The following is a 72,089-nucleotide window of genomic DNA, read 5'->3' as shown; positions in this document are numbered from 1 at the left end:
TATATGAATGTTGGAGTTAGCTATACAGGGTTAAGGTTGATTCCAAAATATATATAGTTTGAGTTGTGATCAATACTGAGATACGTATACACTGGGTCGTGGATTGATTCAAGATAATATTTATCGATTTATTTCTGTACATCTAATTGTGGACAACTAGTTGTAGGTTACTAATGAGGACAGCTGACTTAATAAACTTAAAACATCAAAATATATTAAAAGTGTTGTAAATATATTTTGAACATACTTTGATATATATGTATATATTGTTATAGGTTCATGAATCAACCAGTGGCCAAGTCTTACTTCCCGACGAAGTAAAAATCTGTGAAAGTGAGTTATAGTCCCACTTTTAAAATCTAATATTTTTGGGATGAGAATACATGCAGGTTTTATAAATGATTTACAAAATAGACACAAGTACGTGAAACTACATTCTATGGTTGAATTATCGAAATCGAATATGCCCCTTTTTATTAAGTCTGGTAATCTAAGAATTAGGGAATAGACACCCTAATTGACGCGAATCCTAAAGATAGATCTATCGGGCCCAACAAGCCCCATCCAAAGTACCAGATGTTTTAGTACTTCGAAATTTATATCATATCCGAAGGGTGTCCCGGAATGATGGGGATATTCTTATATATGCATCTTATTAATGTCGGTTACCAGGTGTTCACCATATGAATGACTTTTATCTCTATGTATGGGATGTGTATTGAAATATGAAATCTTGTGGTCTATTATTATGATTTGATATATATAGGTTAAACCTATAACCCACCAACATTTTTGTTGACGTTTTAAGCATGTTTATTCTCAGGTGATTATTAAGAGCTTCCGCTGTCGCATACTTAAATAAGGACGAGATTTGGAGTCCATGTTTGTATGATATTGTGTAAAAACTGCATTCAAGAAACTTATTTTGTTGTAACATATTTGTATTGTAAACCATTATGTAATGGTCGTGTGTAAACAGGATATTTTAGATTATCATTATTTGATAATCTACGTAAAGTTTTTTTTTAAAACCTTTATTGATGAAATAAAGGTTATGGTTTGTTTTAAAATGAATGCATTCTTTGAAAAACGTCTCATATAGAGGTCAAAACCTCGCAACGAAATCAATTAATATGGAACGTTTTTAATCAATAAGAACGGGACATTTCATCAAAGGTGTATGATGGCGATTTTTCATGACATGATAGAAGAATGCATGGAAGTTTTCATGGATGACTTTTCAGTCTTCGGTGATACATTTGAATCATGTCTAGTTAATCTGGAACGAATGCTTATTAGATGCGAACAATCAAATCTAGTTCTTAATTGGGAGAAATGCCATTTTATGGTTAAAGAAGGCATCGTTCTTGGTCATAAAATTTCAAAAGAAGGAATTGAAGTGGATAGAACTAAAGTAGATGTAATTGCTAAACTTCCACATCCCACCAATGTTAGAGGAGTTAGGAGTTTTCTAGGGCATGCCGGTTTTTACCGACGTTTCATAAAAGATTTTTCTAAAATTGCCACTCCTATGAATAAACTCCTAGAAAAGGATGCTCCATTCATCTTTTCAGATGAATGCATCAAATCTTTTAATATTCTTAAAGAGAAACTTACTAATGCGTCGATCATGATAACACCAAATTGGAATCTACCATTTGAACTAATGTGCGATGCAAGTGATTTTGCATTGGGAGCCGTTTTAGGACAAAGGATTGAAAAACGATTTCAACCTATATATTATGCTAGTAAGATGTTACAAGGAGCACAAACAAATTACACAACTACTGAAAAAGAACTCCTTGCTATTGTCTTTGCTTTTGACAAATTTCGATCATATCTCGTTCTAGCAAAAACGGTGGTCTATACCGACCATTCTGCTCTTAGATACCTATTTTCGAAACAAGATGCTAAACCAAGATTAATCCGTTGGATCTTACTCTTACAAGAGTTCGATATTGAAATCCGAGATAAAAGAGGAGCAGAAAATCTCGCCGCTGATCATCTTTCTCGTCTTGAAAACCTAAATTAGAAGTTCTAAATGAATCGGCCATACAAGAGAACTTTCCTGATGAATATCTATTGAAGATAGATTATAATGAAATTCCATGGTTTACAGACTATGCAAACTATTTAGTATGTGGATTCCTTGAAAAAGGATTATCGTACCAAAAACGAAAGAAATTCTTCAGTGATATAAAACACTATTTCTGGGAAGATCCACATCTGTTTAAAAGTTGTCCAGATGGAATAATACGCCGATGTGTATTCGGAGATGAAGCTAGTAAAATTTTAAACCATTGTCACACAGGACCAACAGGAGGGCATTATGGGCCTCAACTAATAGCAAGAAAAGTTTACGATGCTGGATTCTATTGGCCTACAATTTACAAAGACGCACACCTTTTTGCAAATCATGTGATATTTGTCAAAGGGCCGGAAAAATAAGTCAACGTGATGAAATGCCACAAAATGTCATCCAAGTATGTGAAGTATTTGACATTTGGGGTATTGACTTTATGGGTCCATTTCCAAAATCTCATAATAATCTCTATATTCTCGTAGCCATTGATTATGTATCTAAATGGGCGGAAGCACAAGCTCTCCCAACTAACGATGCACGAGTTGTAGTCAACTTTTTAAAACGTATTTTTGCAAGGTTTGGAACACCGAAAGCTTTAATAAGTGATCGGGGTACTCATTTCTGTAATAATCAACTTGAGAAAGTTCTCAAAAGATATGGAGTAACTCATAAAATCTCCACCGCATATCATCCACAAACAAGTGGACAAGTTGAAAATACCAACCGAGCTTTAAAACGTATTCTAGAGAAAACCGTAGGATCAAATCCGAAGGAATGGTCCATTAAATTGGAGGATGCACTCTGGGCTTTTAGAACAGCCTACAAAACTCCAATTGGAACCACACCTTTTAGACTTGTTTATGGAAAAGCATGTCATCTTCCAGTAGAAATTGAACACAAAGCATTTTGGGCTTTGAAGACATGTAATCTTGATTTACATGAAGCCGGACGTCTACGATTAAGTCAACTAAACGAATTAGAAGAATTAAGACATGAAGCATACGAAAATTCATTAATCTATAAAGAAAGAACGAAAAAATGGCATGATAAAAGAATCAGAAGTTCAAAAGAATTTAAAGAAGGAGACAGAGTTCTTCTTTTCAATTCACGATTCAAGCTATTTCCTGGAAAATTGAAATCAAGATGGTCTGGACCATTCATAGTCAAAAGAGTTTTCCCATACGGATAAATTCAAATGGGATTGAATTTAAAGTTAATGGTCACAGAGTTAAACATTACATACATGGTCCGATGGAAGTTGACAATGAAGTTAATCACAATTTCAATACCACAGCTAAGTAAGTGTGGGGAGAATCAAGTCTTTAAAGGATAATATATATTTCTGTTAGAGTTAGATTGTCTGTTTTCGTGTAGTTCTCAAAAATGAAACTCGAATGGTCTTTCCCTAGCAGACCCTAAAGAACTAGTCTTCTCCCCCCATTCTGAATTTTTATTTTTTTTTAGGTTTTTACGAAATGAAGACTGCCTGTGAACTAAACCATGGTCTAATGCTACACGCTTTGATCACTAAACGTAATAATGACACACTTTCGAGTGAAATAGTATCAGTAATCAGAGAAAGATTGGACGGAGTAAGAAAAGAATCCAGATGCGAAGATAATAAGTCACAATTTGGTAAAGGAAAATCAAAATCCACAGCGAAAAGAAGAGCACGACACCTAGAAAGATGTCACAAATGCGGAAAATGGTCACATGGAGGTAAATGTTCAAATAATCAAACCTATTCAAATACCGAATTTGTTACTTTATGCAGAGACGGACCGTTCATATGTTTAGAAGAAAAAACACTGAATGCTCGAGGTTACGCCTATGTAGCTATGGAAAACCAATTAAACCGACTATCTTATGAATGGGATAGATCATATAACTAAGAATACTATATCACAGGTAAGTCTGTACAATTTTTATTTTTTATTTTTATTTTTAACCTTTTGATAATAAACGCTAATTTGTTCGCTATAAAGTATTAAATTAGTATTAAATAAAATTAGGTTTGGCGACCGAAATTATTGATATCATTCAAAAATTTATTACATCACTGCGAAATTTAACATTTATTCTTAAGGTATAAATATCTTTAATCAATCAACCCAAAATATTTCAAAAAATCGTCATGAGTTAAATTAGGTTATGGAACCGAAATTACTTTACCGAAAAGAGGGGCGCATATTTTTGATAATATTTGATTGATTAAAGTGGGATAAAAGCCAAAAAGATTTTTAATTTTATTTTTACCATGTTTTTAAAATTAATATATAAATCTTAAATTAATATTGTAAACTTTGTAAAAACAATATATTTAAAATTGCAAATATTTGAAAAATATAATATAAGTTTGGTGTGATTTTATAATATGAATTTTTAATTTAAGTTTGGTGTGAATTTAAAAACAAAAATTTACTTTATTTCGCTAAGTTAAAAATATGATTTTTAAAATTCGTCGTAAGTTGAAGACTAGGTCTTTGAACCGAAATTGCTTTACTCAAGGGAGGGACGAGAACTTTTATTATCATTATTTTTAATCTTATTGAATTAAAGTATGCCAAAAACATTAAAAAACTAAAAAAATCTAAGCTTTTAAAACAATCGCTTGAAAAAGACAAATTTTAAAATTTTGTCGAAGGACGGACTAGGACATCGATCCGAAACGACCTCGTCCTAAAACAAAGGGAAACAAAATTTTAAAATTAATTACTTAATTGTTTCATAAGTTAAGATTTTATATTAAAATATATATATATATATATATATATATATATATATATATATATACAAACTCTGCGACTTGAAGGGTAAAAACCCCGCGACTCGCGGAGGGACCGAATTACAGAAAAAAAATAAAGGAGATGGAACAGCTCAGTCCACACAACACCCACAAAACAAACTGCGAAAATAACCCGAAAAAACCCGAAAAATACACACCAAATTCGCAATTTTTGACCGTTAATCATCAAATCTTTTACTAAAATCATGTTGAGAAGGATGCTATCAAGGAATTACTCAAGAAAAACGGTAAATTTCTACACCTAAACACCATTTAATCCGAAAATTAGTGTTCTTGAGCAATTTTATACCCAATTCAATTTTGATGCTTTTTAGTGTAATTATGCTTAAATTGTTTATGTATTATGCTTGTATAACCTAGATTGATGCTATTTAACATGATTAGAAGCCTTAAACTTCAAATTTTGAGTAATCTAGGGTTTGTGTTCTTGAGCAAATTTGGGGCTTTTTGATATAAACAGGTTATGGCAGATTTTTGTCATGAATTGTTGCTAAATTAAGTAGTGTAACATGTTTAGGTAGTTAAATGATCCAAACTTTGAACCTAAACATGATTTTGAGAATTAAAGTGGACTTTTTCAAGTCTAAAATTCATGAACTTGATTTTTGAGAGATAATGCCATTTGAAACTTGTTTAATTGCTAGTAATGATTATTTTGACATGTTATTTGAGTTGAATGCTTATGAACTTGGCGAATATTTTCGTATATGCTTATTTGAAAAAGTGTAGATTTAATGAAAATATGAAAATGAGCTTAAGTTTGATATAAATTGATCATGTCATTGTAATTATTTTGATTGATGATTTTGCTAACACTAATGCATATTTGGATGCACAAAAATTGTGTTTGATGTGTTTTGCAGACTGAAAGGGGTGAATCTTCATCCCAAGCTCGCAATGCTCCTACTGAGAATGCGGAACAACAGGAGGTGGATAACTACCACAAACAAGATATACCTCATCCAGTCATGACATTTTCTGATATGCACTTGGAAGATTTGCACCCGAACCTGAGATTTGACAGACTTTGGATAGATTATCCAAAATACCAAAGGGGTTTGCATACTCTTCATTCTAAAGCTGTTGAGGTACCTAGGGTCATAGAATGGGGACCATTGGAAGCTATAGAATTGGCCGGGCCAATTAGGAAATTACTTGCACAGAGGTATGGTAATTCTACTTTTAACGACTGGGTACGTTTATTCACCATGCGTAGACCTGTATATAAAGTATGGTGTGAAGAATTGTTGTGTAGTATAGAATTAAATGATCGGGTAGCTAGTTTAACCGATTGATCTTTTATTAGATTTTTGTTAGAAGGTTCGATGCGCCACATGTCTTTACTAGACATGGCTCAGGCTTTACGTATATATATGCCCGAGGAGTTAGCATCTGCCGATTGTAGAGGGTTGATACTAAATGGTAGAAAGATAGATGAAAATTTTGATACACATGGTGTATGGAGTCAAATGACTAGCCATCACCGGTTCAAAGGGGGGAATTACTCTTATTTGGATATAGATAGAGCAGAGTTAAGAGTAATTCATAGGTTTTTAACGAACTCGATTACACAAAGAGGTAAGAATAAGGAAAAGGTAAATGAACAGGATTTTTTTTACCACATGTGTATTCGAGACCCACAAAGCGCTGTAAGTATACCGTATTGTGTGGGTTTTTATTTATCAGCTATGGTTAGGGGGATGAGACCGCATAGCATAATAGGAGGTGGTATATTTATTACTTTGATTGCTGAATATCTCGGTGTGGATATAAGTCGGGGGGGATTATTAGTCGAAGAACCAGAACCCCGCGATACAATAGGTTTAAATGTATACCATGGTGCAAAGGTTTTGAAGAGGCGAAATAACGCCGCAGTATAATACCATGGTAGACATCCACAGGTTGAGAGAAACCAACAGCAAGGTAATGTAGGAGGGGGAAATGAAATGCAAGAAATGCAAAGGTTTATTGCTTCACAGGAGTACGAAAATGCTAGACATAGAGCATTTGAAGATTGGCAAGTTCATCAAAACCAAATCATAGCTTATTGCCAACATATAGGTAGAAACTATATTCCTACTCCATCGCCCATATTCCCTCCCTGGTCTATAGAGATTCAACCACCGTATCCTACGTATAACCCAGCCGAAGCATTTTATAGCACCTATGGTTATGCATGGAACCCCTACTGGTATCAGCATCATCCCTAGTCTACTTAGTTTTATTTATTTTGTAATTTGTAATGTTGATACGTTTAATACTTATGTTAATATTGTAATAGTTTTTATAATTTTATAACTTTTATTCTTAGATTTCAATAATTTTTGAATGTGGGGTAATATACTAAACTTCAAAAATATGTATATATGTTTGCAGTTTATCTTATGTACACAACAGGGTAAAACAACGCATTTTCAAAGACTGGCATTAAGTTCAGCAAAAGCAACTAATTTTGACGACAAGATGCAAAATATATGTGAAATAACAACAAGACGGAATGAACAAATGATATGCACCATTTATCATTCAGCAAGCAAACACAAATATGTTTGGAAACTTTGGTAAAATTTAATCATTTCTACGCTAATCACCCTCAATAATTTAAATTTTTACTGATTTCTTGCAAATGAGGGCATTGCAAGATCTTAAGTGTGGGAAGGGGTTAAATTCTTTCGGATTTTAAAATTTTTATCTTAAACACTTGGTTACCATTAAAAATACTAGTAAAGCAGTAGTTGTATTAGAATCTAGTGCTCTCTGATAATAAAGAACAGCCCTAGTCTTATATACTGACTACCCAATTCTAGTAAAATTTTTTAAATTTTTCAATTAAATGAACTCAAAATCATGTTTATACATATTTATGAATGATAAAACTAGGTTTTAACACCGAAATTATTGTTACCTCGGAAAGGACATAAATTGAGAAACAAACCAAAATGTTAAAATTCATTTAAAATGGAATAGAGGATAATAAAAAGGAAAATAAAAGCCAAGTGTGGGAAAAATTACCAAGTTATATTAAACATATGTCACATATTTCTGTAACAAATAACTGAAAATACTTTTGCTTTGGACTAAACTAAAATGTTTTACCCAATGAAAGAAAAGAAGAGATGGATCTACACGATGAATCAATTCCATCATTAAAAGAAAGTTAAGTCTTCCGAAAAAGAAACGCGCTTTTGATTTAGGTCAGGAAGTTGTCGTCCAGACCAGCTGTAGGTTGACGAAAAATCTAGAAAAGTCATCACTAAAATCAGCAGGAAATCCACGGACCTCAGCATTAAACAGGGTCGCCAAATGGTCAGATTTATCCTAACCATGAGAAGGATTTATCTCGTACAATGGGGGGGCACCGTGCAAATTAGCTGGATAAGACTAATGAATCAGATCCCCAGAAAGGATAATCTTCTTAAAGATCAAAAATCAGCTTTTAAGCCTGATATTACTCAATCCTTGAGATTGACCTTAAAGATTGAGAATTACAAACTCATGGAATTCAATGATATCTAAACTCGAGCTTGAACGAGAAAATATTTTGATCAAAAATAAAACCGATTTGTTTTCTGAAAACCCATTTTCAATGCGTTCATTACCTTTGAACGTAAAATCCTAGGAATTCACCTGGAATTCATTAGGTTACCTGAACCAAATCGGGTGTCAACCGTAAGAACGGTGGTTGCATAGCATGGTCGAAGACAGGACCTTGTGCCAGACCGAAAAATCATAAGGGTGAGCTTTACTATTGCTCCTACCAAGGATAGTAATTGCGTCCGACACGTTATAGACCATAATTAAAAGCGTGTCAGGGGACATTGCCTTAACAGTTGCTTGTTCAACGCTTTCCTTTACAACCGGACGGTAGTTTACCGAAAGGTAATATACGGGACAAGTAAACTGGACGTGTTGCTTTCCTAATACAAGGTTAGCAAGTGGGTGACACCAAACCGCAAGTTTTGAGCTAAAATTTTCAAATCTGAAACCCACCAAACCCACAAAAATAATTTGCAAACACCGGTGAAGGGTTATTCCGGAAAACTTATCTAGGGTAAAAAACTAGATTTAATTTTCAAAAGATCAAATGTTTTCATAAAGATCCAATTTTCTTAATGGATCTAAATTTTTATAGTCATGTGGGACTGTAAACCATATCGTTACTACCATTGTTTATACCGCCGTAAAGAAATCACTGATGTACAAAGTGTGAAGAATAAAGAAGTGATTCTAGTATTTCAAGACTATATTGCTTGAGGACAAGCAACGCTCAAGTGTGGGAATATTTGATAATGCTAAAAACGAACATATATTTCATAGCATTATTCCCCAAGAAAGACAAGCTTTTAGTTGCAATTGTTCTATTTACAAGTGATATTCGTTTAAATAATAAAAGGTGAAGACAAAAGACAGATTCGACGAATTGAAGACGCAAACGACCAAAAAGCTCAAAAGTACAAAAGACAATCAAAGAGGTTCCAATTATTGATGAGAAACGTCTCGAAATTACAAGAGTACAAGATTCAAAACGCAAAGTACAAGATATTAAATTGTACGCAAGGACGTTCAAAAATATTGAACCGGGACCAGAGTCAACTCTCAACGCTCGACGCAACGGACTAAAAATTACAAGTTAACTATGTATATAAATATAATATAATATATAATTAATTATATAAATTATATATATATTATATTTATATAATAAACCGTCGGTAAACAAAGAGCCAAAATGGAGTGAGCTGTAATTACAAACTCCGCGACTCGCGGAGTTTGAAGAGCAAAAAGGGCGCGAGTCGCGGAGCTCACCTGGACTCAATTCCCTATAAAAGCAAACGCAGTTTGATCGCAAAATCCATCGAAATTCAATCTCTCTCTATATATGTATACGTAAATATATTTATATTTATATTTTAATTTTAATTTTAATTATAATTCTAATAATAAGGGTATGTTAGCGAATGTTGTAAGGGTGTAAGTCGAAATTCTGTCCGTGTAACGCTACGCTATTTTTAATCATTGTAAGTTATGTTCAACCTTTTTACATTAATGTCTCGTAGCTAAGTTATTATTATGCTTATTTAATCCGAAGTAATCATGATGTTAGGCTAATTACTAAAATTGGGTAATTGGGCTTTGTACCATAATTGGGGTTTGGATAAAAGAACGACACTTGTGGAAATTAGACTATGGGCTATTAATGGGTTTTATATTAACTAAACAATACCTTGTTAATTTAATATACAAACTTATAATTCGACGTATTTATATATAACCACATACGCTTGACTTGGTACGGTGGGCGGGATATTTATAAATACCAATAATTATTCATTTTACCGGATACGGAACTGGATTAATAGTTAATAGACTTGTTGAAACAGGGGTGAATTACATTCAAGGGTAATTGGTGTAATTGTTAACAAAGTAGTAAAACCTTGGTTTACACGCAGTCGATAACCTGGTGTATTCATTAAACAAAGTATTAAAACCTTGTTACAATTCGAATCCCCGATTAGTTGGAATATTTGACTTCGGGAATAAGAATAATTTGACGAAGGCTTTCGCTCTTTATATTTATGACTGATGAACTATTATGGACAAATCCTTATAGACATATTAAATAATTCAAGACAAAGAACAATTAACCCATGGGCATAAAACTAAAATCAACACGTCAAACATCATGATTACGGAAGTTTAAATAAGCATAATTCTTTTATTTCATATTTAATTTCCTTTATTTTATATTTAATTGCACTTCTAATTATCGCATTTTTATTTATTGTTATTGTATTTAATTGCACTTTTAATTATCGTACTTTTTAATTATCGCAAGTTTATTTTATCGTACTTTTATTATTCACAATTTCATTATCGTTATTTACTTTACGCTTTAAATTAAGTCTTGTATTTATTTATTATTTTACATTTGGTTTTAACTGCGACTAAAGTTTTAAAATCGACAAACCGGTCATTAAACGGTAAAAACCCCCCTTTATAATAATAATATTACTTATATATATATATATATATTTGTATTTTTGTAAAAGTAAACTAATATAGCGTTAAGCTTTGTTTAAAGATTTTCCCTGTGGAACGAACCGGACTTACTAAAAACTACACTACTGTACGATTAGGTACACTGCCTATAAGTGTTGTAGCAAGGTTTAAGTATATCCATTCTATAAATAAATAAATAAATATCTTGTGTAAAATTGTATCGTATTTAATAGTATTTCCTGCTAAAATATAAAGCTATTTTATATACACCTCGCACGACATCAACATCACTATCCATCTGATTGAGATAAAATCAGATTCTTTTTAACTCTTCTTCTTCTTCCTATTTTCCCGTGACTGCCATCTCCCTTTTTCTGTTATAAATCGATTGATAATGTTAAAGATATGAATCATTCGACTCCTATTATCCATCACTCAATTATACTCTTAAATTATTTACTGCAAACTCAAGGAATTCATACAGGAAATAAAATAAATGCCGGTACCTCTATTTTTATTCCATTTTATGAAAAGCTTGATTTCATAAGAAATTTCAAAAACTAAAAATGTAAAAGTGATCAAAGGTACGTCATGAATCTTTATGTAAAGTTTCAAATCTCAATTTTTCTTAATGAATCCAAATTTTAGAGTCAAAGTTTATTTATAAAAAGTCAACCGAAATGTTCTTGGAGAAATTCGAGTTCATGTTTGTGTTTCAAGTTTAATTGACGATTACAACAGGTTCTAGGATTGATTTGAAATATATTTCGTGCTTTGATCTTTGTCTAAAACGCTCTCAAAAGTGAAATCAATTTTTTTTCTTCTCTTCAAACCGTCGGCCATCAGTGGCTGTTTTAATTTTTTTTATTTTATTTTTTTAGTTTTGAATTAATAGAACAATTGATATTGATTGATTATTACATTGTGAAGTATTCGAAATCCTTGTTGTGATAATGATCCAAAACGTTCTCAGAGCCTAATTCAGGTTTTATTTTTTTTTCCTTCGTTGTTCGTAGCAGTCTGCTACTTTATTTTTTTTTTAAAATACAATCATGTAAACTTGGTAATTTATAATTATACTGAGGAATCCAAATGAGATTAAACAATTAATTCGTAGTTAGGATTCGTACTCTGGTCGACTTGGATGATGGAGAAGAAGACTGAATAATAAAGTGGGTTAAATAAATTTGGGTGATGAAACTATAACAGAAATAATCAGACAGAGGAACGGTTTGTATGGGGTGTTGGGTTTCGAGAAGTCGCAGGTTCGAGCCCGGGCAAGGGCTGTTTATTTTTAAAACTCATTCTTTTGAGGTAGTCTATCTTCTCTATGATTATTATTATTAATATGTGTATTATTAATATTTCGTATTATTATTATTGTTATTATTACTAATTATTATTAGAACTGTAATTATAATTATTACTATGATTAAAAGTAATATGAACATTATTATTATTATTATTAACTTTATTAAGGTATTTATTATCATAAAATTTGTCATTTAACTATTAGTTGTCATTTATCGTTATTATTATTATGATTATAGTTATAATTAAGAATATGGTTATTATTACTATTATCATTATGAAAATAATAAAATTATTATTTTTATTAATATTATTATTAGTATCACTTTTGTAACAACTAGTATTATTAGTATTATTATCAAACAAAAGTATCGTTATTAATAAAATCATTATTATTATCAATATTATCTTTCTTAATAAAGTTATTAATATTATTATTAGTAAAATCATTATTATCAAAACTATCATTCTTAAATAAATAAATATTTATAATACAACTATATTAATATTCCATATAACTATATATGAATCATATTAACATTACTTAGATAAAAAATTACATATAACAAATTAGGTATATTTTTTTTATATAATCCTAAATATATATAGATATTAATATAACTATATTAATCACTTTAAATACATACACAAGATAAATACATAAAAACATATAATTCAAGATATAACATAAAGTATATATTTTTAAATGAAATCTAGTATAAATATTATATAACAATGAAACATATATAAATAATATACATTAATAAATGAAATTATGATATTTCTATCATATGTTTTAATAGAAATGTAATTAATATAGGTTCGTGAATCCGAGGCCAACCCTGCATTTGTTCAATATAGTCATATATATTTTTACTACAAAATACAGTATGGTGAGTTTCATTTGCCTTTTTACCCTTTATATTTTTGGGCTGAGAATACATGCGCAATTTTTATAACTGTTTTACAAAATAGACACAAGTAATCGAAACTACATTCTATGGTTGGATTATCGAATCGAATATGCCCCTTTTTAGCTTGGTGGCCTAAGAATTAGGGAAATGGCCCCTAATTGACGTGAATCCTAAAGATAGATCTATGGACCTTGACACGCCCCATTCGGGTTACGAATGCTTTAGTACTTCGATTATCATGTCCGATGAGAGTCCCAGAATGATGGGTATATTCTATATGCATCATGTTAGTTCGTTTATCAAGCGTTCACCATATGAATGATTTTTATCTCTATGCAGTTTGCAAAATGCCTGATATGAGATGATGTTTATGAGAAATGAAAATGAAAATCTTGTGGTCTATTAAATTAATGGAAATGATTGTTTATGATAAACTAATGAACTCACCAACCTTTTGGTTGACACTTTAAATCATGTTTATTCTCAGGTACGAAAGAAATCTTCCGCTGTGCATTAGTTCATTCTAGCGATATTACTTGGAGTCATTCATGACATATTTCAAAAAGACGTTGCATTCGAGTCGTTGAGTTTATCAAGATTATTATTAAGTCGTTGATAGTTTGATATATTATGAAATGGAATGCATGCCTGTCAATTTTCGATGTAATGAAAGTTTGTCTTTTAAAAACGAATGCAATGTTTGTAAAATGTATCATATAGAGGTCAAGTACCTCGCGATGTAATCAACTATTGTGAATCGTTTATAATCGATATGGACTTCATTCAGAAGGATTAGGACGGGTCATGAAAGTTGGTATCAGAGTGGTGGTCTTAGCGAACCAGGTCTGCATTAGTGTGTCTAACTGATAAGTCGTTAGGATGCATTAATGAGACTGGACTTCGACCGTGTCTGCATGTCAAAAGTTTTGCTTATCATTTCTAGTCGAAAATCATCTGCTTATCATCCTTAGGAAATTACCTGCTTATCATTTTTAGTCTAGACACGTCTTGCTAGATGAATTGCATGAGTAGTGTATAGACAAAATTCATATCTTTGCGTATCTGATATTGTTACCCTTGCTTGACAGCTTCCGTAGATTCCTCCGTAACTTATGGGATTTTAGTATTATATATGCATATGTAAATTATGTATTGCAGGGTATTAATCTACATCCTATAATCTATCTCTTATAAAAAAATCCTTCATCTGATCGTCCGAGATGAATCCCTCAACCACTTCGAATTCCTCGGATTCTGACAATTATTCTGTGACACCGCTATATTTTTTTTTTATAATAAATACGTGGCGGAAGCATAATATTAATTAAATACGATATCGACATTTGTACAAACCGATGTCACGTGTCATTAAAACAATTTACATATTAACAGGAAGAGACGTAAATACATTCTGTTTTCAAAAGTACATGGTTCATATTCTAAAAGACCACATCAGAGTTAACCCTATCAAACATAACATCATCATGCCCGTCTTCTCCCAAAAGCACTATCTACAAAAGCTAACAACATGCAGGGAGGAGATAGAGGGGAATTAGCACGAAGCTAAGTGAGTACGACTAACTACAGACCATAGCATACATAAGTGTTATACTAATCATGTCACAATAGTCTAACACACAAACATCACCCAAGTGCCGTCTACAGAGACTCTGGCGGCTCGGCCAAACCATTAACCACCAGCTGATTGGACTGGGGCTTACCAGAAGTTCCTCCTCCACCGTATGTATATACATAATCCACACGCGACGGATACGTCATTCACATATATATACACCACGGCTGTCTAGGCTACCACAGAGGAACCCAACCGGCAGGTTGATCTCTCCTACCAAGGCTACCACACAATAGGGACGCACTGGGCTCCAGCAGACAAGCATCAACTAACATGCAGTCATCACAACAACTAACTAAACACAACAATAAGTATATCTAACAAGCATGGCAATCATAATATAACATGCTTCTATATACTATATTCTCCAGTTAGTCCCACTCACCAAATACCAGCAAAAGAGAAGGTGTTCAGCTATCTAATCACTGAACCTTCTCTTTCTCCTTTTCTCCTGAGAAATACATATACACGAGTTAGTTTATGTCCATAAACACCAAATGACACAATACAGAAAATTTTGTCAGAAAACTGTCCGCTAAAAATTTTCTGCTTAACACTTGTGCACTTTCCTAAACACCAAAATACAAACGGGCAGCATAACGGCTAAAAATCAACACTTAGGTAAAATATTCTGCCCTGGACACTCAGTCGGTCGACTGACTCTTACAGTCGATCGACTATCAACACAACCGGTCGACTGACCTTACCAGTCGGTCGATTCATTTGGTATTACATCAATCGGTCGAAGGTAAATCTCAGTCGGTTGGTTCACTCAACAGTCGGTCGGTTGTATTCGTCAATCGGTCGGTCGACTGTCGACCGACAGTCGGCCGAGTGTTCATCTTCATCAGAAACTGAACAAAGGCTACGGACTTCACGATGAAATCCTCAAATCTCGATCTAGAGCTCGTTTTAAACACCAAAATCGACCACAACTTATTCACTACTTGTTATAGACTCAAAACCCACAACAATTTGACCATAACAACACTTAAATCACTTGTTTTGACACAAATTTACACTTTTATGAAAACTAACACAAAATCTTAAATTTCTCAAAGATTAGAGCATGGAAGCTTGTGATTCTTACCTTAAAAGAATTAGTGAATCACAAGGAACACAAAGATATGAACAATTTGAGCTCTAGCTAAAGATTAAGGATTAGGGTTTGATTGTAGGTGGAAGGGAAGGTACGGGAGTGTTTGGGAAGAAGGGTCTAGAAATGGAAAGAAAGAACACAGACTAGTCACTTAATTGTGGATAATTCCCACACTGTGTGACACACGGGTATTTATCAGTTATCTGATATCTTTCGTACGTCATTTGGCAACCCAAACGGAGTCCAAATTAAATAAACAAACCTGTTCTGTGACCCTTGTCACAAACTGGTCCTAACCACATCATTAAATAATAATAAATATTAAATAGAAATAAAAGCATATAATAACGCAATACAAACTTAAGGGCAAAATAGTAATCTTACAACTAGGCCCGATTGAGGATGTTACATATTCCGATATGGAGTTTCACCTAAGCTCCGAAAGCAGTGTCACCAGAATGAATCAACCAATCATCCATCTCCAATTCATCTGATGGGTTCGTAGTCAACTTAATCAATGGAGATGCGAAGAAGGTGATCCCTTCCATCCCCCACATTCCCCTCTTGGCGAAGAACCTGAAACAATTACCGGGGAACCTGTTCGAGCCACCATTTTCTCTCTCATTTCCGGAGTAGCTCGACACGATTATATTCTATCCAAAATTCTAAACCTTATTCATCCACTCGTTCCGACCGACAATCATCCCGGAATAGTAGAAGAAGTCAACGAACTTCGCGCTCGAGTAATCAATTTGGAAAATATGGTGCAAAACGTATCAGCTTCAGCAACATCACCGGCACCAACCGTACCATCAATAACAGCACTAGTACCATCAACAATCCATGCCTCAACATCTCATTCTGTACCTCGAGTATAATCACCGTTCTACGTATCGATCTACATCAATTATCTTCATTCTTCATAGCGATTATGTAACCTCTAAAGTCTTAGAGATTATTTATTCTAGCTCAAACCGAAAATCAAATGAGTTTAATATCATATTGACTCATTAAATCCATGATTACATCTGAAGAAAATATATATGTAACTATATTTTCATAAAGATTGTAATTAAAAATTCTTTTGTACAAATTGTTAATGGTAAAAATATTTTAACGGGTAGGTAATACTCGAGGAATATTCAGATTTCACACAAATAAGTACACTGTACATTCTTTCAAATCTAATTCAACAGTCATTTACTATGCTACTTACAACCACCGATATATGTATCCGTTCACCACAGAATAACCATATTCATCCAATTTCATATTTGGATTTTGATTTATCAGAATTCAACAAGTGGCATAATGAAGAAAACATTTGACAAAATAAATTTTGTTAGAAACAAACAAATTAACTATGAGAAATTTTGTTAAGAATCCACGCTAACTGTTCCTAGCTAATTGTTCCTAGTTAACTGATTACATTTTATTTATCGCAATTTAATTATTGCAATTTACATTCTCGCAATTTTATTTATCGTCATTTAATTTCTGTTATTTAATTTACGCAATTTATTTATCGTTATTTAATTTCTGTTATTTATTTTACGCACTTTAAATATCGGGACACGTATGCAAGTTTTTGACATATCATATCGACGCATTTATATATTATTTGGAATAACCATAGACACTCTATATGCAGTAATGATCGAGTTCTCTATATAGGGTTGAGGTTGATTCTACAATAATATATATAATTTGAGTTGTGATCGAGTCTGAGACATGTACACGGGTCACGATACGTATTAATTAATTCGAATATTATATATTAAACTATATATGAATTATTGGACTGTTAACTGTGGACTATCGACTGTGGACTAATAACATTGGACAATTAAAATGAATTAAAATATTGATTATAACATATGAAACTAAATATTTCTTCAAGTTTGCCACTTGATCTCATCTTAAACCTCATTGTATTTTGATGATTACAATCTACGTTCAAACCTTTCATGATTCTTGAAAACACCTCAATCGAGAGGATGAACCAACCGCACTTCATCTACGTAAGAAGAGATTGATGCATATAGTTATGCACTTGAAAACTCTCGGAACCTGAGTAAACGTTTAACACGTATCTGTGATAGCTCCTTTGGCGTTGTTATTACCGAAAATAATTTTACAATCCCTCTCCAAATTAGCCAATTTCATCACAACTCCAGCAAATCAACTTCGACTCTTCGTTTGAAACAACCTTATTATAACTTCGATATATATGCGTGCTCTTTTATTGTTACCGGGGAACCTTTCATATTCCACCATGTTACCATCAGCGTTTAATCATCTAAAAACACAATTCTCTTGAAACCACTTTGGAATGATAACCGATGATTCAGATATCGTAGCATTAAATGCAGAGGAAACAGAAAAATTGTAGATAGTCTAAACGGTCAAAAGTTTGATGATAAAGAAGAGAGTGTTGGGAACGCTCGATAAGAAAATTTGGTACTAAAAATAGATTGAGCAAACCATGAAGGAGACCCAGGCCAAATACCAGGACCATATCATATATTCAAAGAATCTAGGTAATTCTGGATCCGATGAAACCTTCAACGAATATCTTACTCTGTACTCATGTTAAAATCTTGCGGAAAATATTTCTTCATCAACCATCGAAGTTAGAAATCCCAAAATATCATCATAAATATCTTCGATATTTCTGAGGATATTTTCATAACTCTTCTTGTCCGAAATTAGTTATCTTTTCGTGCTATCCGTATTACATCATAAAGGAAACCATTTTAGTTTCTAAATTTCTTTAAAATTCGAGTTTAAATTATGAATGATTTTTGGAGTAGTGTTGGAAATTGATGCATGAGTTAGTATAATATAATGACACTTGATCAACGTGATTATATTATAGTAAGTCATGCTGAGTTTCTTATGGGACGTGATGATTCACAGACTATAACGTCATCATGTGCCATGTTACATAACTCTTTCATTCTGCTTCACTTCTTAACATATCAAGAAAGTATGTTCTTGATAGTTCTATTCTCAGTGACTCAGGTAATTTGACAAATCAAATCGTGCGATTACATTCTTTCTTGTTTAGGACATTAAATTCATTCAAAACTCCATACTTGCGAATTCTGGACCATTACTCGCATTACTACCGGTCGAGAAGACAATAAAAAGGTAAAGAGCTCCAAAATATAAGAGAAAATATAAAGCCCAATAACAAAGAGGTTACAAACCGTGGATATTAATACGAATAGCAATATAAAGACACGGTAAAATTAAGAATAGTATTATCCTAAGGTAATAGTATAAGTAAACAGATTTTTCTGGTGGAAGATTGACAGGAAGGATGACAGAAATGATAAATAGGAAAACATCAAGGATTAGAATTGAATTAAGTATTTTCACAATCTTTTGGACGTATGAACTAAGAAATAAAGTATAAGAATGGTGATAATAATGGAACGGAAGAGTTTAATTTATAATGGAAATATCAGACAGAGTAATCGAGGCAGATCACCGTATTTAATTATAGAGATCTTAATCTCCTTATTCGCCAAAGAATCAAATCTCTCAGATTTCGAAGATTTTCTTTAAATCCCGTGAATTCCGGAATTCAACCAAGACAACGTCAAAAGTTAAGATGAAACTTTATCTATTCATTTCACTCTTTTGTGATAGCTTCATTCGTTCTCTTCGAATAATCGAATTTACCCATATTACTCAACGATGATAAAACTCTACTTATCAACTCACATTCATCATGAAAACATTTTATTGTTAGCCATGACCACCTCACTCAAATTTCGGGATGAAATTTCTTTAACGGGTAGGTACTGTGATGACCCGGAAATTTCTGACCAAATTTAAACTTTAATATTTATATGTTTCTGACACGATAAGCAAAGTTTGTTAAGTTAAGTCTCGAGAATTTTAAACTGTGTTCATACATCCATTAAACCTCGACCAAATTCCAATGATTCACGAACCATTATATAAACAAATATGATTATATATGTATATGTGTATATGTTATAACTTGAAAACGTTAACAAAGTATTAGACGTATAATACTTTACATGAACGTATTTGTTTCAGAATATATTTATAGTAATTATCAACAGAATTAAAAAGATAATATCAAATGATTGAGTTATCAGATACATTGAATTATGATTATGAAGTTTCTGTTGTGAGGTCCACTTTGATTTGAGAAACTGTTCCTTTTTAACGATATTCGGAGTAATTGATAAAGTAATCCACAAGTGGTAACAAAGTGTCAAATGAAAAAAATTAGACAAATGTTAGTGGAGAATTGAATTTCATAATATTCAAATTACCTAAATTCAAACGTGCGGAAACGTTCTTCGATTCAATTGAATTTGATTATTAAAGATGTTTTGTTTAAATAACAAAATTTGAATATATATAATATGATATTAATTATCATAATATATAAATAACTCGCAACGTGTATTTAAAAATGTGTTATATATATATATATATATATATATATATATATATATATATATATATATATATATATGTGTGTGTGTGTGTGTGTGTGTGTGTGTGTGTGTGTGTGTGTGTGTGTGTGATTTCAAATTAAATAAGTAAATGATAGTAACACTTGTTTATTGATTCGATTGATATTTAAATAAGTTAATCTGAATGTTCGAGAAATTAAAAAATATAATTGTTATAATAATATTATTACTTTCATTATTATTATTAAGGTAAATATTAGTATTAATAATATTATGATATCAATATGAAACTTGATATATTAATTGTTATATTATTATTATTAATATTATTATTATCATTAATAATATTAATATTATTATAATTAGTATTATTATTAGTATTACGAATAATATTATTATTACCATTTTTATAGTTAGTATTATTATTATCATCTAATATTATTATAACTATTATTAACATAATTATTATTAGTATCTTAATTATTTCTAATATGATTAATTGTATTATTATTAATATATATTATATAATTATTAAGAATATTAAAAACAAATTATATATATAAATACATATATATAAAAACGCGTGTAATAGCAGTTATGTACATCACTATCCATCTGATTGAGATAAAATCAGATTCTTTTTAACTCTTCTTCTTCTTCCTGTTTTCCCGTGACTGCCATCTCCCTTTTTCTGTTATAAATCGATTGATAATTATTAAAGATATGAATCATTAAACTCCTATTATCCATCACTCAATTATACTCTTAAATTATTTACTGCAAACTCAAGGAATTTATACAGGAAATAAAATAAATGCCGGTACCTCTATTTTTATTCCATTTTATGAAAAGTTTTATTTCATAAGAAATTTCAAAAACTAAAAGTGCAAAAGTGATCAAAGGTACGTCATGAATCTTTATGTAAAGTTTCAAATCTCAGTTTTTCTTAATGAATCCAAATTTTAGAGTCAAAGTTTATTTATAAAAAGTCAACCGAAATGTTCTTGGAGAAATTCGAGTTCATGTTTGTGTTTCAAGTTTAATTGACGATTACAACAGGTTCTAGGATTGATTTGAAATATATTTCGTGCTTTGATCTTTGTCTAAAATGCTCTCAAAAGTGAAATCAATTTTTTTTCTTCTCTTCAAACCGTCGTCCATCGGTGGCTGTTTTAATTTTTTTTATTTTATTTTTTTTTAGTTTTCAATTAATAGAACAATTGATATTGATTGATTATTACATTGTGAAGTATTCGAAATCCTTGTTGTGAAATGATCCAAAACGTTCTCAGAGCCTAATTCAGGTTTTATTTTTTTTTTCCTTCGTTGTTCGTAGCAGTCTGCTACTTTATTTTTTTTTTAAAATACAATCATGTAAACTTGGTAATTTATAATTATACTGAGGAATCTAAATGAGATTAAACAATTAATTCGTAGTTAGGATTCGTACTCTGGTCGACTTGGATGATGGAGAAGAAGATTGAATAATAAAGTGGGTTAAATAAATTTGGGTGATGAAACTATAACAGAAATAATCAGACAGAGGAACGGTTTGTATAGGGTGTTGGGTTTCGAGAGGTCGCAGGTTCGAGCCCGGGTAAGGGCAGTTTATTTTTGAAACTCATTCTTTTGAGGTAGTCTATTTTATCTATGATTATTATTATAAATATGTGTATTATTAATATTTCGTATTATTATTATTATTGTTATTATTACTAATTATTATTATAACTATAATTATAATTATTACTATGATTAAAAGTAATATGAACATTATTATTATTATTAACTTTATTAAGGTATTTATTATCATAAAATTTGTCATTTAAGTATTAGTTGTCATTTATCGTTATTATTATTATGATTATAGTTATAATTAAGAATATGGTTATTATTATTATTATCATTATGAAAAAAATAAAATTATTATTTTCATTAAAATTATTATTAGTATCACTTTTGTAACAACTAGTATTATTAGTATTATTATCAAACAAAAGTATTGTTATTAATAAAATCATTATTATTATCAATATTATCTTTCTTAATAAAGTTATTAATATTATTATTAGTAAAATCATTATTATCAAAACTATCATTCTTAAACAAATAAATATTTATAATACAACTATATTAATATTCCGTATAACTATATATGAATCATATTAACATTACTTAGATAAAAACTTACATATAACAAATTAGGTATATTTTTTTTATATAATCCTAAATATATATAGATATTAATATAACTATATTAATCACTTTAAATACATATACAAGATAAATACATAAAAACATATAATTCAAGATATAACATAAAGTATATATTTTTAAATGAAATCTAGTATAAATCTTATATAACAATGAAACATATATAAATAATATACATTAATAAATGAAATTATGATATTTCTATCATATGTTTTAATAGAAATGTAATTAATATAGGTTCGTGAATCCGAGGCCAACCCTGCATTTGTTCAATATAGTCATATATATTTTTACTACAAAATACAGTATGGTGAGTTTCATTTGCCTTTTTACCCTTTATATTTTTGGGCTGAGAATACATGCGCAATTTTTATAACTGTTTTACGAAATAGACACAAGTAATCGAAACTACATTCTATGGTTGGATTATCGAATCGATTATGCCCCTTTTTAGCTTGGTAGCCTAAGAATTAGGGAAATGGCCCCTAATTGACGTGAATCCTAAAGATAGATCTATGGACCTTGACACGTCCCATTCGGGTTACGAATGCTTTAGTACTTCGATTATCATGTCCGATGAGAGTCCCGGAATGATGGGGATATTCTATATGCATCCTTTTAGTTCGGTTATCAAGCGTTCACCATATGAATGATTTTTTATCTCTATGCAGTTTGCGAAATGCCTGATATGAGATGATGTTTATGAGAAATGAAAATGAAAATCTTGTGGTCTATTAAATTAATGGAAATGATTGTTTATGATAAACTAATGAACACACCAACCTTTTGGTTGACACTTTAAAGCATGTTTATTCTCAGGTACAAAAGAAATCTTCCGCTGTGCATTAGCTCATTCTAGAGATATTACTTGGAGTCATTCATGACATATTTCAAAAAGACGTTGCATTTGAGTCGTTGAGTTTATCAAGATTATTATTAAGTCGTTGATAGTTTGATATATTATGAAATGGAATGCATGCCTGTCAATTTTCGATGTAATGAAAGTTTGTCTTTTAAAAACGAATGCAATGTTTATAAAATGTATCATATAGAGGTCAAGTACCTCGCGATGTAATCAACTATTGTGAATCGTTTATAATCAATATGGACTTCGTTCAAATGGATTAGGACGGGTCATGAAACTAATATTCAATAATGATATAAGACTTCATTTTTTCATAAATAGATTATTTTCCGGTACATGGTAATGCAGTACAAGCACAAATGAGTTATGTGGAAAATGAATACTTGAAAGAAAATACAGCAACTAAATTTATGCAACACATCATCTTTTCAAGTTCTCAAATTCTTGGTACATTCTATCATAGGTATTTTGTTTTATTCAAATTCGTGGCAACAAACCTCCTATTCATCATATTTCAATCTCCATAATCTCCGAAACAATAGAAATATTGAGATTTCAACGAAGATTTGGACAAATATACTCTGTTTCATCATGATTTGCATTGTACTTATCAGTCATATTATTGTGGTGGAAAAACACATATGATATTATGTCTTTGTGTTTATTTGAGCTTATAGTTCGACATGTGTTTTAAAACTGAATTATACACATTGATAGATACATGAAGTAAAATGTGCCGTCTAAATCGATAGGTTGCGTTAAAATCGCATAAACCTTAGAGCAGCAACGCGCGAACCCTCTGTTCTTGTTAAGACCATTTATTACGCTTAACAATGAGCCACTTTAGTTGCCCCACAACGTGCACTACGGGGCCGTTGTGGGCTGAGCCGTTGTGCCATTGTGGATACACACAACGGTATTTCGGTCCACGTGGTGGGATATCATTCGACCAAGCAATGTATGCGTTAAACATTTGAATTTGTTTGTTATTAATATACAAATTCATTCAATATAAATACAACACTTTTGTATACAATATTTACACACACATTTTCTTTTTCATCTTCATCATTTTCTCAAAAAATTCTACCAAAATGGATAAACAAAAGCAAATTGAAAAAACATACGAGATGTTTAATTATGTTATGAAATCGGATTCGAAATATGAAGAAGTCAAGAAATTTATGAAACTTGCTCATGAAGCCGAAGCTGAATTTGAAAGGGAAAAAATACCACGAGATTATATCCATAGACACCGTAAAGGTGCTGCGCAACGTTTATGGGAAGATTATTTTCCTGAAACACCAAGATTTCCAGCGAAAAAAATTTAAATGACGGTTTCGTATGTGTTGTCAATTATTCATATGACTCGTAAATGATATAACACATGTATTTTATAATAAATATTGTCCCGCTCAATTTTTATAATTTAAGCAAAGAATGATGCTATTGGTCGGAAAAGACGAACAATCTTTCAAAGATTACATCTGTCATACGTCAATTGACATATGGTATTGTGCCGGTTGCTCTTGATGAGTATTTACAAATGAGTGAAATGTTATCTTTGAGATGTCTTTACAACTTTTGGACATATGGTATCTGACTTAAATGATAGAGAATATATAAGGGAGCCAACTGCTTCCGAAATAGCACGTATATACAGTGCACATGAAGAGAAACATTGTTTTATGGGAATGTTAGGAAGTATTGACTGTATGTATTGGGAACGAAAAATTGTCCTAATGCGTGAAAAGGTCAATACACTAGGAGTGATCAAAAACACCCAACAGTATTGCTCAAAGCAGTTGCTTCACATAATATGTGATTTGACACGCGTTTTTTGGCATGACAGGTTCCAATAATGACATTAATGTTTTAAATTATTTTTCAATTTTTTATTTACTTAAAAAATGGAACCGCGCCACCTGCATCATTTTATGTAAATGAGCATCACTACACCAAAGGGAATAATGTTGCTGACAGTATGTATCCGAACTTTGTAACACTTATTAAAGGGTATGCACAACCTACGGGTGAGAAACATCTGAAGTTCAGAAGGTTTAAAGAAAGTACCCGAAAAGATATTGAGAGGACATTTGGTGTTCTTCAAAGAAGATTTGCGATTCAGAGATACCTCGCAATATCTATAAAATTCAATAAACTAGGGGGATACATGAATACTTGTATTTTGTTTCACAACATGATTCTAGAAGATAACGGTTTTTAAATTAGTTCAATTGAATAAGCAATGATTGTTGACTCAGAAACACCCCGCAAAATCTATAAAATTCAATAAACTAGGGGGTACATGAATACTTGTATTTTGTTTCACAACATGATTCAAGAAGATAACGGTATTCAAATTAGTTTAATGGAAGAAGCAATGATTGCTGGCTCAGAGAACCGTCCAAGAAAGAATATCAAATAGATCAAGAGATCGGGATACGATTAATAAAGAGTTACGAGATCGGAGAGTGCATGACAATATACGAGACGACCTTATCGAGCATATTTGGACCTATCCAGCAAACTTTCGTAGTGGTAATAACTAAAAGTTTAATATTATGTAATTTTTATTATTAAGCATTTTAATAATATGTCATTTTTATTTTAAAATTAGCAATTTAATATCATGTCATTTATTTTAAATGTATTTTATTTTATTAACTTATTTAATTATAATATATATAGTTAAATATACCAAAAAATGAAATTAAATGCCAAATCAACGTGTCAAAACACTTAAACACCACAACACAACATTTATCACGTCTCCCATCCATTCCACAAGAATGTAACGTCAACAAAAATCCCCCTCCCCCTCCAACACCACAACATTACCCTCTTCCATAACAAATGGTCTAAATGTTTTAGATATAAAAAAAAATAGATAATTTTTTATGGGTGTGTTTGATCGTGCAACTTATAGAAGTTTATGAGAACTTAAATTTATTTTTTCACAAGCTTAAACTAGTAATCTGATTGAGTGACATAATTTTCAGAGCTTATGAAAAACAAAAACTCCGAAAAATAAGTTAGTTAAAGTAGCTTAAAAAATAACTTATGAAATGAGAATTTACTTGATTGTCCTTAATAGAACTATTTAATATATATTTTATTATCCTTTATTAGTCCATTTATAGCATAAGCTTACATCTCTATTTACTTTTGGCCAAACACTTCTAAAAAATAAACTCCTAGCTTAAAAAATAAGCCTCTGCTAGTTAAGCCAAATACACCCTACAGTTAGACTACCCGAGAATGACACATATTTTTATATGTGTGATAACTATAATAACTACTCCCTTCCTCAGATTAAACTAGATAGGTCTCGTACAGCACGTTGCGGTAGTTACATTTGGATATATGTTGCTTCGTACTTGTTTGCAGTATCAGACGATGTTATGTACAAAATGGCAATGTATGTTTACGCAACTAGCATTAGCCGAATGAGTCGACAAAATGGCTATGTGTATAGACATATCATATGTTATCTAGAATATAGAAAAGATGACCGATACATTAAGGAAACCCCATTGTTTTGTGCTTTTATGTAATCGATTACGGTTAATTATCATAATACATACGAAATTTGAAAGTTCAAAACCAAAGGTGTTTTGGGTGTACTAAAAATGATAGCTACTAACTAAATATAGATTCTGATATATTAAACAACTCTCACGACCCATGTATTTTGTCACCCATACTTGTAATAAAAACCATGTTACCAACATATTCTTCTTAAATATGTACCTAAATACTCAATAAATCTACGATCAACATATAGTCATAATCAAGAATAAAAAAATGTACTAACAATTCGCCTTCTTTATCAACATATAGACATAGTTATAGTGAGGGCTTTTGTAGTAGTTTACCATCAAGCATTGTAGCGCGCATCCCTTTGTTAACCAGGTGCGTGTTGCGACACTCATCGCTTTGCTAATTCGATTACGCGGAAAATTTACTAAACCGTTTTATGATCATTTCAGCAAGATAATGGTACTCAGGAGGTGATCATGTATATTTAATATTATGATAATGATATTTATATGTTAAAAATAATCTAGCGACCTAAACGTTAAATTTAAATTACTCTTATGTTTATTGCTAAAAAACAAAGGTCCGTTGGTAGTGCTTGAAAGCTCCGTTTTGAATATAACTAGTTTTAATACCCTCGAATATGCGAAATTGCGAAAGATATATTGCAATATCTATTGAACACAATTGGTTGATGTTATAAATCCGTTTGACAATCATTTTACATGTACGATAAAAGAATGATCAAACATCAAATTGTTTTTTTTATATTATAAATAAAAAAGATAGATTTGATGATCTAGGGCGTCACATATGTGTTACATTGACAGATATCATCCGTTGATTGAAATAACCCTATTGCAATGATACAACAACAGTATGTTAAAATTATAAAACAACCAATAATGGGAAGCTACTATTTTCGTGAAGTAACCGCCACCCAGACCACCGAATCCTAAAAAAAGCCCTCACCTGAATAGAAGTCTGCACTGCGAACCCCAGTCCACAAATCCTATACCAAACCGCATCAACCCCCACTCAAAAATCTGCAGCCAAATCACTCTTCAGGCAACCCAAGAACACCCGTCCCGAGACCGCATCAACCTGAAATCCATATCATAACCCCGATGGTCAGCACATCTTTAACACCCCGCCAAATTACCATTTGACGGCACGTTAATCCAGATCCCACAGTTAACAGTTACGCCCTCTATATGAGACGTTTAAAGCAATCGCATTTGATTTTATTAAAAGTTGACTTTCGAAAACATAAGTCAATAATCCCAACATAGAAATACTGTTGTGATCGTAACCACAAGCCAACAGTATTTAAACAGTTATAAAAGTTTTAAATGCGAAAGTAAATAATGTTCTTTAAAATCAAATGCTGACTCCACGGCCAGTCATGCAGCAAACACAGCGAAAGCATACCTCTTAAGGACCTGAGAATAACAACAAGCAAAAACAGGTCAACAATTAATGTTGGTGAATCTACAGGTTTAAAGTAATGTAACAGTATCTGAAAAACAGTTATTAGAAAAATAGTTTAGTTTCCTTGACCACGAGATTCTATCGTTTGCATAAACCGAGCACCCGAATACTAGCATTGACCCGAGTATAGAAGCCACTATACCCGACCTTACCTCGTAAAATGTTATACACTTGTTCAAATATATTTAATGTTCAAAATAAATGCATCACAGTTTTTATAGCGGGTGACGTTGTCAACCTAACGGATCCGTCCATCTAAATTGTGCTTACACCGATGGTATTAAAAGTATTCAAGCTAGAGGCTTTTTGAACAAACTCATTATGCATATGTGTAACACCTTAAATTTATTTTTATTTTTTAAATCACAGCGGAAGACTGAGTTTACATAAATACCCTTAGTTAGTTACAAACATGATTATCACAAATCATAAGTTAATTACTTTATTACAAACCACAGGCGTTACGTTATACGACTAGCTACATATTTACAAAACTTAAAACATCATAGTTCGTCTTGTCAAACATATCGTCAGCCCGACTCCCGTCCCTACCAGCACTAAGATCCAAAACCTGCAAGGGAGGAGGTGAGGGGTTAGCACAAAGCTAAGTGAATGGAACTATCAAAAGGTCTAGCATACAGTACCAACTTGTACTCCTATATCAACAGCTATATGCAACCACATACAACAAACAACAACCAGCAACTGTGCTCCAACTAGAGGATCGACGGCTTGTACGGGCACACGACCACTAGCTGATCAGTCTAGCGTCTACCGATAGTCTTTACTACTGAATCCCCAGTATAGTCATCCATACGCAGGTGATGCGTCATTCAGCACTATACTCAACAAACAGTAGCCAACTAGACCCAACCACAACTAGGTTGACCTCTCTGAGCTGAACCTAACAACAATAGGTTCCAACAACAACAACAACAACTTGTGCACATACAACCAGTCAACTACTATTACTACTACAGGCAACTAATACTACTAAAAGCATGGCAACCTTAACTGCGATCAACTTTACAACATAACTACTAATCATGGCAACTATCAACAATATAAACATAGTAGCGCAACTTGCTACTCTATACTACACCCAGAGATAATCCCACTCACCGATTACCAGCAGCCAGCTCAGATAAACTATCACTGAGCTTCTTCCTTATCCTTATCACCTGAACATAAGGCAAATCAAGTTAGTTTCTATCCGTTAACACAAAACAACACAGTACATAAATCAGTCACAAAAAGCGCCGCTAAAAGTCCACCTAACACTTATGCACTTTCAAAATTTACATCCTGAACACCAAAATACAAACGGGCAGCATAACGGCTAGAAAAAGGCACTTTGGTAAAACCTTCTGCCCTGGACACACAGTCGGTCGACTGTCTCCTCAATCGGTCAACTGACGTAGACATTCGGTCGACTGTTGACACAACCGGTCGACTGACTTTCCCAATCGGTCGACTTATTTGGTATATCCACAATCGGCCGAAAGTCAAACTCAGTCGACCGGTTCACTCGCCAGTCGGTCGACTGTCGACCGACAGTCGGCTGACTGTGTTCATCATCTGCAGATTCTGAACACAACCTACGGACTTCAAGCTAAATTCACCAAAACTCGATCTAGAGCTCGTTTTTGACACCAAAACTTACCACAACTCAATTACTACATGCTATAGACTATAAACCCACAAAGTTTTGACCATAACAACATCAAATCCATGGATTTTGACATAAAATCAAGCTTTTTACAAAACTCACACAAAACCATGAATTTAACAATGAATTGAGCACAAAAACACATGTTACTTACCTTGATAGACTCAGTAAACGATAACAAGCACGATTCTAACACCAATTTGAGCTCAAGATCAATGTTTAAGGATTAGGGTTTGGTAGATGGGAGGGATGAAGGTACGGTGTTAATTAGGAAGCTTCAAGAAAATGAGAGTAGAAGCTGACTTCTTCCTTTTATATTTAGGTTAAATACAATACCCCATCACACACGGGTATTTACCAGTTATCTAATAACTTACGTACCTCGTTAGGCAGCCCTAACGGAGTCCAAATTAAACAAACGAACCTATTCTGTGACCCTTGTCACAAACTGGTCTCAAATAAACAACCAAATAATTATAAACAAATAATTATTAAAATCACTAATTACGTCATACCCAAGGGTACACTAGTCATTTCAACTAGGCCCAAAACGCGGATGTTACAATGTGTGTAGTACTCATGTCAATACAAATTATTTGAAAATGTAAATATAACAGCGTGTATTCTCATCCCTGAAAACATGTAAAAAGCGGGACTGTAGACTCACCTTTGAATAAAGCTCGGATTGAAAAGTGAACAATTAACTTGTACGTTTTATAGCCGAGTAATGCAACCTAAGTATACGTATGTAGGTTGGTCAATATATGTATCTTAAATAAGTGTGGTTTCATAGTGTACGTTGTCTTATTGCTCGACTCGACGCGTTTCAAAGTAAAAGCCAACTATATCATGCAAGTCAAACAAAGTCAACTGAAGTCAAACCGAAAGTCAAACTTGGTCAAAGTAGTCAACTAAAGTCAACATCAGTAGGTTCATGTCAAATATTGGTCAAAATATCAAACCTAAGTCAAACAATACGTTTTAGGTCATGAATGATCATTTTCACAATTTCAGTTTATCGTCATGCACAAAGTTTATGAACACGTAGCATACTTAGCACATTATCTCATAGTAAAAAATTCAAGTAAATATGAAAAGCTCCAGATCATAAATATACTTAAAATAGATTCCAAAAAGTCCGGACAGGGACTCATACAACAATTAAAAGTCAGGAATCAGAAGGGATACATTTGGGGTTTGCCAAGTCAGTTTCTGACCGCGCACTGATTTCATTTTGGCTATAACCGAAGTTAGGAACATGAAATTGATACAAGACCAGTGGCCATAGTTCAGGGACAAATCCAAAATCTAGCAACTTTTGTTTAGCCAATTTGTACAGTTTATTCGTGCAATTTGAACATTCAGTTTTCAGCTCAAATCAGAATTCACATAAAGTATGGCTCTATTGTGCCTAATGCATAAGGTTTCAGAGATTGACATAAACTAACAATAAGTCACATATCATGTTAAGTTTCATTTTACCTAAGCATACATGCTCATGCAATGCACATAATCCACAGAGTACAAAACCGTGAGCAATTTGCAGATTCAATTCTCATTTAGTTAGTCACATTCGCACGCGATTATCCGAAGATCTAGATACAATTACCCTATGATATCTACATGAAAGATGAAGTACTTTTTGTCTACTTTTCAAATATGCAGAGATTTAATCAAAGAAGTTAACAAATTTTATCATACAAGGTTATTTTCATGTAAGTGCTGTATAAAACTACTTTTACACTAATTCAAGCATATCTCAGGCTATACATAAGAAAACGACATGATATCCTAGTCTAAATTGAGTGTTTTTAAATTATATTTCCAGTGGTATAAGTCTCACATGCCAATTCGTTGTCTATCAATACCAGATTTCTGATCAAGCAACAAAAACACAACGATAATTCAAATTGACATAACTTAATCATATTGAAACGAAATCAAGCGAATCCAAAGCCTAAACTCAATAGTTTTTCGCAAGGAATCTGAATATAACATAATGATTAACATTTGAAAAACTTAATTTATCTGATCAAGCAAATACAAATTCATTTTTAAACCCTAGCGCATCAAACAATTAAAATAACGATTACAATTAACACGTACGCGTATAGACTTGAGCAATTGACAACATAACTATGAAACTCTCATGAAAATCAGATTTTTAGAATTAGGGTTTATGCAATTATACCTTTGATCACGAAAAGAAATATATCAATGCGTAGAGCACGAAGGGAATTACAATCTTTGTGTTGAAACCTTACTCTAAAAATTAATTTTTGATGTGGTGATGGTGGGTTGAAAGTCGACGGTCAAGAGGGAGGAGGGAGCCAAAAAAGTCGACTGGAATATTAGGGTAGGGATTATGGCAGTGTTTTTAGGTTACTAGTTTATTTATACATGGACTAATTACCACTAATTGCATTTAAGTCCCTCCATTAAGCTAAAAATTAAAATATAAGGGGGAGGGATGGGGGTTTCGGCCGAATGGGCCCCACATGGGGTTCCCGGGCTCTCGTTTTGCAATCCCGTGTAATCGTGGTCCGTTTTAAGTGCCGTTTAGTCGTACCGAAGGCCCGGAACGTCGATCGTTAAACGCAACCAATTGTTTAATTTATTAAAAACCCAATAAATTAAATATTTTAAAAAGTTAATAATTAATAAAATTAATTATTAAAATAAACTCGAACGTTTCGTTGCTCAAAAAACTATTATCAAAATCGTATCGTTTTTATCGTATTTCATTATCCGAAATATTTATTTGAATTAATATCAACCCATATTAATTATTGAAACCCTCCGAAGATCAAGTACGCATTTAATACACATAAACGCATAAAAGTTAAATAATCGCCGTTAAATAAACTAACGGAAGGTTAACGGAAGTAACGGAAAAATCAGGGTTGTTACAACATCCAAGCAAACCCGAAACAGCAGTCAACCCAGAGATCCTAACCCGTCAAAACCCTACCTAACGGACGGCTGGGAAACAATTGAAGATACAACTCCAAATCTCCAATCTTTTGGCGCTTAACAACGATAAAGTCACTAAGGCGGAAACTACACCGGACCGTTCCGAACCGAAACCGGTGACGAGGAAGATGGAACGAGCGGGATCGAAACAAACATCATTGCAAAGGAGACACGAAGCAAGAGTCCATACACCAACACAAACTCAAGGTGGTAAGGAAAGAATGAACAAAAAGTGCCATTTCCGAGGAAAAAAAAGGAAGAAACAGAAAAAGACCACCATATACAAGCAACAGCAAAATAAAAAACCGAGAACCTTACATTAAAAGAGAACCAGTAAAGACAATGGCGGACCCCAGAACGCACAAGGTGCTCGCCGCCTGAGATCCGCCATAACCCACGCCGGAAAAGCTCATCGGAAACATACAAACCCGGCTGCACCACCACGCTTGAGAAACCACCCAATCCAACCGGAAACCCACAACTACCACCCACCGCTACACAGAGTGCATAACACTCGCCGCCTGTGTCAGGAAGGAGACAGAAGAAAACTCACTGGAAAACATTGGGGACCCGAACGAGAGAGCTAATACATGGATCGAAGAGGCAAGAGGAGAAAAGCAAAAAAAAAAAAAAAACGACGAAAAAAGAAATCCCTGGACCTCCGGCAAGATGCCGGAGGTCATAGGCGGCGTTACCAGGAGGCTACAAACGGAAAAGAGTTGACGGAGAGAATTGGAAAAAGTAGATCCGGGTGAACTTCCCAAGAGAGAGAGAGAGAAAAGCTTCTTGACGGAGAGAATTGTAACATCAAATTGGTTTATGTAGTAGTTTTCAAAGAGGATTAATAAAGCTACTATATAGTAATGACTAATGTAAATCATCATTTTATAAACAAATAGTATAATATTCTCTCAGTTTTAATTTAATAAGCACGATTTTATTCTGGGATGTCTCAAATTAATAGTTCACTTTGTATTTCAACTAATTAAAAGAGGTTATAGTGGAGATAGAAGATATTTTATTAGTGAAGAACGAAGTTAGTAGAATTTTCTAAAACTGTATGTTTTTTGTCTGTGAATTATTAAATTGGGACGGAGGGAATAGTATATTATAGACAAAATATATGAAAGTGAGTATAGAGCATTCTTGTAGTGTGTTGTAAAAGTATCAATAGTCATAATGTTATCACAATATAGTCTATGGTATAGATGCGAAAATTTGTCGTTCAAAAAAAAAAAGAAAATATATATATACACTAGGTTTTTGAGCTCATGCGTTGCACGGGTGTGTAAAAAAATCGTGCAAAAAATGTAATTTGCGGTTTATAATATTATGTAAATAGTGATACTAAAATAAAATAGGAAAAATATGTAAATTATTTAAGAGCCCCCTAGTGTTGACAAATTTTAAAAGTTCTTTTGAATTTATAAGCCCGTGGTGTTGACGGATTTTTTAAAAAAAAATTGAGTTTAAGAGTCCGTGGTGTTGACAAAATTTAAAAGTTCTTTTGAGTTTAAGAACCGTGAGTTGACAAATTTTAAAAGTGATTTTGAGTGTTGTTATTAACTTAACGTCTACAATGCGAACTAAAAAATATGCAAACTAAAATAACATCAAAAAGCGTATAATGCGATTGTTATTTTAAGTTTTTCATACCGTAAATATAAATATACGACTAATATCTACAAGTCCCCTTTCATTTGATTCCTTCTCTTTTTACTATTTACACAATTATATTTTATACATATATAGTCTATATATTGTTTATCTTTTTTGAAAGACAAAAGAATTTATATTAAACATAAAAAGAAGAAGATACATAGAATAGAATACATGGAGAGTGTATGCATGGAGAACATGCATTAGACATGAACTAGTTGTGGAGCCCTCGCTTCGCGCCGGGGGCTCCGTTTTGAATGCGAGTTAAAAAAAAAAGTCTTGATCTATTTTGTAAAAAAGAATTTTTTTCGACATAACATTGAAGGGTTGTTCCTTTTGTGAAAGTTGCTTCTTTTAGCGTTCGGGTTTTATTTTAAAAAGAAAAAGTTAGTAAAGTGGGGGTTCGATTTGTATTTTAATAAAAGTTAGTGGGTTAAGTTTGTGAAATTTGAAAAAACTTTACGTATAAAGTGGGGGTTCGATTTGTATTTTAATAAAAGTTAGGGGGTTAAGTTTGTGAAAATTGAATATTAGTAAAAAAAAAAGTTAGTAAAGTGGGGGTTCGATTTGTATTTTAATAAAAGGTGGGGGGTTAAGCTTGTGAAATTTGGGGAAAAATAAACGTATAAAGTGGGGGGTTCGATTTGTATTTTAATTAAAAGTTAAGGGGTTAAGTTTGTTGAAAGTGGGGAAATGAATAGGACTATTCATTTCCACTATACCATTTAGATATAGGTATCATCAATTGGACAGAGGAGATATGCGACCAAGTTATGCTATGCAAGGAAATCTCTCTCTCTCTCTCTCTCTCTCTCTCTCTCTCTATATATATATATATATATATATATATATATATATATATATATATGTATGGTCAGGATCAATGGGGAAGTAACCAATCGGGGAAAGCAAAATTTTTTTTTCGTTTTTTTTGGAATTTTTTTTTTCGACATCAAGATCACACGAAAATATAAACATTTATAAGAGACAGTTCGTGATGAATGTTATTATTTAGGCGGGAAAAAGATCGACAAAAATAACATTCAAGATAATATTGTTCGTGAAGAATATGAACGTTTTTTTCTTCTTCATGTTTTGTGAAATAAAATTTAACCCGATTTAGAGTTTATGGTTTAGGACCCAAAACACTAAACCCTAAACCCTAAACTCTAAACCGTTCGTATTAAAAACTCAATCTAAAACCTAAATCTAAACCCTAAATCTAAACCCTAAACCCTAAATTTCTAAACCCTAATATCTAAACCCTAATATCTAAACCCCAATAGCTAAAACCTCAACATACGCTCGAAAAACACGATAATTGTTATATATTACTTCTTCGAGCGTTTTCCCGCCAAAATAAAAACATTTATCACAAAGTGTCTCTATTAAATGTTCATATTTCCATCCCATCTATAATGTTCGTGAACAAAGTTTTTTCAAAAAATGAAAAAAAAAGTTTTTGCTTCCCCCCGATTGGTTACTTCCCTCTTGATCCTCCAATATATATATATATATATATAAGAGGGAAGTAACCAATCGGGGGGAAACGGGGGGAAGCAAAAACTTTTTTTTTTCGTTTTTTGAAAAAACTTTGTTCACAAACATTATAGATGGGATGAAAATATGAACATTTAATAGAGATACTTTGTGATAAATGTTTTTATTTTGGCGAAAAAACGCTCGAAGAAGTAATATATAACAATTATCGTATTTTTCGAGCGTATGTTGAGGTTTTAGCTATTGGGGTTTAGATATTAGGGTTTAGATATTAGGGTTTATAGGGTTTAGAAATTTAGGGTTTAGGATTTAGATTGAGTTTTTAACACGAACGGTTTAAGGTTTAGGGTTTAGGGTTTGGTGTTTTAGAATAAACCCAAAACACCAAACTCTGAACCCTTAACTCTAAATCGGGCTAAATTTTAATTCACAAAACATGAAGAAAAAAAATGTTCACATTATTCACGAACAATATTATCTTGAATGTTATTTTTGTCGATCGTTTTCTGTCTAAATAATAACATTCATCACGAAGTGTCTTTTCTAAATGTTCATATTTTCGTGTGATCTTGATGCCGGAAAAAAAAATTCCAAAAAAATTGAAAAAATAAAAAAAAAATTGCTTCCCCCGATTGGTTACTTCCCCATTGATATATATATATATATATATATATATATATATATATATATATATATATATATATATATATATATATATAGGGAGAAGATCCAGTGAGAACTTTTTTAGTGTGAGAACTCTAGGAACTCCAAAATACACTTAAATACACTAAAATTCGAGCAAAAAAGGGGGAATTCGAGGAAAAAAGGGAAGTCGAGCAAAAATAAAAAACACGGGCGAAAAAAAAATCATAGTCGAGCAAAAATTTGAATTTTTTTTTGTTCGAATACCAAAATGTAGAACACATTTTTGTCCGAATAATGCGTTTTTTTTTCGACTATCAACGTGTTCTACATTTTTTTGTTCGACTATCCAAATTGTAGAACACAAATTGTTCGCCCGCCTTTTTTTTTTGTTCGAATATCATGTTTTTTGTTTGAATTTCCTGTTTTTTGCTCGACTATCCCCTTTTTTGCTCGTCTGTGTCCCTTTTTGCTCGATTTTTAGTGTATTTTTGGGTATTTTGGAGTTCTTCGGGTTCTCATACAAAAAAAAGTTCTCATTTGATCCCTCTACTATATATATATATATATATATATAGTTGTAGGATCAAGTGGGAAGTAACCAATTGGGGGGAAGCAATTTTTTTTTTTTCGTTTTTTGAAAAAACTTTGTTCACGAACATTATAGATTGGATGAAAATAAGAACATTTAGAAAAGACACTTCGTGATGAATGTTATTATTTTGGCGGGAAAACGCTCGAAGAAGTAATATATAACAATTATCGTGTTTTTCGAGCGTATGTTGAGGTTTTAGACATTAGGGTTTAGATATTAGGGTTTAGAAATTTAGGGTTTAGGGTTTAGATTTAGGATTTAGATTGAGTTTTTAACACGAACGGTTTAGAGTTTAGGATTTAGGGTTTAGGGTTTGGTGTTTTGGGTTTATGGAATAAACCCTAAACCCTAAACTCTAAATCGGGCTAAATTTTACTTCACAAAACATGAAAAAAAAACGTTCATATTCTTCACGAACAATATTATCTTGAATGTTATTTTTGTCGATCGTTTTCTCGCCTAAATAATAACATTCATCACAAAGTGTCTCTTCTAAATGTTTATATTTTCGTGTGATCTTGATGTCAGAAAAAAAAATTTCAAAAAAAATGTAAAAATTTTTTTTTTGCTTACCCCGGCTTCCCCCCGATTGGTTACTTCCCCATTGATCCTGCCCCTATATATATATATATATATATATATATATATATATATATATATATATATATATATATATATATATATATATATATATATATATATATATATCGCTAAATCCAAAAGCCCATTAACAGCCCACTTTTCACTCACTAACAAACTTCCAAAACCGTTAGGGGTAATTTCGTAAAATACACAAACTCCCGCGAGTTCTAACGTCCTTCAAACTCAACTTCTTCACTCACATATATAACAATATAACAATAAACCTACCAACAAACTTCTCATTTTTCTTTCCAATTTTCACTCAAAAGTTCACAAAAATTGCCATGTCATCACCGACGACACAATCTTCTCCCCGGCCACCATTTTCCATTTCCGCCGCCGTACGAAATCTTCTTATTTTGGGCGTCCTTTTCTTTCTTGCTAGACAATTTTACCTCATCTACACCACCAGCGCCACCGGAAACCACCACACCAAACACAAATCCGACGAATACCTCGTGAATTATTACTTCAATATATTCCAAGATTTGATTTTTGACGGTTATCTCACTACTGATTCCAAAACCCTAACAATCGGAACCCAATTTCACGAATACAGAGCAGCATTGAAAGAATTAGGTGTGTGGAATAAGAAATCAACTAAAAACAACGTTTATCTTCCGTTTAAAGACGATTCATTCGATATTCAGTTTTCGTCTCACACGGGTCTTGATTCTTCCGTTGACCCGGGCCGATTCGCGTCGGAGTTATCAAGAACTTTGAAAAAAGAAGGATATTTGGTAATACACACGGAATCGGAAGATTCATACAGTTTGAATTCGTTATTGGATTTGTTCGATTCGTTTAAACTGATTCAATCGAAAGAAATCACTTCTTACCATTGGTCTGTTCCGGACCTTCGAGAAATTTTGCTACAAAAAAAGAATCGTGTTCTTCGCCGGAAAAATCTAGCCGGAAGTTGTTCTGTTCCGGCGTACAAAAAAGAATTGATTCGAAAATTGGAGCCTTTGATAGTTGATGAACCACTGAAACCATGGATTGATTTCAAGAAAAATATCAAGAAGATGAAATATCTTAGTAAAATGGCGGATATCAGCTTTAAAACGCGATATGTGTACATTGATGTGGGAGCCCGAAACTACGAATCGAGTATTGGAAGTTGGTTTAAGAAGCTTTATCCGAAACAGAACAAAAGTTTCGAAATTTTTGCAATCGAAGCAGACAAACGCTTTCATCAAGAATACGAGTCTAAGAAAAAGATAACCCTTTTACCATACGCGGCTTGGGTGAGAAACGAGTCCTTATTTTTTGAGATCAATCGAGACCCGAATAACACGTATAATGAAAAAATACAAGGAATGGGTCGGATTCAATCGGCCCAAACATCAACTAATTTCATCAGGGACCCAAATATGATACGAGGGTTTGATTTCGCGAATTGGGTCAGGAGTATTTTTGTTGAGAAAGATTTTGTTGTGATGAAAATGGATGTTGAAGGGACGGAATTCGATTTGATCAAGAGAATGGTTGAAACCGGGTCGATTTGTTTGATTGATGAAATGTTTCTTGAATGTCATTATAATAGATTTCAAAGATGTTGTAATGGTGAAAGGACTACAAAGTTTCAAAAGGTGTACAGTGAATGTACTGAACTGTTTACTTTCTTAAGGGAGAAAGGTGTTTTTGTTCATCAATGGTGGTAGTAAACATAGTTTCGGGTCAAGTTTTCGGGCTAAAAGTGTACTCGGGCTAGCCCGATTAGTGAGTTCTAAGTGTAGAATTTGCGATACTAGTGATCATTAATAGGGAATGTATCCTCTGTATAGAGTAGAAGTGATACAAAAGAAAGGTATGTTAGATATGTTTTTGTGATTTACTGGTTTGTTGCTAAATTTTGTCTGACCCGTTTGAAGCAAAATAAAACTGACTTGAAAGCTTATGCAGTGAATCATCATAGTTGGTACCTTACAATATAACTTATATACTAGTTTTAAAAAACATAACTATATAAAGATGTAAACGTTTTTGTATTTGGGCCCAGCATTCGGCCTACTTCAAAGTTCAATGTTGAAACATTGCCAAGTGGGCCTATAAAATATGTCTAGTACATAACAAAACGCTATAACACTAACACTTACAATAATACACAATTTACCAGTTTTGGGCCTTGTGATTCGATCAATATCTTCTATAACATAGACTTTATATATATATATATATATATATATAGGGGCAGGATCAATGGAGAAGTAACCAATCGAAGGGAAGCGGGGGGAAGCAAAAAAAAATAAAAAATTCGTTTTTTGAAAAAACTTTGTTCACGAACATTATAGATTGGATGAAAATAAGAACATTTAGAAAAAAGACACTTCGTGATGAATGTTATTATTTTGGCGGGAAAACGATCGACAAAAATAACATTCAAGATAATATTGTTCGTGAAAAATGTTAACGTTTTTTTTCATATTTTGTGAAGTAAAATTTAGCCCGATTTAGAGTTTAGGGTTTAGGGTTTAGGATTTGGTGTTTTGGGTTTATTCCATAAACCCAAAACACCAAACCCTAAACCCTAAATCCTAAACTCTAAACCGTTCGTGTTACAATTTCAATCTAAATCCTAAATCAAAACCCTAAATCTAAACCCTAAACCCTAAATTTCTAAACCCTATAAACTCTAATATCTAAACCCTAATATCTAAAACCTCAACATACGCTCGAAAAACACGATAATTGTTATATATATTACTTCTTCGAGTGTTTTCCCGCCAAAATAATAACATTCATCACGAAGTGTCTTTTCTAAATGTTCTTATTTTCATCCAATCTATAATGTTTGTGAACAAAGTTTTTTCAAAAAACGAAAAAAAAAAATTGCTTCCCCCCGATTGGTTTTTTTGTATGAGAACCCTGAGAACTCCAAAATACCCAAAAATACACTAAAAATCGAGCAAAAAGGGACACAGACGAGCAAAAAAGGGGATAGTCGAGCAAAAAACAGGAAATTCGAACAAAAAACATGATATTCGAACAAAAAAAAGGCGGGCGAACAATTTGTGTTCTACATTTTGGATAGTCGAACAAAAAAATGTAGAACACGTTGATAGTCGAACAAAAAACGCATTATTCGGACAAAAATGTGTTCTACATTTTGGTATTCGAACAAAAAAAAATTCAAATTTTTGCTCGACTATGATTTTTTTTCGCCCGTGTTTTTTATTTTTGCTCGACTTCCCTTTTTTCCTCGAATTCCCCCTTTTTTGCTCGAATTTTAGTGTATTTAGGTGTATTTTGGAGTTCCTAGAGTTCTCACACTAAAAAAATTCTCACTGGATCTTCTCCCTATATATATATATATATATATATATATATATATATATATATATATATATATATATATATATATATCAATGGGGAAGTAACCAATCGGGGGAAGCAAATTTTTTTTTATTTTTTCATTTTTTTTGGAATTTTTTTTCCGGCATCAAGATCACACGAAAATATGAACATTTAGAAAAGACACTTCGTGATGAATGTTATTATTTAGGCGGGAAAACGATCGACAAAAATAACATTCAAGATAATATTGTTCGTGAATAATGTGAACGTTTTTTTTTCATGTTTTGTGAAGTAAAATTTAGCCCGATTTAGAGTTTAGGGTTTAGGGTTTAGGGTTTGGTGTTTTGAGTTTATTCCATAAACACCAAACCCTAAACCCTAAACCGTTCGTGTTAAAAACTCAATCTAAATCCTAAATCTAAACCCTAAACCCTAAATTTCTAAACCCTAATATCTAAACCCTATAAACCCTAATATCTAAACCCTAATATCTAAACCCCAATAGCTAAAACCTCAACATACGCTCGAAAAACACGATAATTGTTATATATTACTTCTTCGAGCATTTTCCTGCCAAAATAAAAACATTTATCACAAAGTGTCTCTATTAAATGTTCATATTTTCATCCCATCTATAATGTTCGTGAACAAAGTTTTTTCAAAAAACGAAAAAAAAAGTTTTTGCTTCCCCCCGCTAAACAACAAGATCGAGCTAAACAACAAGTTAGAATATGTCGAGGAACCGATTGCTATCCTTGACGAGAAGGTGAAAATGTTGAGGAATAAAGAGGTGAGAACTTTCAAGGTTCAATGGCGGCGAAGTAAAGGTTCCGAGTTCACTTGGGAGCCCGAAGAGTTCGTGTTAGTTTACCTTCCCTCGTGTTATGCGGCTTGGATTGCGAGGTCGCAATCCGGTTCAAGTGGGGGAGAGTTGTAAGATCCTGTTTTCTTTTTAGGTTTGGACGCCGTCCAAACACTTGGGACGCCGTCCCAGTTTGAAGACCTGGACGCCGTCCAACATTTTGGGACGCCGTCCAGAATGGCTGGCAGGCATGTCTTTTTGCTATTAATTATTTTAGATGGGTATTTTGGTAATTTCACTTCTTGGACGAATTTTAAAGCCCTAGATCAGTTTTGGGAGTCTCATTACTCCATTCACAACCACCAAACATCATCTACTTTAATTCTAGAGAGAGAGTGCTCTTAAGTGTGAGAAAGCTCAAATAGGAGAGGAAGAAGCTTGTTTCGGGTTCTAGCTCGAGCATTGAAGTTGTTCATCTCCTCGTTAGCTTCGTTTTGATTGTGGTGGTAAGCCCTAAAATTGATTTCTCTAGTAAATATGTTTAAGGGTTAGGGTTTGGGTTAATGTTGTACATAAAACCCGTGTATGAGTGATTTGGGGGTTTTGAGTAAGTTTGGGTCATGAAGACCCAAATGGTGACTAACTTAGGGTTTTGAAATTTTGAAAGGGTAAATGGGTCTTAAAGGCCTAGCAAATCACTAGTACACTAATAGTTAATGTTAGTGGGTGTCATTTGGGTTGTGGGTGACCCAAATGGGTGTGTTGACCTTGAAATGGGTCAAATGGGTCTTTGATGACCTATGTTGTCTTGCATGTATGAAAACGAGTCAACTTGGTGATTAAATGTGTGTTAAGACCTTAATGGCTAGAATTAGGGTTTTTGGTGAAGTTAACCCATTATTAGGGTTAAGGGTGCAAAATGGGTCGGGATTGCACTTTGGGACAAAAGACTCTAGATTTTTGAGTGAGTTGCTTGACCGACTTGAGTTGTGAATTGATTATGTGCTAAAATGTAATAGGTACGTTACATTGAAGTGGCAAGTTCGGTTATCTTTCACGAAGACTCTAAGGTGAGTGGAGTAATTATACGTATGTGTATATGACGTATTTATTTGTGGGTGTTATGGTATGAACCATCGAGCCGGTAGTGCCATAACATGTGTGTGATCGAGTGTGAAACACGAGCCGGTAGCACTATAAACTAAGATGTGAACCACGAGCCGGTAGCATCGAGTGTGAACCACGAGCCGGTAGCACTATAAACTAAGATGTGAACCACGAGCCGGTAGCATCGAGTGTGAACCACGAGCCGGTAGCACTATAAACTAAGATGTGAACCACGAGCCGGTAGCATCGAGTGTGAACCACGAGCCGGTAGCACTATAAAAGAGTATGACTCAATTGCGTATGGTGTGAACCACGAGCCGGTAGCACCATAGCGTTATGGTTAACCATATTGAGATTGTTGATTGTTTGGCATATTGTTTAAATATATTGTGTTGAGTATATGCTAATGCGGTTTTGTGATAATGTGCGACTTGTTAAGTATTTCGGGTATGATGTTATGCTAATTTGAGTTTCAAGTTCGTACAAGGTATTCGGTAATTGTGATTGCAAATAGATGGGTTATATATATGTATGTATAATTATTGTATTCACTAAGCTTTGCTTACCCTCTCGTTGTTTATTTTTTTTATAGGCTCGGGCGTTGACAAGGGTAAGAGCGTTCAATTGGATTAGTGATCTCCCGCTTGTCTTGTTAGGGGATGCTTTTGGGTGTTAGCTTTTGGAGTTCGACCGAGATTGGATAGTTTAACCCCAAACACCATGCTCTAGTGTCGTTTGGAACTTAAACTTATATTTGGTCGAAACTTTTATTTTAGAACGAAACTCGTAAAATGGGCGATGTGGACCCGTTGATGTAAAACTTGATTTGATGATGAAAATCTCTTAGTTTCACTTATATTGAATTGTGGTAAAAAGGTTTTCGTTTGAAAGTGTCGGGAAGCGGGTTTTCCGCTCGTGTGAGTTGGACCCGTGATCAGTAGCTGGAAGGCCATTGGGACGCCGTCCCAATTGTTTGGACGCCGTCCCAGTTGTTTGAGCTGGACGCCGTCCCAAACTCTGGACGCCGTCCCACCTTTCTGAGCTGGACGCCGTCCAGGATTCTGGACGCCGTCCAGATGCATTGCCTTAAATTTTTTTTTTTGGTACGCGTTTTGAGTTTATGAAGTCGGGTTGTTGCATAAATGTTTTTATTTTGGCGGGAAAACGCTCGAAGAAGTAATATATAACAATTATCGTGTTTTTCGAGCGTATTTTGAGGTTTTAGCTAATGGGGTTTAGATATTAGGGTTTAGATATTAGGGTTTATAGGGTTTAGATATTAGGGTTTAGAAATTTAGGGTTTAGGGTTTAGATTTAGGGTTTAGGTTTAGGATTTAGATTGAGTTTTTAACACGAACGGTTTAGAGTTTAGGGTTTGGTGTTTTGAGTTTATGGAATAAACCCAAAACACCAAACCCTAAACCCTAAACCCTAAACCCTAAACTCTAAATCGGGCTAAATTTTACTTCACAAAACATGAAGAAAAAAAACGTTCATATTCTTCACGAACAATATTACCTTGAATGTTATTTTTTTCGATCGTTTTCCCGCTTAAATAATAACATTCATCATGAAGTGTCTCTTCTAAATGTTCATATTTTCGTGTGATCTTGATGCCGGAAATTTTTTTTTTAAAAAAACGAAAAAAAAAAAAAATTTGCTTCCCCCCGCTTCCCCCCGATTGGTTACTTCCCCAATGATCCTGTCCATATATATATATATATATATATATATATATATATATATATATATATATATATATATATATATATATATATATATATATATATATATATATATATATATAGAGAGAGAGAGAGAGAGAGAGAGAGAGAGAGAGATTTCCTTGCATAGCATAACTTGGTCGCATATCTCCTCTGTCCAAGTGATTTCGTGTGTTTCTATTTATATATTCATGTCTAATGCATGTTCTCCATGCATACACTCTCCATGTATTCTATTCCATGTATCTTCTTCTTTTTATGTTTAATATAAATTCTTTTGTCTTTCAAAAAAGATAAACAATATATAGACTATATATGTATAAAATATAATTGTGTAAATAGTGAAAAGAGAAGGAATCAAATGAAAGGGGACTTGTAGATATTAGTCGTATATTTATATTCACGGTATGAAAAACTTAAAATAACACTCGCATTGTACGCTTTTTGATGTTATTTTAGTTTGCATATTTTTTAGTTCGCATCGTAGACGTTAAGTTAATAACAACACTCAAAATCACTTTTAAAATTTGTCAACTCACGGGTTCTTAAACTCAAAAGAACTTTTAAATTTTCTCAACACCACGGACTCTTAAACTCAATTTTTTTTTAAAAAAAATCCGTCAACACCACGGGCTTATAAATTCAAAAGAACTTTTAAAATTTGTCAACACTAGGGGGCTCTTAAATAATTTACATACTTTTCCTATTTTATTTTAGTATCACTATTTACATAATATTATAAACCGCAAATTACATTTTTTGCACGATTTGTTTACACACCCGTGCAACGCACGGGCTCAAAAACCTAGTGTATATATATATATTTTCTTTTTTTTTTTGAACGACAAATTTTCGCATCTATACCCTAGACTATATTGTGATAACATTATGACTATTGATACTTTTACAACACACTACAAGAATGCTCTATACTCACTTTCATATATTTTGTCTATAATATACTATTCCCTCCGTCCCAATTTAATAATCCACAGACAAAAAACATACAGTTTTAGAAAATTCTACTAACTTCGTTCTTCACTAATAAAATATCTTCTCTCTCCACTGTAACCTCTTTTAATTAGTTGAAATACAAAGTGAACTATTAATTTGAGACATCTCAGAATAAAATCGGGCTTATTAAATTAAAACTGAGAGAATATTATACTATTTGTTTATAAAATGATGATTTACATTAGTCATTACTATATAGTAGCTTTATTAATCCTCTTTGAAAACTACTACGTTAACCAATTTGATGTTACAATTCTCTCCGTCAAGAAGCTTTTCTCTCTCTCTCTTGAGAAGTTCACCCGGATCTACTTTTTCCAATTCTCTCCGTCAACTTTTTTCCGTTTGTAGCCTCCTGGTAACGCCGCCTATATGCCGGAGGTCCAGGGATTTCTTTTTTCGTTGTTTTTTTTTTGCTTTTCTCCTCTTGCCTCTTCGATCCATGTATTAGCTCTCTCGTTCGGATCCCCAATGTTTTCCAGTGAGTTTTCTTCTGTCTCCTTCCAGACACAGGCGGCGAGTGTTATGCACTCTGTGTAGCGGTGGGTGGTAGTTGTGGGTTTCTGGTTGGATTGGGTGGTTTCTCAAGCGTGGTGGTGCAGCCGGGTTTGTATGTTTCCGATGAGCTTTTCCGGCGTGGGTTATGGCGGATCTCAGGCGGCGAGCACCTTGTGCGTTCTGGGGTCCTCCGTTGTCTTTACTGGTTCTCTTTTAATGTAAGGTTCTCGGTTTTTTATTTTGCTGTTGCTTGTATATGGTGGTCTTTTTCTGTTTCTTCCTTTTTTTCCTCGAAAATGTCACCTTTTCTTCATTCTTTCCTTACCACCTTGAGTTTGTGTTGGTGTATGGACTCTTGCTTCGTGTCTCCTTTGCAATGATGTTTGTTTCGATCCCGCTCGTTCCATCTTCCTCGTCACCGGTTTCGGTTCGGAACGGTCCGGTGTAGTTGCCGCCTTAGTGACTTTATGGTTGTTAAGCGCCAAAAGATTGAAGATTTGGAGTTGTATCTTCGGTTGTTTCCCGGCCGTCCATTAGGTAGGGTTTTGACGGGTTAGGATCTCTAGGTTGACTGCTGCTTCGGGTTTGCTTGGATGTTGTAACAACCCTGATTTTTCCGTTACTTCCGTTAACCTTCCGTTAGTTTATTTAACGGCGATTATTTAACTTTTATGCGTTTATGTGTATTAAATGCGTACTTGATCTTCGGAGGATTTCAATAATTAATATGGGTTGATATTAATTCAAATAAATATTTCGGATAATGAAATACGATAAAAACGATACGATTTTGATAATAGCTTTTTGAGCAACGAAACGCTCGGGTTTATTTTAATAATTAATTTTATTAATTATTAACTTTTTAAAATATTTAATTTATTGGGTTTTTAATAAATTAAACAATTGGTTGCGTTTAATGATCGACGTTCCGGGCCTTCGGTACGACTAAACGGCACTTAAAACGGACCACGATTACACGGGATTGCAAAACGAGAGCCCGGGAACCCCATGTGGGGCCCATTCAGCCGAAACCCCCATCCCTCCCCCTTATATTTTAATTTTTAGCTTAATGGAGGGACTTAAGTGCAATTAGTGGTAATTAGTCCATGTATAAATAAACTAGTAACCTAAAAACACTGCCATAATCCCTACCCTAATATTCCAGTCGACTTTTTTGGCTCCCTCCTCCCTCTTGGCCGTCGACTTTCAACCCACCATCACCACATCAAAAATTATTTTTTAGAGTAAGCTTTCAACACAAAGATTGTAATTCCCTTCGTGCTCTACGTATTGATATAATTCTTTTCGCGATCAAAGGTATAATTGCATAAACCCTAATTCTAAAAATCTGATTTTCATGAGAGTTTCATAGTTATGTTGTCAATTGCTCAAGTCTATACGCGTACGTGTTAATTGTAATCGTTATTTTGATTGTTTGATGCGCTAGGGTTTAAAAATGAATTTGTATTTGCTTGATCAGAGAAATTAAGTTTTTCAAATGTTAAACATTATGTTATATTCAGATTCCTTGCGAAAAACTATTGAGTTTAGGCTTCGGATTCGCTTGATTTCGTTTCGGTATGATTAAGTTATGTCAATTTGAATTATCGTTGTGTTTTTGTTGCTTGATCAGAAATCTGGTATTGATAGACAACGAATTGGCATGTGAGACTTATACCAATGGAAATATAATTTAAAAACACTCAATTTAGACTAGGATATCATGTCGTTTGCTTATGTATAGCCTGAGATATGCTTGAATTAGTGTAAAAGTAGTTTTATACAGCACTTGCATGAAAATAACCTTGTATGATAAAATTTGTTAACTTCTGTGATTAAATCTCTGCATATTTGAAAATTTGACAAAAATTAATTCATATTTCATGTAGATATCATAGGCTAATTGTATCTAGATCTTCGGATAATCGCGTGCGAATGTGACTAACTAAATGAGAATCGAATCTGCAAATTGCTCACGGTTTTGTACTCTGTGGATTATGTGAATTGCATGAGCATGTATGCTTATGTGAAATGAAACTTAACATGATATGTGACTTATTGTTAGTTTATGTCAATCTCTGAAACCTTATGCATTGGGCACAATAGAGCCATACTTTATATGAATTCTGATTTGAGCTGAAAACTGAATGTTCAACTTGCACGAATAAACTGTACAAATTGGCTAAACAAAAGTTGCTAGATTTTTTATATGTGTTACTTTGATTTGTCCCTGAACTATGGCCAATGGTCTTGTATCAATTGCATGTTCCTAACTTCGGTTATATCCAAAATGAAATCAGTGCGCGGTCAGAAACTGACTTGGCAAACCCCAAATGTATCCCTTCTGATTCCTGACTTTTAATTGTCGTATGAGTCCCTGTCCGGACGTTTTGGAATCGATTTTAAGTATATTTATGATCTGGAGCTTTTCATATTTACTTGAATTTTTTACTATGAGATAATGTGCTAAGTATGCTACATGTTCATAAACTTTGTGCATGACGATAAACTGAAATTGTGAAAATGATCATTCATGACCTAAAACGTATTGTTTGACTTAGGTTTGACATGTTGACCAATATTTTACATGAACCTACTGATGTTGACTTTAGTTGACTACTTTGACCAAGTTTGACTTTCGGTTTGACTTCGGTTGACTTTGTTTGATTTGCATGATATAGTTGACTTTTACTTTGAAACGCGTCGAGTCGAGCAATAAGACAACGTATACTATGAAACCACACTTATTTAAGATACATATATTGACCAACCTACATACGTATACTTAGGTTGCATTACTCGGCTATAAACCGTACAAGTTAATTGTTCATTTTTCAATCCGAGCTTTATTCAAAGGTCAGTCTACAGTCCCGCTTTTTACATGTTTTCAGGGATGAGAATATACGCTGTTATATTTACATTTTCAAATACTTTGTATTGACATGAGTACTAAACATATGCATAATGAGTTTGTTCAAAAAGCCTCTAGCTTGAATACTTTTAATACCATCGGTGTAAGCACAATTTAGATGGACGGATCCGTTAGGTTGACAACCTCACCCGCTATAAAAACTGTGGTGCATTTATTTTGAACATTAAATACATTTGAACAAGTGTATAACATTTTACGAGGTAAGGTCGGGTATAGTGGCTTCTATACTCGGGTCATTGCTAGTATTCAGGTGCTCGGTTTATGCAAACGATAGAATCTCGTGGTCAAGGAAACTAAACTATTTTTCTGATAAATGTTTTTCAGATACTGTTACATTAACTTAAACCTGTAGATTCACCAACATTATTTGTTGACCTGTTTTTGCGTGTTGTTATTCTCAGGTCCTTAAGAGGTATGCTTTCGCCGTGTTTGCTGCATGACTGGCCGTGGAGTCAGCATTTGATTTTAAAGAACAATATTTACTTTCGCATTTAAAACTTTTATAACTGTTTAAATATTGTTGGCTTGTGGTTACGATCACAACAGTATTTCTATGTTGGGATTATTGACTTATGTTTTTGAAAGTCAACTTTTAATAAAATCAAATGCGATTGCTTTAAACATCTCATATAGAGGGCGTAACTGTTAACTGTGGGACCTGGATTAACGCGCCGTCAGATGGTAATTTGGCGGGGTGTTAAAGATGTGCTGACCATCGGGGTTATGATATGGATTTCAGGTTGATGTGGTCTCGGGGCGGGTGTTCTTGGGTTGCCCGAAGAGTGATTTGGTTGCAGATTTTTGAGTGGGGGTTGATGCGGTTTGGTATGGGATTTGTGGACTGGGGTTCGCAGTGCAGACTTCTGTTCAAGTGAGGGCTTTTTTTAGAATTCGGTGTCTGGGTGGCGGTTACTTAACGAAAATAGTAGCTTCCCATTATTGGTTGCTTTATAATTTTAACATACTGTTGTTGTATCATTGTAATAGGGTTATTTCAATCAACGGATGATATCTGTCAATGTAACACATATGTGACGCCCTAGATCATCAAATCTATCTTTTTTATTTATAATATAAAAAAACAATTTGATGTTTGATCATTCTTTTATCGTACATGTAAAATGATTGTCAAACGGATTTATAACATCAACCAATTGTGTTCAATAGATATTACAATATATCTTTCGCAATTTCGCATATTCGAGGGTATCAAAACTAGTTATATTCAAAACGGAGCTTTCAAGCACTACCAACGGACCTTTGTTTTTTAGCAATAAACATAAGAGTAATTTAAATTTACCGTTTAGGTCGCTAGATTATTTTTAACATATAAATATCATTATCATAATATTAAATATACATGATCACCTCCGGAGTACCATTATCTTGCTGAAATGATCATAAAACGGTTTAGTAAATTTTTCGCGTAATCGAATTAGCAAAGCGATGAGTGTCGAAACACGCACCTGGTTAACAAAGGGATGCGCGCTGCAATGCTTGATGGTAAACTACTACAAAAGCCCTCACTATAACTATGTCTATATGTTGATAAAGAAGGCGAATTGTTAGTACATTTTTTTATTCTTGATTATGACTATATGTTGATCGTAGATTTATTGAGTATTTAGGTACATATTTAAGAAGAATATGTTGGTAACATGGTTTTTATTACAAGTATGGGTGGCAAAATACATGGGTCATGAGAGTTGTTTAATATATCAGAATCTATATTTAGTTAGTAGCTATCATTTTTAGTACACCCAAAACACCTTTGGTTTTGAACTTTCAAATTTCGTATGTATTATGATAATTAACCGTACTCGATTACATAAAAGCACAAAACAATGGGGTTTCCTTAATGTATCGGTCATCTTTACTATATTCTAGATAACATATGATATGTCTATACACATAGCCATTTTGTCGACTCATTTGGCTAATGCTAGTTGCGTAAACATACGTTGCCATTTTGTACATAACATCGTCTGATACTGCAAACAAGTACGAAGCAACATATATCCAAATGTAACTACCGCAACGTGCTGTACGAGACCTATCTAGTTTAATCTGAGGAAGGGAGTAGTTATTATAGTTATCACACATATAAAAATATGTGTCATTCTCGGGTAGTCTATAGGGTGTATTTGGCTTAACTAGCAGAGGCTTATTTTTTAAGCTAGGAGTTTATTTTTTAGAAGTGTTTGGCTAAAAGTAAATAGAGATGCAAGCTTATGTTATAAATGGACTAATAAAGGATAATAAAATATATATTAAATAGTTCTATTAAGGACAATCAAGTAAATTCTCATTTCATAAGTTATTTTTTAAGCTACTTTAACTAACTTATTTTTCGGAGTTTTTTTTCTTTTTCTTCATAAGCTCTGAAAATTATGTCACTCAATCAGATTACTAGTTTAAGCTTGTGAAAAAATAAATTTAAGTTCTCATAAACTTCTATAAGTTGCACGATCAAACACACCCATAAAAAATTATCTATTTTTTTGTTTATATCTAAAACATTTAGACCATTTGTTATGGAAGAGGGTAATTTTGTGGTGTTGGAGGGGGAGGGGGATTTTTGTTGACGTTACATTCTTGTGGAATGGATGGGCGACGTGATAAATGTTGTGTTGTGGTGTTTAAGTGTTTTGACACGTTGATTTGGCATTTAATTTAATTTTTTGGTATATTTAACTATATATATTATAATTAAATAAGTTAATAAAATAAAATACATTTAAAATAAATGACATGATATTAAAGTGCTAATTTTAAAATAAAAATGACATATTATTAAAATGCTTAATAATAAAAATTACATAATATTAAACTTTTAGTTATTACCACTACGAAAGTTTGCTGGATAGGTCCAAATATGCTCGATAAGGTCGTCTCGTATATTGTCATGCACTCTCCGATCTCGTAACTCTTTATTAATCGTATCCCGATCTCTTGATCTATTTGATATTCTTTCTTGGACGGTTCTCTAAGCCAACAATCATTGCTTCTTCCATTAAACTAATTTGAATACCGTTATCTTCTTGAATCATGTTGTGAAACAAAATACAAGTATTCATGTACCCCCTAGTTTATTGAATTTTATAGATTTTGCGGGGTGTTTCTGAGTCAACAATCATTGCTTATTCGATTGAACTAATTTAAAAACCGTTATCTTCTAGAATCATGTTGTGAAACAAAATACAAGTATTCATGTATCCCCCTAGTTTATTGAATTTTATAGATATTGCAAGGTATCTCTGAATCGCAAATCTTCTTTGAAGAACACCAAATGTCCTTTCAATATCTTTTCGGGTACTTTCTTTAAACCTTCTGAACTTCAGATGTTTCTCACCCGTAGGTTGTGCATACCCTTTAATAAGTGTTACAAAGTCCGGATACATACTGTCAGCAACATTATTCCCTTTGGTGTAGTGATGCTCATTTACATAAAATGATGCAGGTGGCGCGGTTCCATTTTTTAAGTAAATAAAAAATTGAAAAATAATTTAAAACATTAATGTCATTATTGGAACCCGTCATGCCAAAAAACGCGTGTCAAATCACATATTATGTGAAGCAGCTGCTTCGAGCATTACTGTTGGGTGTTTTTGATCACTCCTAGTGTATTGACCTTTTCACGCATTAGGACAATTTTTCGTTCCCAATACATACAGTCAATACTTCCTAACATTCCCGTAAAACAATGTTTCTCTTCATGTGCACTGTATATACGTGCTATTTCGGAAGCAGTTGGCTCCCTTAAATATTCTCTATCATTTAAGTCAGATACCATATGTCAAAAGTTGTGAAGACATCTCAAAGATAACATTTCACTCATTTGTAAATACTCATCAAGAGCAACCGGCACAATACCATACGTCAATTGACGTATGACAGATGTAATCTTTGAAAGATTGTTCGTCTTTTCCGACCAATAGCATCATTCTTTGCTTAAATTATAAAAATTGAGCGGGACAATATTTATTATAAAATACATGAGTTATATCATTTACGAGTCATATGAATAATTGACAACACATACGAAACTGTCATTTGAATTTTTTTCGCTGGAAATCTTGGTGTTTCAGGAAAATAATCTTCCCATAAACGTTGCGCAGCACCTTTACGGTGTCTATGGATATAATCTGCAGGAAAGATTGAATTGCTGTTCTTATTGTCTTAACTTATTAAGATTATCTGTTGTTTGTATTTTCATCTTAATTAATCTTTGTGTATACAGCTGAAAATAAGAAAGATGCCCCCCAAGCTACAAACGGTGTAAGAACAGACAACGGTACCCCTGCTGTAAGTTTCTTAGCACTGAACTCGCCCAAAGTGTATTTTTTTTTTAATGCATATAACCTCCCTAATCATTTCAATTCAAAGATTTAGTTTATAATTGTGGTAATAATATCCTTTCCTTTTAGTTATCAAATTAATACATTAAATATTGAAAAAAGTGCTTGTAAGTCAATGGAACTCTTCATCAAGTTTGTAATTGCCCAATTACACATGAATGGGTTAATTCTACATAGCCCAATATAACGACCCGTCAAAATCGCTATTGACGCGGCACGTTAATCATTGATTCCACAGTGAGGTTTTGACCTCTATATGATACGTTTTGATAAAATATTGCATTCATTAAAATAAGTGACTTTCTAAACATAGAAAGTTATAAACATGTGGGCGAGTGCTTAGGTATAAGCAAAACTCCGAAATACATAAGTCTTTAATTTACAGGTTGACATCACAGTCCAATTATTTATTACACAACGCAGTTTTATTTTGAATTCAATAAACTTTGTACAAAGCATGAGAGACTCCATGCAGGCAACAAGCACATCACAGCGGAAGCATTCTAAGGACCTGAGAATAAAACATGCTAAAAAGTCAACACGAATGTTGGTGAGTTATAGGTTTAATTGCTCGAGTCATAAACATGTATAAAGATAGACCACAAGATTTCATCAAAAGTTTATCAATAGATTCTACGTAACAGAGCACCCTGGTAACTAAACTTAACGCTATAGTGATAATTACCCCATTCGTTTTAATACACGCAAACCAACGTGTCTTAAACTCAAATAACATACGTCCGTTAAAAGGCTAGCGCTCTAGCTCGGACGGGGATGTCAAGCCCTATGGATCCATATACAATTATTCGCGCCCACCAGTCCATATCCTATGTACTGGCAGCTACTAGTTACCAAAGCTAAGGGATTTTCGGTTTAACTCAGTGTAGAATTTAGTATGTACTTGTGTCATATTGCGTTTAAAATAAATTGCATGTATTCTCAGCCCAAAAATATTTAAAGCATTTAAAAAGGGAGACTATAACTCACAGTTCAATATTGAGACTCAATATTGTTGGCAAATTGCGTAGACGTAATGATAGTAGACGACTGTATGGTTGGCCTTGGATTCAAGAACAATACCCCGAACAATACCCAATATTTCCTTAGCTTGCAGCGGTTTGAAACCCGAATTAAAACACCCTCGAATATACTTTATTATTATTAAACTTAAATTATAATTATAATTATAAATTAAAATTTAAGTTACAGAAATAATTATGAAAAATTTCGTCGAGCAAAACTGACCTTTTATAGTACTTTTCGATTTACTGTAGCTCATGCGATCGCATGAGTTTTCAGTGTTTTTGCCATGCGATCGCATGGCCGCCTTTTCTGTTTTTGTTTGCTAGTTCGTCGACATCAAATAGTGTTTACTGTAGCAAATAGTGTACCGTAGCAAATAGTGTTTACTGTAGCAAATAGTGTACTGTAGCAAATAGTGTTTACTGTAGCAAATCACTGTAGCAAAATAGTGTTCACTGTAGCACTGTAGCACTGTAGCAAATAGTGTTTTACTGTAGCAAATCACTGTAGCAAAATAGTGTTTTACTGTAGCAATAGTGTACTGCAGCAAATAGTGTTTACTGTAGCACTGTAGCAAAATACGGTTTCACCGTAGTAAATAGTGTTTTACTGTAGAAAATTGTGTTTTACTGTAGCAAAGTAATTTTTACTGTAGCAAATAGGGTTTTACTGTAGGAAAGTCGTTTTTACTTGTACATATATATATATATACATACATATAATTGTTCATGAATCGTCGAGAGTAATCAAAGGTAATTGTATATATGAAACAGTTCTAAAATTTTGAGACTCAATCTAACAGACTTTGTTTAGCGTGTTAAAATAATAAATCGTATAGAGAATTGGTTTAAATAAGTCAAAAATTTTCGGGTCATCACAGTACCTCCCCCTTAAAGAAAATTTCATCCCGAAATTTTGAGTAGTACCTGTTTCATGAGCGATATCAGTGAATAAATGTGGATACTTTTGCTTCATCTGATCTTCACGTTCCCAAGTAAACTCGGGTCCTCGTCTTGCGTTCCAACGAACCCTAACTATCGGTATTTTGCTTTGTTTTAATTGTTTGACCTCACGGTCCATGATTTCAACAGGTTCTTCGATAAAATGGAGTTTATCATTGATTCGTATTTCGTCAAGAGGAATTACAACATCCTCTTCAGCTAAACATTTCTTCAAATTTGACACGTGAAATGTGTTGTGAACACTACTAAGTTCTTGCGGTAGCTTTAATCGATAAGCAACTGTTCCAATTCTTTCGGTGATTTCAAAGGGTCCTACGTACCTAGGACTTAGCTTTCCTCGTTTACCGAATCGTACAACGCCTTTCCAGGGTGACACTTTCAAAACTTATCTTTATAACATCATGAATCTGATGGTTTACAAACATGTGCAGGCTGCTTCATACAGGAATGGAAAGTCAAACACGCAAGAAACAGCACAACCCCCAAATAACATCCTCTTTATACAGAACTTGACACACGATACAACAGAGGACATGTTACAGCTTCTGTTCAAACAATTCCCAGGTTTCAAAGAAGTACGAATGATTGCTGCAAAACCAGGTATTGCGTTTGTAGAGTTTGATGATGACAATCAGTCTTCAACTGCAATGCAGTCATTGCAAGGTTTCAAAATCACTCCTCAAAACTCAATCACAATCAGTTATGCCAAAAAGTAAGCTAATAGTGTTTCTGAAATTGTGTTGCGGTGGGTGGATGGTTCATTTGACTTAATTGTGCGCGTTAGTTTGTAAGGAATTTTGGTTGTTTCAAATTCACTTTTGTGAAGAAATTGTAGAAACTATCTTAAGGTCAATTGGGACGTCATTTTATACTTGCAACGCAAACATGTTGAATTGCATTAAGCTGATTTAATTTCCTGCAAAATAATATTTATTGTTTCTATGATATGATTAATTATTATGGCGGACGGACAAGTAAATATATATGCCGAACTGGATTTAGTTTATGGTTAAGGATAAAGGTGATATATTTGAGAATATGTCCGTATCATATATTTTTAGGGTCAACCTCCTACCCATCTTCATCTTTGAAAATATGATTAGTAAACAAAGGGTCTAATGCTACTTTTGGCTCATGAAGCTGTTGTAAGTGTGTTTGCCATGTCTTTCATAGCTCTCGCCAGGGAGGTTTATTTAAAAAAAATTGCAGTTTCGGAAATAAAAATAAAAAAAAAGGGTATCTTCATCGTAAAAAATGTGATTAGTAAACATTGTGTTGTAGATTATGTGGTAGTGGTCTGCCTCTCTTAGCGAGAGGTCAGGAGTTCGACTCCCGTGGGGTACAGCATTGCACACAATGTTGTTCCTTTACCCTTGAATTCCACCCAAGGGTGCCTTTCGCACATCGCGTTACGGGCACAGTGGGGGAGGGGGGTTACCAGTTCCCATGCTCTCGAATTGGGCCGAGTTTCCTCCTGGACAGCAGTTGAGGGTGGGTTATGCAACTGCAGAGAGATGAACACGTGGTTGGTTAAGTCCCCCTAGATGATCTCGTAGTTAAAAAAAAATGTGATTAGTGAACAAAGGGTCTAATTCTTTTGGTGAATTTACGTTTTACAAGTCATAGTCCTACTATGTCTTGTTGATAGAAAGTGCAAGCATCACGGTCGGTGTAGGGTAAACCGAGATTGAGCCATATTCGCTAGTCGACCTGTAAGTTCTATACCATATTTCCTAATATCATCCGGATGATCATTGTTGTACCATCATTTGCTCTCTTATACTCAATGGACGAGGTAGTACTTTAGTAGCAAATCCAGCCATTACTATCAAAGCTATGTTTGCACTTTCTATATTCGGCTCTATTTTTGAGTCAACAGCAAGTGTCGATTTATTGGCATCTTGACTGCCGTTTAGAGCCTAAATTGAATTCCAGACATGATTTAAAACCCATGAAAATTTGATTCTACCATTTTTTTTGCGTCCATATATTTAATTTTTTTTTACTAATTTTTTTTTTAAATCCCACTTATTAGCCGGAGGTCCACTCAGAAGCAATCTCTTTATCCGTCAAATAGAGAGAGGGATGACTCTCTACTTTTGAGAGTATTTCACTCTGTGTGGAAAAATGACTTGCTTTTATTCTCGGATATGGAAGGATTGTCTACATCTCACCTCTCCATACACCACTCATGTGGTATTGCGTTTTGTTGTTATACTATCAAAGCTATTCGCTAGCCGACCTATCAGTTCTATATAGTATGAAGCTCTTTCCTTGTATTGGGTTCAAGAATTCATGCTCGGAGGTAAAAGAGACTAAAGAAAAAGGAACATAAATAGTCTCACTCCCTATGTGCCAATCGCTGGTACAGCCAAGGCCCCGACGCTGGCGTGAAACACTTACGTGGGCTAGCCTCCTTCCTTCTTAATTGACTTACAATTCGACTCTTTTTTTCTTGAATTTGAATCGTAAGTTCTTCTTCATCGATTCAAGGAAGTCGACAAAAAGGTGATCCAATCATCATGATTGGTATTTGGTAGTAATATCAATAACATAAGCAACACGTAAGATGCAAAATGGTTTGTGCGTTTTGTGTTTTGCGTGATGTGTGCTCAGAGAGCAAATATATAATGATCTGAAAAACGATAAAACGTATGTACATTTATAAAAGGACAAATTCCATAAAAATGTAACATATTTATCCCATTTTTCTGTCTCGGTAATCTATTTCGTTCTGCCATAAAATTGATTCTTTTTTCAAAAGTTAATCAAAAAGAGGAGACGTCGTGTACTTTCTCTGTTAAAAGCCAACGAGGCATTTCACAACACCTGTTGTCGTTCACTTAGTGTACTAGCCATATAAAAAAACCCAAGGAGATATGGCCAGACAATTATTAATTTTAATACATCTTGATCTACCGTCCCGACAAATCGCGTCTCTCTGAAAATTGTCAACGAGGACAGAATTAGTAAGAAATTCTACAAGAAAAAAAAGTAGTTAAACAACCGGAGTTAAACAACCTGAGAGAGTGCAAACGCGCACCAACAATGGAAGAGGCCATAGACACAAATAAAAAGTCGAATGTCGGGCGATAATCAATCGGGGATCATCATCGTAACTTGTGCAAAGTCCTGTGACTAACCACATAAAAAAGTATAGAGACCATCTTAGTAATCTAGGATAATAAACGAAAACTAGCCGCTTAATTTTTTCTATACAACCTTTTGATAAAACTTCTTACGTGTAAAACTGTAAATTAAGTTATAACGTTAAACGTAGTCTTTAGATAAATGATTGTCTACATCTCACTTCTTTCATCACGTATGTGGATTGAGTATTGTTGTTGTCGTTTTGCTAAACGTAATCCTTAAGATTAAGCTTAAAATTATAATGTATATAAATTTATATACTTAGTTTAATTAATTACAAATTTTAGATATTTATTTTTATTATATATTATAATTTAGTTGGTATTTCTCTTGTATTTAATAATTTAGTTGGTATTTCTCTTAAATTTGATAATGTAGTTGGTATTCCACTGGATTTACATCAATTACACAGACATGAACGTCTTACATTCTTAAGTACGTAAATTAAAAAATATGGTTGATGGTTGATATGTATTCAATAATTAGTACTTTCTTACCTATATATTACTTCCAAGAGAGAGATAGAACAACCGTAGACCATATTATAACAGTCAATAAAATTTACTCATGAATCATAAAGAAAAAATTTTCTACCTCTTTATTTTCTTCATTTCACTTTGTTATTTGCTTACTCCAACCTACGCACAATGTGGGCTAAGGTTACATTGGACTATTTACATTACAAATAAAATACCGGTTGACGATATCATCGTTCATCTTAACTCAACTGATAATGACCTCGGAAATTTTACAATAGCGTCTAATACAATGTTTAACTGGGGTTTCTGCCAAAAAATAATCGGTACACATTTCCATGGTTATTTTTGGTGGGGATCAAATTATCAAGATTTAGCTTTGGCTGATCGAAAAATTTTAAATTTTTGCGATAAGCCCGTGTTTATTGGTAGTCATGATACTTGTTATTGGTTAGTGATGCCTGATGGATTCTATGTTTCTAAATCAAATCATACGTTTCCGGAAGGTTGGGTGAAAAAGAAGTCATGGCCAGAAAGTAAAATTTTATAGAATGTAGTGAAGCCTTCATTAATTTTAAATATACAGAGTAATAAAGTAATTTTAAATTGTGTTTGGAACTCTATTACTTCCTTGCATTGTTATTTTTACGAAAATACTAATAACAACTCTCAGTGTTAGAATTGGCAACGCAACATTTCAAAAGGGGAGCACGATCCATATACTTAGGAATGACAATCAATTCGATATACATTGGAAGATGTCATATATATCCACATTCATATTCATATTCATTTAATTCTTCTAATTCAAATATATAACCATTTAATTTCAATTCATCTAACCATATTCATACTCGTTTAATTAATCGGATTAATGAATATTCATCAACATCGATATCCACAGCAGTTTGTAATATGTTGTACAATTAAAAGTGAGGTTATACATTTTACGATCAAAAGTCATAGCGTTTAATACTGTATACAACCTAAAGTCGCAGCTCTTATTAATTTGTACAAACAAAAGTCAATAGATTAATTTGTACAAACAAAAGTCAATAGATAACAGGTTAAAATTTTAAATGCATTGATCGTATGCTCGATGCTCACTTTATTGGTTACATGAAAAAAAAAAAAAAAAAAAAAAAAAAAAAAAAAAAAAAAAACTATTAGTAATCCTTCTTAATGGAGAAACACTAACGATCATTAGTAATCCTTCTTACTGGAGAAACACTAACGACCATCAGTGTTAGAGTCTCAATTGAAACGACTGGAAACTTCAAGGTTATCCATATCAAATTTCAAAAAAATTGTCATATGTGTAGTCTTTAAAGAACTTTAGGGACTAACGGCTGAATTATGTCAATAGAGTAATTTAAATATTTACAACCTTTAATCTGTGTTATCCATTAAAAGGTATTACGGAGTACTTAGGTATCTATGGAAGTCTGCTTACCACCTCATAAACAAGTGCTTTTGATTAATTAACTAAATTCAATTTGATTTTGATTTCTAGACTTTAAGGTTAAAAATGTAATTTTGATTTGGGATAAAGGTAGAGATGAAAGTGATGAAGGGGATTGAAAATATACATATATACCCTCTAGAAATGGCAATGACTACCTGATCTAGTTGATATCTACCTAATCTAGTGAATATCCATCTGATCTACTCGCTTCATTGTGGATATGGATGAACCTAAATAGATATGGATACGAATATTGATATGAATATGGACATGGATGGAAAGTTTCATCCACGAATATATATCTGTTAAAACCCTAAATATATACTTGATTACCCGAGGTTTTACTTTCTATGAGAAAGTCAATGTGCTCATTTATAGGAGGGTTTCCTCGCTTACTAAAAAAATACACAAATATAGATATATGCTTAAATATTTACTATTACAAATACATTTACCATTAGATATACATTTTTCTTTCAACTTTATAATGAAATACCTATGATATAATATAGTAAAACATGTATATCCAACAAAATAAACATACAAAATTTATATTTAATTTTGCATAATCTATGTTTAGTAGTTAATTTAACAAATTGTATTATATCTTTGATAAATATTACACATTCTTTTGGATTGAAACAACCCAACCCGTACTCCGTACGATAATTTTTTTTTTTTTATATAATACACATTTACGCGCCAATTAAATATGTAACCCATTCCACACGATTCGTCAAAACATACTACGAGTTTAATGTTTACAAAAAGGCACAAAGGCCATTAACGAATGTGATACAAGTTTGACCAACAACAAATGATAGTTTATAATCCAAACGACACTCGAGCATGGTTTGGGACTAAACTACTCAAAACGTTCGGTCACTTCAAAAGCCAACACCAAAGGCACCCCCGACAACATAAGCGGGAGACCACTAGTCCAAACGTATGCCCTTACCCTTGTCCAAGCAGGAACCTATAAAAATGGTAAACAACGAGAGGGTAAGCAATGCTTAGTGAATGCAATAGTTATACATACATATATATAACCCATCTATTTGCAATCACAAATTCCAAATACCTCGTACGAACATGTAACTCACATAGCAAGTCAATCATACCCGAAATACAAACAAGTCGTACATTGACACAAAATCTCATTAGCATATACTCAACACCGTATATATATAATGCTAAACTAATCACAACACAATATGGTTAACCATAACGCTATGGTGCTACCGGCACGTGGTTCACACCATACGCATTTGAGTCTCACTCTTTTATAGTGCTACCGGCACATGGTTCACACTTTGACGCTACCGGCATGTGGTTCACGCCTCATTTTATAGTGCTACCGGCACGTGGTTCACACTCGATGCTACCGGCACGTGGTTCACATCCTATATCCGTCCCATACATGTTATGGCACTACCGGCACATGGTTCATACCATAACATTCACAAATAAACACGCCATATACATGAACGTATAATTATTCCACTCACCTTGTCACAAGGATGATTTAGCACTTCCGAGCTTCAACGCAATGTACCTAAATCATTAAGTGCACATTCAATTTTACCACTAGTGGGATTAACCACAATACACCCACTTGAGCATTTAATGACCCAATTTGCATTAAATGACTCAACTACATACAACCGCCCATAAATGGCCAAGACTCGACTTTAATCACTAAGACTAGTGAACTAAAGTCTATTAACTTCAATTAACGCAAAACTTAGGGTAATCCATACCCATTTCATCTAATTAGGTCAACTAGTACATTTTGACCCATTTTATTTTACTTAAATTCACAATCAAGTCAAACCTACCCATTAACACTTCTTTCATAAATTTTAAAGTGCATTAGTGACCAACAACACCCATTGACACTTAAAATTCTCATTTTGCAAGACCAAACCCTAGATTACATCTATTTAGGGTTTCCTTTCATCACATAACCCAAGTCCACCCATTTCAACCCCAAATGGGTCATACAAGTCTCTAGTAACCCAAAACCCTAGCCATAAACCAATTAAAACCCAAAACATAAGGTTAAGACTTACCAAGACCACCAAAATGTAGCTAGAGACATAAGGAACAACTTTACAACTCGGGTTCGGGCAAGATTCAACCTTCCTCTTCACTAAAACAAGCTTTCTCACTCTTAAAGTATCACTCTCTCTCTAACTTTGTTTTTATTTAATTGGAAATGAATTAAATGAGAAAGAGATAAGGTTGGATCAGCATTTACTCCCCCAAAACTGGCCCTATGTGCAAAGACATCAATACCCTCAAAAGATTCCATTTAAAATGGACAAAAAAGTAAAACAGCGACCTCAGTCGCGTTTTGCGACACTCAAACGCGATAAACAAGTTTCAAACGCGATAACCTTGACAGGACGGGGGTTCTGGAGCTGTCGCGTTCCAGCCCACTCTGTCGCGTTTCGCGACGCACCAGGACGCGATGAAACCTACTCAAACGCGACAGATGACCTGGTCAAACCATTTTTCCAATATTTTCACACCTTAAACTAAAATAAACAATCATAGATGCAATAACAAATGTACACGAGGTTAATTACGCACCTTAAGTCATTTTCGAGGAAAACGGGATGTTACAACTCTCCCCCACTTGAATCGGAGCGCGTCCTCGCGATCCAAGCCGCATGATGAAATGTCCCGTTCTTATTGATTAAAAACGTTCCATATTAATTGATTTCGTTGCGAGGTTTTGACCTCTATATGAGACGTTTTTCAAAGACTGCATTCATTTTTAAAACAAACCATAACCTTTATTTCATAGATAAAGGTTTTAAAAAGCTTTACGTAGATTATCAAATAATGATAATCTAAAATATCCTGTTTACACACGACCATTACATAATGGTTTACAATACAAATATGTTACAACAAAATAAGTTTCTTGAATGCAGTTTTTACACAATATCATACAAGCATGGACTCCAAATCTCGTCCTTATTTAAGTATGCGACAGCGGAAGCTCTTAATAATCACCTGAGAATAAACATGCTTAAAACGTCAACAAAAATGTTGGTGAGTTATAGGTTTAACCTATATATATCAAATCGTAACAATAGACCACAAGATTTCATATTTCAATACACATCCCATACATAGAGATAAAAATCATTCATATGATGAACACCTGGTAACCGACATTAACAAGATGCATATATAAGAATATCCCCATCATTCCGGGACACCCTTCGGATATGATATAAATTTCGAAGTACTAAAGCATCCGGTACTTTGGATGGGGTTTGTTAGGCCCAATAGATCTATCTTTAGGATTCGCGTCAATTAGGGTGTATGTTCCCTAATTCTTAGATTACCAGACTTAATAAAAAGGGGCATATTCGATTTCGATAATTCAACCATAGAATGTAGTTTCACGTACTTGTGTCTATTTTGTAAATCATTTATAAAACTTGCATGTATTCTCATCCCAAAAATATTAGATTTTAAAAGTGGGACTATAACTCACTTTCACAGATTTTTACTTCGTCGGGAAGTAAGACTTGGCCACTGGTTGATTCACGAACCTATAACAATATATACATATATATCAAAGTATGTTCAAAATATATTTACAACACTTTTAATATATTTTGATGTTTTAAGTTTATTAAGTCAGCTGTCCTCGTTAGTAACCTACAACTAGTTGTCCACAGTTAGATGTACAGAAATAAATCGATAAATATTATCTTGAATCAATCCACGACCCAGTGTATACGTATCTCAGTATTGATCACAACTCAAACTATATATATTTTGGAATCAACCTCAACCCTGTATAGCTAACTCCAACATTCACATATAGAGTGTCTATGGTTGTTCCGAAATATATATAGATGTGTCGACATGATAGGTCGAAACATTGTATACGTGTCTATGGTATCTCAAGATTACATAATATACAATACAAGTTGATTAAGTTATGGTTGGAATAGATTTGTTACCAATTTTCACGTAGCTAAAATGAGAAAAATTATCCAATCTTGTTTTACCCATAACTTCTTCATTTTAAATCCGTTTTGAGTGAATCAAATTGCTATGGTTTCATATTGAACTTTATTTTATGAATCTAAATAGAAAAAGTATAGGTTTATAGTCGGAAAAATAAGTTACAAGTCGTTTTTGTAAAGGTAGTCATTTCAGTCGAAAGAACGACGTCTAGATGACCATTTTAGAAAACATACTTCCACTTTGAGTTTAACCATAATTTTTGGATATAGTTTCATGTTCATAATAAAAATCATTTTCTCAGAATAACAAATTTTAAATCAAAGTTTATCATAGTTTTTAATTAACTAACCCAAAACAGCCCGCGGTGTTACTACGACGGCGTAAATCCGGTTTTACGGTGTTTTTCGTGTTTCCAGGTTTTAAATCATTAAGTTAGCATATAATATAGATATAGAACATGTGTTTAGTTGATTTTAAAAGTCAAGTTAGAAGGATTAACTTTTGTTTGCGAACAAGTTTAGAATTAACTAAACTATGTTCTAGTGATTACAAGTTTAAACCTTCGAATAAGATAGCTTTATATGTATGAATCGAATGATGTTATGAACATCATTACTACCTTAAGTTCCTTGGATAAACCTACTGGAAAAGAGAAAAATGGATCTAGCTTCAATGGATCCTTGGATGGCTCGAAGTTCTTGAAGCAGAATCATGACACGAAAACAAGTTCAAGTAAGATCATCACTTGAAATAAGATTGTTATAGTTATAGAAATTGAACCAAAGTTTGAATATGATTATTACCTTGTATTAGAATGATAACATACTGTAAGAAACAAAGATTTCTTGAGGTTGGATGATCACCTTACAAGATTGGAAGTGAGCTAGCAAACTTGAAAGTATTCTTGATTTTATGAAACTAGAACTTTTGGAATTTATGAAGAACACTTAGAACTTGAAGATAGAACTTGAGAGAGATCAATTAGATGAAGAAAATTGAAGAATTAAAGTGTTTGTAGGTGTTTTTGGTCGTTGGTGTATGGATTAGATATAAAGGATATGTAATTTTGTTTTCATGTAAATAAGTCATGAATGATTACTCATATTTTTGTAATTTTATGAGATATTTCATGCTAGTTGCCAAATGATGGTTCCCACATGTGTTAGGTGACTCACATGGGCTGCTAAGAGCTGATCATTGGAGTGTATATACCAATAGTACATACATCTAAAAGCTGTGTATTGTACGAGTACGAATACGGGTGCATACGAGTAGAATTGTTGATGAAACTGAACGAGGATGTAATTGTAAGCATTTTTGTTAAGTAGAAGTATTTTGATAAGTGTATTGAAGTCTTTCAAAAGTGTATAAATACATATTAAAACACTACATGTATATACATTTTAACTGAGTCGTTAAGTCATCGTTAGTCGTTACATGTAAGTGTTGTTTTGAAACCTTTAGGTTAACGATCTTGTTAAATGTTGTTAACCCAATGTTTATAATATCAAATGAGATTTTAAATTATTATATTATCATGATATTATCATGTATGAATATCTCTTAATATGATATATATACATTAAATGTCTTTACAACGATAATCGTTACATATATGTCTCGTTTAAAAATCATTAAGTTAGTAGTTTTGTTTTTACATATGTAGTTCATTGTTAATATACTTAATGATATGTTTAATTATCATAGTATCATGTTAACTATATATATATCCATATATATGTCATCATATAGTTTTTACGAGTTTTAACGTTCGTGAATCACCGGTCAACTTGGGTGGTCAATTGTCTATATGAAACATATTTCAATTAATCAAGTCTTAACAAGTTTGATTGCTTAACATGTTGGAAATATTTAATCATGTAAATATCAATCTCAATTAATATATATAAACATGGAAAAGTTCGGGTCACTACAGTACCTACCCGTTAAATAAATTTCGTCCCGAAATTTTAAGCTGTTGAAGGTGTTGGCGAATCTTCTGGAAATAGATGCGGGTATTTCTTCTTCATCTGATCTTCACGCTCCCAGGTGAACTCGGGTCCTCTACGAGCATTCCATCGAACCTTAACAATTGGTATCTTGTTTTGCTTAAGTCTTTTAACCTCACGATCCATTATTTCGATGGGTTCTTCGATGAATTGAAGTTTTTCGTTGATTTGGATTTCATCTAACGGAATAGTGAGATCTTCTTTAGCAAAACATTTCTTCAAATTCGAGACGTGGAAAGTGTTATGTACAGCCGCGAGTTGTTGAGGTAACTCTAGTCGGTAAGCTACTGGTCCTACACGATCAATAATCTTGAATGGTCCAATATACCTTGGATTTAATTTCCCTCGTTTACCAAATCGAACAACGCCTTTCCAAGGTGCAACTTTAAGCATGACCATCTCTCCAATTTCAAATTCTATATCTTTTCTTTTAATGTCAGCGTAGCTCTTTTGTCGACTTTGGGCGGTTTTCAACCGTTGTTGAATTTGGATGATCTTCTCGGTAGTTTCTTGTATAATCTCCGGACCCGTAATCTGTCTATCCCCCACTTCACTCCAACAAATCGGAGACCTGCACTTTCTACCATAAAGTGCTTCAAACGGCGCCATCTCAATGCTTGAATGGTAGCTGTTGTTGTAGAAAAATTCTGCTAACGGTAGATGTCGATCCCAACTGTTTCCGAAATCAATAACACATGCTCGTAGCATGTCTTCAAGCGTTTGTATCATCCTTTCGCTCTGCCCATCAGTTTGTGGATGATAGGCAGTACTCATGTCTAGACGAGTTCCTAATGCTTGCTGTAATGTCTGCCAGAATCTTGAAATAAATCTGCCATCCCTATCAGAGATAATAGAGATTGGTATTCCATGTCTGGAGACGACTTCCTTCAAATACAGTCGTGCTAACTTCTCCATCTTGTCATCTTCTCTTATTGGCAGGAAGTGTGCTGATTTGGTGAGACGATCAACTATTACCCAAATAGTATCAAAACCACTTGCAGTCCTTGGCAATTTAGTGATGAAATCCATGGTAATGTTTTCCCATTTCCATTCTGGGATTTCGGGTTGTTGAAGTAGACCTGATGGTTTCTGATGCTCAGCTTTGACCTTAGAACACGTCAAACATTCTCCTACGTATTTAGCAACATCAGCTTTCATACCCGGCCACCAAAAATGTTTCTTGAGATCCTTGTACATCTTCCCCGTTCCAGGATGTATTGAGTATCTGGTTTTATGAGCTTCTCTAAGTACCATTTCTCTCATATCTCCAAATTTTGGTACCCAAATTCTTTCAGCCCTATACCGGGTTCCGTCTTCCCGAATATTAAGATGCTTCTCCGATCCTTTGGGTATTTCATCCTTTAAATTTCCCTCTTTTAAAACTCCTTGTTGCGCCTCCTTTATTTGAGTAGTAAGGTTATTATGAATCATTATATTCATAGATTTTACTCGAATGGGTTCTCTGTCCTTCCTGCTCAAGGCATCGGCTACCACATTTGCCTTCCCCGGGTGGTAACGAATCTCAAAGTCGTAATCATTCAATAATTCAATCCACCTACGCTACCTCATATTCAGTTGTTTCTGATTAAATATGTGTTGAAAACTTTTGTGGTCGGTATATATAATACTTTTGACCCCATATAAGTAGTGCCTCCAAGTCTTTAATGCAAAAACAACCGCGCCTAATTCCAAATCATGCGTCGTATAATTTTGTTCGTGAATCTTCAATTGTCTAGACGCATAAGCAATCACCTTCGTTCGTTGCATTAATACACAACCGAGACCTTGCTTTGATGCATCACAATAAATCACAAAATCATCATTCCCTTCAGGCAATGACAATATAGGTGCCGTAGTTAGTTTTTTCTTCAATAACTGAAACGCTTTCTCTTGTTCATCATTCCATTCAAATTTCTTCCCTTTATGCGTTAATGCAGTCAAGGGTTTTGCTATTCTGGAAAAGTCTTGGATGAACCTTCTGTAGTAACCAGCTAGTCCTAAAAACTGGCGTATGTGTTTCGGAGTTTTCGGGGTTTCCCACTTTTCAACAGTTTCTATCTTTGCCGGATCCACCTTAATACCTTCTTTGTTCACTATGTGACCGAGGAATTGAACTTCTTCCAACCAAAATGCACACTTTGAAAACTTAGCGTACAATTCTTCCTTCCTCAATACTTCTAACACCTTTCTCAAATGTTCACCGTGTTCTTGGTCATTCTTTGAGTAAATAAGTATGTCATCAATGAAAACAATGACAAACTTGTCAAGGTATGGTCCACACACTCGGTTCATAAGGTCCATGAACACAGCTGGTGCATTAGTTAAACCAAATGGCATGACCATAAACTCGTAATGACCGTAACGTGTTCTGAAAGCAGTCTTTGGAATATCATCTTCTTTCACCCGCATTTGATGATACCCGGAACGTAAGTCAATCTTTGAATAAACAGACGAGCCTTGTAGTTGATCAAATAAGTCGTCGATTCTCGGTAGTGGGTAGCAGTTCTTGATGGTAAGTTTGTTCAACTCTCGGTAGTCGATACACAACCTGAATGTACCATCTTTCTTCTTGACAAACAAAACAGGAGCTCCCCATGGTGATGTGCTTGGTCGAATGAAACCACGCTCTAAAAGTTCTTGTAATTGGCTTTGCAGTTCTTTCATCTCGCTGGGTGCGAGTCTGTAAGGAGCACGAGCTATTGGTGCAGCTCCTGGTACAAGATCTATTTGAAATTCAACGGATCGATGTGGGGGTAATCCCGGTAATTCTTTCGGAAATACATCGGGAAATTCTTTTGCGACGGGAACATCATTGATGCTCTTTTCTTCAGTTTGTACTTTCTCGACGTGTGCTAGAACAGCATAGCAACCTTTTCTTATTAGTTTTTGTGCCTTCAAATTACTAATAAGATGTAGCTTCGTGTTGCCCTTTTCTCCGTACACCATTAAGGGTTTTCCTTTTTCTCGTATAATGCGAATTGCATTTTTGTAACAAACGATCTCTGCTTTCACTTCTTTCAACCAGTCCATACCGATTATCACATCAAAACTCCCTAACTCTACTGGTATCAAATCAATCTTAAATGTTTCGCTAACCAGTTTAATTTCTCGATTCCGACATATATTATCTGCTGAAATTAATTTACCATTTGCTAATTCGAGTAAAAATTTACTATCCAAAGGCGTCAATGGACAACTTAATTTAGCACAAAAATCTCTACTCATATAGCTTCTATCCGCACCCGAATCAAATAAAACGTAAGCAGATTTATTGTCAATAAGAAACGTACCCGTAACAAGCTCCGGGTCTTCATGTGCCTCTGCCGCATTAATATTGAAAACTCTTCTGCGGCCTTGTCCATTCGTGTTCTCCTGGTTCGGGCAATTTCTAATAATGTGGCCCGGTTTTCCACATTTATAACAAACTACATTGGCATAACTTGCTCCGACACTACTTGCTCCGCCATTACTCGTTCCGACACCATTTGTTCCTTTCGTTCTATTAACCCCTGGTCCGTAGACCTCACACTTCGCCGCGCTATGACCATTTCTTTTACACTTGTTGCAAAATTTGGTGCAGAACCCCGAGTGATTCTTTTCACACCTTTGGCATAGCTGCTTCTGATTGTTGTTGTTGTTGCGGTTATTATTGTTGTTGGGATGATTGTTGTAGTTGCTGTTGTTGTTGTTGTTGTTGTTGTTGTTGTTGTTGTTGTTGGGCCGTTTGTTGTAGTTGCGATTGATGTTGCGATTGTTGGGATAATTGTTGCGATTATTGTTGTAATTGCTGTTGTTGTTGTATTGGTGATTCTTATCACCGTTTTCCTCCCACTTTCTTTTGACTTGCTTCACATTGGCCTCTTCAGCAGTCTGTTCTTTAATTCTTTCTTCAATCTGGTTCACTAGTTTGTGAGCCATTCTACATGCCTGTTGTATGGAGGCGGGCTCGTGTGAACTTATATCTTCTTGGATTCTTTCCGGTAATCCTTTCACAAACGCGTCGATCTTCTCTTCCTCATCTTCGAATGCTCCCGGACACAATAGGCACAATTCTGTGAATCGTCTTTCGTACGTGGTAATATCAAATCCTTGGGTTCGTAACCCTCTAAGTTCTGTCTTGAGCTTATTGACCTCGGTTCTGGGACGGTACTTCTCGTTCATCAAGTGCTTGAATACTGACCACGGTAGTGCGTACGCATCATCTTGTCCCACTTGCTCTAGATAGGTATTCCACCATGTTAACGCAGAACCTATGAAGGTATGCGTAGCGTACTTTACTTTGTCCTCTTCATTACACTTACTTATGGCAAACACCGATTCGACCTTCTCGGTCCACCGTTTCAATCCGATCGGTCCTTCGGTTCCATCAAATTCCAAAGGTTTGCAGGCAGTGAATTCTTTGTAGGTGCATCCTACACGATTTCCTGTACTGCTAGATCCAAGGTTATTGTTGGTATGTAGCGCAGCCTGTACTGCGGCTATGTTTGAAGCTAGAAAAGTACGGAATTCCTCTTCATTCATATTCACGGTGTGTCGAGTAGTCGGTGCCATTTCCTTCAAAATAGTCAAATGGAACAAGTTAATCATACAGAATATTAAGAGTAGTTAATAGTATTTCGTAGCATAATATGAACTCATTTATAAAAGCTTTTTCTTCATATTAGCATTTTATAAGTTTAAATTCGGGTAGTACCTATCCGTTAAGTTCATACTTAGTAGCTAATATACAATTCAACTACTACAATTCTATATGAAAAACTGATTATAATAATATTTTCGCGTTCAAACTTTTACACAATATTTTACAAACTTACAATACCGCTTATCTTACATATAGCATGAAATATAGCACACAATAAATTTGATACAAGATGGTTGTGAAGATAATTCTAGCTAGTACACAAGTCGTTCAGCAAAGGCAATAAAGACACGTAATTCATACGTCCAGAAACAAGTCATGCATTCTGGTTTTACTAGGATTACTTCCCATCCTTGGTCTTGTGGAACATAACCGTTATGGCCGTTGATAAGACAGCGTGTTGTAACGTCGTCAAAGGGACGAGGGTTACGTAATGTCCAACAGTCCCGTAACAATCTAAAAACCTCATTTCTTACCCCAATTACCGACTCCGTCACTTGTGGGAACGTTTTGTTTAATAGTTGTAGCCCGATGTTCTTGT

At 33.7% G+C, this 72,089-nt stretch overlaps 1 protein-coding gene across 1 annotated transcript; it reads left to right on the top strand.

The window, feature by feature from the left end:
- Nucleotides 1–38,383: 38,383 nt before the first annotated feature.
- Nucleotides 38,384–39,763, top strand: LOC139870173 (uncharacterized). Its single transcript, XM_071858016.1, has one exon. It carries the CDS (start codon nucleotides 38,384–38,386, stop codon nucleotides 39,761–39,763), a length of 1,380 nt encoding a protein of 459 aa, XP_071714117.1.
- The last annotated feature ends 32,326 nt before the right edge of the window (nucleotides 39,764–72,089 follow it).

The sequence above is a fragment of the Rutidosis leptorrhynchoides genome, chromosome 10 (genome assembly GCF_046630445.1).
Source record: "Rutidosis leptorrhynchoides isolate AG116_Rl617_1_P2 chromosome 10, CSIRO_AGI_Rlap_v1, whole genome shotgun sequence".
NCBI lineage: Eukaryota > Viridiplantae > Streptophyta > Magnoliopsida > Asterales > Asteraceae > Rutidosis > Rutidosis leptorrhynchoides.
This window is presented reverse-complemented; position numbering and strand designations above follow the sequence as displayed.

What these genes read in the sequence shown, in the direction of transcription:
- LOC139870173 (XM_071858016.1), top strand. Translation starts at nt 38,384, where the DNA reads ATGTCATCACCGACGACACAATCTTCTCCCCGGCCACCATTTTCCATT.